The sequence below is a fragment of the Spinacia oleracea genome, chromosome 3 (assembly GCF_020520425.1).
Source record: "Spinacia oleracea cultivar Varoflay chromosome 3, BTI_SOV_V1, whole genome shotgun sequence".
In the NCBI taxonomy this organism is placed as follows: Eukaryota; Viridiplantae; Streptophyta; class Magnoliopsida; order Caryophyllales; family Amaranthaceae; genus Spinacia; species Spinacia oleracea.
The window spans coordinates 64,840,885-64,912,973 of NC_079489.1; the positions used below are offsets into that span (position 1 = coordinate 64,840,885).

General features: G+C 37.4%; 2 protein-coding genes across 2 annotated transcripts; both read left to right on the plus strand.

Annotated features, from left to right (window-relative positions):
- The first annotated feature begins 10,414 nt into the window (after positions 1-10,414).
- LOC130469737 (uncharacterized mitochondrial protein AtMg00860-like) lies at positions 10,415-39,285 on the plus strand. The gene is made up of 2 exons (XM_056839189.1): positions 10,415-10,579; positions 39,019-39,285. Exons 1-2 carry the CDS (start codon positions 10,415-10,417, stop codon positions 39,283-39,285), a joined length of 432 nt encoding a protein of 143 aa, XP_056695167.1.
- A 14,805-nt stretch (positions 39,286-54,090) lies between these two features.
- LOC110783537 (cytokinin dehydrogenase 1-like) lies at positions 54,091-55,492 on the plus strand. The gene is made up of 4 exons (XM_056839190.1): positions 54,091-54,709; positions 54,873-54,994; positions 55,082-55,342; positions 55,430-55,492. Exons 1-4 carry the CDS (start codon positions 54,091-54,093, stop codon positions 55,490-55,492), a joined length of 1,065 nt encoding a protein of 354 aa, XP_056695168.1.
- The last annotated feature ends 16,597 nt before the right edge of the window (positions 55,493-72,089 follow it).

Consider the following 72,089-nt stretch of genomic DNA (forward strand, 5'->3'; position numbering starts at 1 on the left):
CAATAGAGATTGGTATAAACTCGTCACGATCCAATGTTCACGAGTTATCTTGGAGATCTATATATCACATCATACATGATTGATTGTAATGCAAAAAACCATTCGCATTTTGAATCCATCCATGTGACTTTTAGCTTTATTATGTTTCAAGAGATACTGAATCTTGCTAAAATCTTGGCATTGCCATGTGATATAAGGTGAAGGCACCTCTTCAAGGTCCTTCATGCTTAACTCCAGTGATAACAGCCTAGCTTTTTACTTAGTTAAGGCATTCAATACAGAATCCAAACAACGCTTTAGATCCTATCCAATGGATCTTTAACCCAGTATGTTCTAAGTTTTGCCATGGTTCTAATATTGACAAATACAATCTAACCATTTAGAATTTGAATGTCATTTTCAATACAGAGATATGTATCTCATATATAGAACCAATAAACTTGACTTAGCTCCCACTAAACTCCTCATCTATAAGATGATCCATATTTTCATAAAGCTATGATTGCTCAATAGCCTTTTAGACAAATATGGTCCAATTCCCACTTGCATGCTTTAATCTATGAATAGATTTCTTAAGCTTGCTCTTTTATCTAGCATCCAAAACTTTTACATTGTGTGATGTACACAATTCCTTTCTACAAGTCCAATTGAGTAAGGTGTTTCATTTTCCAATTGCCATATTGCCATATGCAATGATTGCTAGATTTATCCAAAATAGTTCAAGCATTCCGACTTGGTGAAAAAGATTTCAACATTATCAACGCCGTGAAGTTGTTTACAATCTTTAACCACCAATCTAGCTTTTCTTTTGTATGTGTATACAATATCATCTTTGTATGTTTTGAAAACATATTTGCAACCAATGGGAGTAAACCCTTTATGCAAATCAACGTTATATGTTTAGAAAACATGTTTGCAACTAATGGGAGTGAACCCCTTATGCAAATCAACCAAATCATAGATTTAATTCTTCAAGATGAAGGTTCTTTGGATGAAATGGCCTCAAACCATTTTGTATGGCCTCGAACCATACTTGGGAATTTTAATTCGTCGTAGCTAACCTGTAAGTCGTATGTTTTTGAAGCACTTTCCAAAGTATTCATAGTTTTCATTCCTCAAGATATCTATGTATCTATCTTGGTTGAATTCTATTTCTTATACGATTTACCTAGGTATTAAACATCAAACGTTTGTGTCTATAAGGACATTACTCAAGTCCTTTGAGTATTAGGATTCTCTTGAAGCACTTCTAAAGTCTTCATGAAGCTCTTCCAAAGGCTTCTAATTACGGAGCTTTTCCAAAGACTCCTAAGTATCCTACATTTGTTTGTTTCTTGACTCGAAGTCCATTCGAGGCCGGTCATTTTTCTCCCACTTGCCTTTTTGGAAATATGATGGTTTCCTAAAAGACATTATCTTAAGCAACAACCATATGTTCTCAGATTTGTGGTAGAATCAATACCTTTTGTTTCTATGAGTCGCTCATAAAGAAACATATATCTATCCTTGAGTTTGTTTGATGTAAACACTAACTCCCACTGGGTTCGACAATCCTAGATATATATGTACTGAAAAGATGTACTGAACCAAAGTTCAATCCTTATGACATCTTATCCTTAGATTTTGACAAATTTGTTTAGTGTGATAGTCACTTTAGAGTATCATTTAGAAACTAAATAGGAAAATAGTCGTGATTATCGTTAATCGAAATAGATTTCGATTTCTCCATTTGGACATACCATATTCTTATGGAGCTTCGATTGTTATAATGCCATATAAACAATCTAGATAATCTTTCTTGGCTCATGCAAACATTACCTTGACCCTAGCCTAGATGTTCCAAAATTCTTGCCAAGTTGATTTTATACCCTTTTGTGAATTACATTGAAGTATTTAACATATTTCACTTTGAGTAAATATAGCCATATTTTCTCAAATTCTTGTGAAATACGTAAGTCATAAAATCCATCTTTGGCCCATGAACTTCATTGTCTAGAAACTTCTAACAATAGTCCATTTCTATGTCATGTTCAACAAGCAAGACCCACATGTCTTAAATTAAACAACTTTCGGAAATCCATGCCATGGAATCTTAGAATGTTGTCTTGTTGATATGGTCGTATGATATTGCCAAAGATATGTGGAACACAAATCAAAATGTTTGATTTGAACCTTCTGAAGTTTGAGTGTGAAGAGATTCGTTTGTTTATTAATCAATCATATGACTCAACCCTTAAATGACCATTTCAAATAAACACTCAACGAATGTTTTTGTTTACTTTGAATGTGAGTCTTTCTGTTGTCCTAACAGAAATTGATTATGATGATTAATGGAACATAATACCAGTAAGTTCCAGCCTGTAGAAGGACTTTAAAACAAACATGATGACCGTACAATTAATGTAGCACAACTTTGCTTCATTTCACACTTGTAGGTCAATAACCAGACTTAGCTCCCGGAATTTGAGTTCTTAATAAGAGTTTAGAACCTCAAGCGGTAATCTAATACCGTAGGAGTTTATTTGCTAAGTCATTTCTCTTTAACCTAAACTTCAATGTAGAAATTGAATATTGAATTCATTTCTTTTGTTCCCCTTTCCTATCCTTCTAGCACGTTTTCTTATAGTCCTAAAGATTTTACTCTTTGCTTGATCTTCTTACTTTGTTACGCTTAAAAAGTCCCTTTCTTTTGTTCGCTTTGAATGACAACATCCAATAATTCATCATCGAATCAAAAGAAAATTGGTTGTTAACCATTGGTTATACATGAGTCTTTAACTCAATACTTCATTATTCCAAAACTACCCAGTATTCTGAATATATGAGGTCCAATTGGTCTACCATTCAAATTCTAGTTTGAAAACAACCATGAAGATCACTATAAGAAAATAGCCTTCAAGATACGCTCTCATTCTCCTTTTCTTTGAGAATCTCTCTCAAAATAGTTACCAATCGATCGAGCAAATATCGCAGTTCTATCGTCCGAACGCAATTAAGTTGAAGATTTACGATTCTAAAAAATGAACTAGCAAAGAAAACATCACTAGTAGATAAAATATCATTTGCAGCGCGCATAAAAGGGGCTTTTTGCAGCGTTTTTGAGCGCTTCAATTGTGATGGTTGCAAATAGTAGACTTTTATTCGCAGCGAACTAAAACGCTGCAAAAAACCATTAATTGCAACACATGGTGTTTCACATGCGCTGCAAGTTGACCCGCGTTGACCATAGGTTTTCGTAGCAATCAGTAATCACGTGAGTTGCAAATGGGTTGCTGCAAATGGCATTTTTTCTACTAGTGCATTTATCATACTTTAATAACTTGAAATAAAAGCATTCACGCAATCATCAAAGCTATTAAACATTTCATTCATGCAAAAGCAAAAACATGGTCCAAAATGAATGAAACGATTCCAAGACCCCAAAAGTCCTAAATCCTTAAGCAACTTTAGCATGTCTTAAGTATTTTAAGATTTTAGGTAAGCAAAACCTATTGCTAGTAATCTCCAAATTACTCTTGGTTAGTAAATTAATACCATAATTTATCCCATTGCCACAACATAATGCCATTGTTGTTTGAGTTGAAACCACAATCAACGTGCTCCTTTAGGACGCCTTACCACCTAAGTCAACTAAAATAGTACCTCGCTTTAGCGTAAACCTACTATCTTAGATCCTTAGATTTTTGTAAGTGCTTGATTTGGAAGGCAATTTTTAAACTCAATATTACTTTGGACCTAGTTGTTTCTATGTTAGTTCGATTATTTAGTGAACTTAATCTAATCGAGTCATATGAAACAACCTATTCATGCAAAGCATACATACATTCATACATTCAAGCGTAATATATATATTAAAGTGCATAAATAAATGGTGATCTAGTATGGCCCAAAACATCTTGTCTTGAAGCATCCAATCTTCATCACCTCCTTGTTAGCTTGGCATCGTCTTGAATCTTCGTTCAAATGCTAACTTAAAGTTCTAAACTTAGAAATACTTGAAAATAATAAAATTACATCAAAAATTTCCATGGTACGCAGACCATATTTAAAACTTTACATTCAAAGATAGAACGGTACGCAGACCGTATTTAACTATCCTAAATTGGCCATACTAGTCACTTTGGAGTACCTGCATTACATAAAATATACATGCTATGCATTCATCCATTCGTGTGCTAAAACGAATGGCCCATATTAATATGCAAGTATTTACGTGAATTAATTAAAATTCACGTTCACATAAACGCGTCCTAAAAGATTAATCAATTTCCAAATTATTAATCCTTAGACTTTATTCTAATTAAAATTGAATTTAATTAAAATAATGCGACCTACGAAAATAATTAAAAATAATTATTTTATTTTAATTTCATTTAGTGGCTCCCACTCAAACCAATAATTATTCCGGATAATTAATTATGAAATATTAAATTAAAACTCGCGGCCCGGGCCAAGTAAATAAAATATTAAAATTAAATATCCCGTTAGCCCAAATTAATGCAAATATACGAAGCCCAGCGAAGTAAACAATTTTCAACTAAAAAAGTCCGATTACGTAGTCGGGCTACGCTTGCGCCCAGCCCCATGCCTTGCTTGAGGCCCAAGAGCGCACGAGCAAGGCTCGCACACCCCAGCCCCGCGCGCGCATCGCGTCCCCGCAGCTATGCTGCCCCTGCGTGCGTGTTGTGCGTCGTGTGTGTGATGGACATCGCATGGCTCGCGCCTTGCTTTGTCGCAGCTCCGCAAGCAATGCCGCCTGCCCCTTCCTTCGCCCAGCGCGCACGAGGCACGCAGCGTACCTGCAGCTGCCCGTGTCGCATGCGGCTCGGTCAAGCACAATGGCTCCGCATGGCTCGACGAGCCATACGTCCACCATGCTCATGTTCGTGCCTTTGGTTCGTGATACGGACCAACTTAATTAAAATTTAATTTAATTTCACGAACTTGCATTAATTTTATTTTTCAAAAAGTTACGATTTTTATTTTCGAAAAACAACGATTTTTAACGATTCAATAAACTTTAACGACAATCCAATTTCGTAAAATTATTAAATCAAGGGCTAACAATATTCAAACTTTTAAGAACAAACGAATCAACATTTAAAGTTTGAACTTTTAATTAATAAAATCCGAAGCTTTAAATCGTTCATAAATAATTAAATTTCAGATTTTTAATAATTTGGTTTAAGTGCGATTAAAATTAACGAAACCATTCAAAATTTTAATCCAATAATTTTTAAAATTAGCCACGGACCCATGAAATTATATCCCCTTTCCCAATTAACCGAATTATTAAACCAAAATTAATTAAAATTCAATTAGGGTTTCAAATTTTATGAATTGGGGAAAGGCAAAATTAGGGTTTATACTTATCGGAAAAATCTGAAATATTTACCATTGATCAAGCATGTACCCAGCAACATTGTTTCAAAATTTCAAGCAATTCCGAGTAGTTTAGGTCGACCTTTTAATTGAATTACTGTCCGACAATTTTAATTTTTAATGAAAAATTAACAAAAACGCCCAAAAAACGATACTTCGAGGCCTGTTTTTACAATTCCGTTTGCATGGGTTGATCTTAGAAAATCGTTTTCAATCAAATTAGGGTTTTAAAAATCAAAAAAACGAACATTTTTTATTTCGGACCTGATTATTACGCAATTCATCCAATAATTCGTAAAAATTCCGAAAAATCAACAAAAATTCCAAATTTTCGACAGATGCAAAAACAATAATAATCATGATAATTCATGCTTTGAATATATAAGGATCATGATACCACTGTAGGGGAATACAGTTAAACATAATAACATGTGCGGAAACAATCCCCAAAGCAAGGAAACATTTATAAAGCACAGATTAACGAAACTTACATTCGAAGCGTGTTTTCCACAATAATCTGTCAACGAACACGAACAAAGAACTCCACTTGTCGTTCCTCTACTTGGTTCACCGACACGTCAGATCCGTCTTGATTATCGTAGCTTAGACAATCGATCAAGATACTTTGCTTTTTGGGAAGCACTCACTTTGGAGGCTGAGAGAGAATTAGGGTTTCTCTCTCCTCCTTAGGGTTTGATGTGTGTGGCTGAATTGTGTATTAGGTTAGGAAAACTTGTGTAGAATAATATTATAACCCCTTAGGTTATAATACTATCCGGCCAAGCCACAAGGGCAAGAACCGGACAGCAAGCCCATACGCCCGCACCACGCAGGCGCTGGGCCTTGGGCCGCGCTGTGTGCGCTGCTGCTGCTACTCCTCACATGCGCGCGCCCCAACCAAGGCATGGGCCTTGCGCGCTGGCTCGCTGCTACGCCTAGTGAGCCTTGCGCGCTTGCGCGCCTTGGCTCGTTGGGCTGGCAGCGTTGCCTCCTCGTATCCGCGATTAATATATTTCCGATATTATTATTTATCGTTTCGTATACGACGAATCACCGTCGTACGATACCATTTATTCGTTTCGCCTAGCTTACGAATATTCGCGATACGATATACGATTCCGATGCAAGGTCGTATCGTATAATACGTTTTCCAACTAATTCCCGAAAAGCTATTAAATGAATTTCCGATTCATTTAATCCGGTGATCTGTTACATGCCATTGGTGTGACCTTGTAGGTTTAGTCAAGAGTAAGTTGTGAGCTTAATATTCATTAGAACTCACTGATCGGACGCGTTGCTCCAGCTAGCTGTTCCGATCACTTGATCTCACTGAATTAATTGTTCGCAATGAATCTGAACCTTGGTATTAGACTTAATGCACCTTGGATGAAGGACATATTTCCTTCACATACTAAGGTCTTTCCAAACTAGACCCTTAAACATGTTTGGTGGCGACTCCTTCGAAATTCAAAATCTCAAAACCCGTAGGGATATATAAAAATACAAAAAGAAAATCCCCCTATAATCTGGCACTTTGCTGGGGAGTTTAAAATTTCAATTCGAGTATACGGGCATCTCATGAGCATTCTTCCACTGATGCGCTCAAGTGCTGAGTGCCAGCAGAAGCGCTGGGCCCAGCCCCTGCGTCTGGCGCTGCTGCCTGCCATCAGCACAGTGGCCTCCAGTGGCTCACTACCCATTTTTGCTCAAACACTCGAGTGGGAGTTTAGCTCGGAAATTCTGAAATTCGAAGGGCACTCCCAAATTACGAGAACGAACATCGAAGTGAAAACTTTTCAAGTACAATGTTCAAATACGATTGTGTTTTAGGCATATCATTGCATAATTTCGTAAACATTTATCTGTGCAAAACGATTTTCTACCTTTCCCAACTTGAATGTGTTCTACATTAGGGCTAGCCCCGGGGGTAACGGAATGGTCATTCTCCATACGGTTCCTGACCAAAGTGTCGGACCATTCCCGCGCCTACCGAAACTTGACATTTGCTTGACGTTCCTAACGTCAAGCTAGGAACGTCAAGCATGGAGTTCGCCTGCCAACAAACACTTCCCTTAGGTGGATGTGAAACGGTTGTTGCCGGATCCGCCTCTTAGTCAAGGATCTTTTGACACCCAAGCCGACCACTTGCATCATACAAAACTTAGACCGGTCTTAGGTTGAGAACTTTGCATGTCGCATGCATATTCATGCTAGTGTGACAACGTGCTATTTGTGCGTTGTGTGGGCGCCTTTGCACGCGTGAATGGCTAACCTCGAGTTCTAGCTTTGCCAAAACCATTAGCCTCCAACTAGGAAACCTAACCCCTAGGAGCATCATCCAAACCTCATGCATCTAAAATCGTTGATATATAGGGTCTTCTAGGAGTGCTACTCCATTTGATTCAAATAACCCTAAACACGCCTCACGCACAAATGTCAAATTCCAAATTCCAATCCAACAGCGTCATAATGCCAGATTTTCGAGTCAAATTCCAAATTCAAATTCCAATCCAACGGCGTCATAATGCCGAATTTTCGAGTCAAATTCCAAATTCAAATTCCAAATTCAAATTCCAAATTCAAATTCCAATCCAACGGTGTCATAATGCCGGATTTTCGAGTCAAATTCCAAATTCCAATTCTAATCCAACGACGTTACAATGTCGGATTTCCAAATCAAATTTCCAAACTCAAGTTTCAAAAATCCAATTCAACGACGTCATAATGCCGGATTTCCAAAGTCAAGCTTCTAAGTCCAAGTCATATGTGCAAATTCCCCAGTTCAAACGTCCAAATCTACGATGGCGTAATGCCGAATTTTCAAGACCTTACTCAAAACCTTTCAAGATCAAGTTCCAAATTCAATTTTCAAATGCCTCAAACCTATGGCGGCATAATGCCGGATTTTCAAGTCCAAAAATTCCAAATTCTTCAAATTCCAAATTCAAAGCCTCATTTACTATACAAAACTTCTCTTGTCGAATTCCCCAATTCAAATTCCAAATCAAACTCAAGTGTCAAAATTCAATGTTCAAACTACAAAAATTCTTATCTACCATTATTCTCAAATACCAATTCCAAAACCTATGGGTTGAAATCCCCCTAAAATAGTTCCAACGGGTTGCAAATCTCGGGACAAATTTCCGCACTTCCAATGGGTTGAAATCCCCCTAAAATAATTCCAATGGGTTGCAAATCCCGGAACAAATTTCCGCACTTCCAATTGGTTAAAATCCCCCTAAAATAGTTCCAACGGGTTGCAAATCACGGAACAAGTTTCCACGCTTCCAATGGGTTGAAAATCCCCTGAAATAATTCCAAGAAAAACACTTCCAAGGGTCGAAACTCCCTTTAAATAATCCAAAACCCCTTTGCTAATTCCAAAGACATTTCCAATGGGTTGAAAATCCCTAGAAATAATACAAAATTCTAAGACATTCCTATTGGGTTGAAATTCCCCTAAAATATTTCCAAATTCTATCCCGGGTTGAAAGTCCCTTGAAATAATACAAAATCAATTTCTAAATTCTACCGGGTTGAAATTCCCTTGAAGTACTTCAAGTTCTAATGCCTGGTTGAAATTCCCTTGAAATACTTCAAGTTCTAATGCAGGGTTGAAATATCCTTTAAATATTCCAAGTTCTAATGAGGGGTTGAAATTCCCTTGAAATATTCCAAGTTCTAATGTCGGGTTGAAATTCCCTTTAAATATCCGAAGTTCTATTGCCGGGTTGAAATTCCCTTGAAATATTCCAAGTTCTAATGTCGGGTTGAAATTCCCTTTAAATATTCCAAGTTCTATTGCCGGGTTGAAACTCCCGTAAAATATTTCCAACGGGTTTTAAATCCCGATACAAGTACAAATTCCAATACAAATTCCAATAGGTTGAAATTCCTCTGAAATATTTCCAACGGGTTACCAATCCCGATACGAGTACAAAACCCAATAGGTCGAAATCCCTCTGAAATATTTCCAACGGGTTGCAAACCCCAATACAAGTACAAATCTGATGGGTTTAAATTCGTCTAAAATAGTTCTAACGGGTTGCAAATCCCGGAACAAATTGCCATATTCAAATGGGTTGAGGTTCTCTCCAAAATACTTCAAATACAAATTTTTGAAAGGGTTGAAATCCCAAATATAGCTACAAATACAAAATCAAAACATTTCGATTTTAATTAGTGGAGTGGTGCTTAGAGGTCTTCTCGTTCAAAGCATGCATTTGCATTTCATGTGTCCATTGTCTATGTCTTGAGTGGTCATGAGTCGTGTCTTCTACATTTGTTCAAGTGCTAAATGCGCGTCAATGTGTCTAGGCTTCAGGAAACGCTTTTGCTTCGACAACAAAGGGAAAGTTTGGGTCAAGCTCCACTAGTCCTTGCATCTCCATAAATTTCAAGCAACAATGGCAACAGTTGAGCAGTTTCATGAACTCATGGCGGCAGTGGCCAAAAATACCACCATGTACAAAAAACTCGATACCCGTTTAAGAGTAGTTGAGGCTGAGCATTCCTTGACAAACATTACAAATAAGATTGAGGGCATGGTGAACAAGGTCACCAACAATGAGCACTACTTTGATACCTCTACTAATGATATATTCAAGGGGAAGGTGAACTTGCCTGAAGAGTTCTCCACAAATTAAATGACATTCCCAAGTTCAAGACAACTGACAATCCTAAATATCATATTCGAAACTTTCAAGCTATGATGACCATCAAAGGGGTTGATTCTGAACTCTACCCAGTTGTGTTCCCAATGTCACTAGAGCCAGCCTGTCAAAAGTGGTTCTACTCTCTCAAGGACAAAGACACCAATACTTGGAAAGGTATCACTCAAGCATTCTAATCCTAACATTGAACTTCAAACCACTCTACGTGAGTTGGAAGTGCTCTGACAGGGCAGTCATGAAAAGTTCACCACCTACCTCAACAAGTGGAGAAGGTTGCTTCTGAAATGATATCACGGCCTTTAGAGGAGAATCTAGTCAAAACATTCATTGCAAGTCTCCTTCCAAAGTACAAGAATCATATGGTCTACTTGGGCCCCGAGACTTTCAAAAGGGCTTATGACATTGGGGTCGATATCGAAGATGAGCAAAATAATGAGGTCGGGGCTGACATTAAAGAGGATCCATACAATGATGATCAACTCAGTGATGACCCAGCAAGCGAGCTAGAAGAATTGAGACTGATGGTTCCTACAATGATGATGACTAAAAAAGCCGCAAGCGCGCAAACTCGAGTCTAGCTCAGGATTCTATGTCTTTTTCTATGTTTTTCTAAGCTTACCCCGCAACTCTAGCATTAAGGACCTCCATGTATGCATTTTAAATTTTCATTCAATAACATGAGCATTTATTACCTAAGTTGATCGTCTTTACAAAAAAAAAAAAGCATGTGTTTAAAAGATCTTTCAAAAGGGCTCGAAATTTTTCAATTGATTCAAGGCACCAGAACGTCAATGATATACGACAAGCCCAACACTCCAAAAGCACCCTTCAAATTCAAACCGGGAATTCACTCCCTCTTTTCAAAATCAACCATACAATAATCCTTACAAGATATCCTCACAAAACAACCTTACAAAACAAAGAGCATTCCCATTCGGACCATGCTTGGGATGGGAAGAAAATTTCCAATACAAGTTCAAGAATCCAAGCATTCAACATTCAAAGTTAAAAAGTGGCAAAGTAGAAGAGGCACGCATACAAGATTCAAAATTGCCAAAAACTGAGGAGGCAAGCATTCAAGATACAAATTGCCAAAAACTGAAAAAGCAAGCATACAAGATTCAAAATTTCCGAAAGCTGAAGAGGCAAGCATTCAAGATTCAATTTTCAACAATCAAGTTTCAAAGTTCAAAGTTCAAGGATCAAAGAGCCAGCACCTAACATGGCAATATCCAAGATCAAAGCATCAAAATCAAGCCTGGGACGAGAAACTGAACCTCTATCCTATCCATCTTTCAAAACCTAGCCCGGTAACAACCCTCCAAAGCTGAATTAAGGTGTCCAATCAAAGGTGTCGGAATCAATTGCAAAATTTCAAAAACCAAGAGCTACGTACGGCCTGATTCCACCATGGTTACGTAGGCAACCTCTCACAGGGCCCGACCACTTCAATTTGAAAGCCCATTTTCAAATTTCAAAAAAATCAATTTCAAAAAAGAAAATCAATTGCAAAATTCAAAGATCAAAAAAAATTCAAGAACAGATAAGTCGCGCACGAGGAAAGAATATGATGATTGTGCGCAGCATAAGAAGAAAGAACATGATAATTATGCGAAAGACGACCATTCAAAGGTTTTCCAATGCTCATCCCTTATCCATTAGAGCTAAACTGGGGGCTTGAACCCGCATTATGACCTACCCATCCTCGTGAACCAATTAATCATGGGTCACCTTTTCAAAATTCAATTTTCCTAACTCAATTTCAAAACCTTTTGCATCCAAGCTTAGTATCACCAATTGTATTGCACATTTCACACACTTCACAGCTACGGCCATATGACCGCCCTTCATCTAGGACCCCTACATGGAATCTTAAGTTCGAAATCGAGTTAGCGCATATCAATTCAAGATCCAAGATCTCATTCAGTCATGTCTTGTTGGGGGCTTATGTCACACCCAACGCCGTCAGACGAGCATTGTTTGTCCAAGCACATCAAGGATCTATCAAAGATATTCAAAGCATTCAAAGCGTCAAAACCGCATGAGTCAAAGATTTCCAAGTTCAAATGGCAACTCAGCACAACCTTTCCTTATTGTGTCAAAGAGACTGTGTATTGTATTTATACTCCCATCAAATATCTTGGTCTTAGATACATTAACGCGCACATTCAATGTTCAATCTTCAAAGTTTTCCAAAGTCTTCCAAGTTTCGAGTCCAAGTCAGTCAAAGGACATTTCAAAAATCATGCATGAGTCAAGTTCAAGTCCTAGATCGGCGTCCTAAGTCGAGTCAACATTTGTATCTGCAAGAGTCGAATATACTTTGACTTCCGCTTTTTCTAACCTAAAAACCTCAGTCAAAGTGGGGGCTTATAGTGAGATAGCATGTCCATTATTTCTCCAAAAAATGGGGCAAACTTTTTCATGGCAATTTTTTTTTCAGTTTACATGCATACATTTAGACTCAAATTTCAATTCACACACAACGCATACCAGTTCAATTTAAACCTTACAAGAAAATACAAACCACACAGCAAATATCCGAGCCTTTTCCAAGTACAAGATCAAAATTTCAAACCATACAAATACAAAGTACAAAACCCTTTCAAGCCATTTCAAATTTCAAACCTTTTTCCAAACCCATTTCGAAAATACAATATCCAAGAGAAACACAAATATCCAAAGAATCCGATATCCAAATACAAAAGCCTCAAAACCCTAAGGCAAAGCTTTGATCTCGCTACCTTGCAGGATTGGAACAAGTAAAAAGTTTATTCAGAGCCTCTCCAAATACAAAAAGGTTGTTCAGAGCCTATTCAAGTACAAAAAGGCTATTCAGAGCCTCTTCAATTCCAAGGATATTTAGAGCCCCTCCAAATACAAAAAGGCTATTCAAAGCCTATTCAAGTACAAAAAGGCTATTTAGAGCCTCTTCATTGCCAAGGCTGTTCAGAGCCTCTTCAAATGAAAAAATGTTGTTTATAGCCTCTTCAAGTACAAAAGGCTATTCAGAGCATATGTTCAAGAGGCTATGCGGAGCCTTCCTCAAAGATTGACTATCTAGAGTCAATTCCATCTAGGCTAATCCTGAGCCTAGTTCTAAATCAAGAGCACCAACATCCCCGACTAAAGGGTGACACATGTACAAAGCCGACTAGCATAGTCAATTCAAGCTAGAATATCCTAAGTCTATACAAAGCAATCCTAACATCCCCAGTGGAAGCACAAGTTTAGCCAGGGACTTCTATTGCAAAAGACTATTCAGAGTCAACATCAACGCCTAGGCTATCCATGCCTAAGCTAGCATTCAAATTCTACACCAACTTCTAGGCTATCCAAGCATATTCTTATACAAGACCCATAAAGGTCTCTAGTGAAGTCGTCATCTACAAGATCTAAGTACAAGATTCAAAGTACGAAAATTCAAAATTCAAGTTCTATAATCTCTAACCGAGCAAGGTTGTGCCAAGCAAGGCATCTATAATTCCAAAGTACAAAATGCAAGGTAAAAACTTTAAAGGTTCAAGTTCTAAAAACATCTACAAGCTTCAACAATTCAAACCTCAAAAGGGCTACTGGACAATCTTCAATACAACAATCCCAGGGGACCCAAGCTCCGGGAAGTTAAAAAGTGCAAGGAATTATTAAGCCTCATACTCCCAGCGGACCCAAGCTCCGGGAAAGTCCAAAGAAATTCAAAATCCAAAGCGTCAGTAAAAAACTCTTTTCCCCAGTGGATACGATTCCCAGAGGATCAAGCCTCAGACGACACTTCAAGCAAGTACAAAAACCCAGCGGATTCACTCCGGGTATTCAAAATTCAAGATTCAAAATTCAAATTTTCAAAGTACAAAATTCAAAATTCAAGATTCAAAATTTTCGATGCCAAGCTCCGTTCTAAATCAAAGGCGGAAAAACAATACAATCCATACAAAGATCAGAGTCTTCAAGCCGCATGGAGGTAGACTCTATCCTTTTTCTAACGCTTGTCTTATGCAGATACCGACGCACTAAGAATGGTCTTGATTACAAAGCATCTTGACCATTCTCCGTCCCTTTCGAAATACTTTGACTTGCGATTTTCTAACTGAAAGCTCGGTCAAAGTGGAGGCTTCTGTGGACACCAAATTTGTGTCTCCCTTAGAGTCCAATGGCGATACAACCAATAGATTTAGGCGATTCATTTCCAAGTACAAGCGAGCAGTTGCAAAGCACATAATTCAATTCAATTCTGAACTTTCGTTCAAAATTCAAGTACAAATCTCAAAGCAAACATAATTCCAATCCAATCACATTATAAATCCAAAAATTCAACTCCAATTCATCATTAAAATTCAAACAAGTTCAATTCCCAAGATCAATTTCTATTCCGAACTTCCAATTCAAAGATACAAACCCTAGGCCCAAATCCTAACCTCGGGTTTCAATTCAGTCCCAAACACATTTCCAAAATACAATTTCAAAATCCAAGTTAAATCACAAGAAACAGATGCCACCATCATTCTCTTTCTCACTTTTCCACTCAAAATCATATAAGGAAAGTCAAATTCGGGCGTCGGCCCCAAACCGAGCATTTCTGGCGCTATTCGTAAAACCGAGCGAAACCCGTACAAATCAGCAATCTCAAGAAGATTCCTCAAAAATATCTCTTTCAAATACATAAATATCCATGCCTTAACCTCCAAGAAAAAGGACGGAGAAGGTACAAAGAGCATCTTTTGCAAACCGCCAAAACGCGCAAAAGGGCAAAAGCGGCGCGCTGGCCTGTACCAGCTGTCATGTGCCACGTGTACCTGGGCCTGGCGCAAGGCCATCGCCTGGCGTGGCGCTGATTTTCCCTAATCCCAGCAAATTTTCCTATAAATTCCCCCATTTTTCCACGAGAAAAGGGGTTAAGAATCACGAGTAGCGAAGCTCTGCCAACTTCAAAACTCTTCAAAATTTAAAATATAAATCCTTCAATGTTGAAGTTTCAAATCCTTCAATATTCAACATAAAATCACTACAAAACACACTCATATAAAAAATTTAAGATAGAAGTTCAATGTTCTAATGTCCTAAGCAATTTGGGAGTCCAAGCTTGGAAATCAATCAACACCTAAATCTTGGTTAATTTCTGAGGACTCTCCAAATCAAAGTTTCTACCTTTCTAATTTCAAAATTACTATTCCTATGGTGTTCTTGTGATGTTCATACTGACTTGAACCAGGAAATTCCTCAAAAGGAGTAATCGTTGAGGGGATTTCATACTTGAAACCCCCCTCAAATGATCTTCCAAATGTTTGGTTATGACAAATATAAACTATATATTTCATGCGGAAAAACCATAAAGCCAGGAATCCAAATTAATTGCCACATAGTCAATTAGCATAATTAGGATACATACAATGTGATGCGTGCCTTCCCTAGATACTCCCGAACCGAACAAAACAAGTTTAGGACTCCAAATGTTGCCCCTCCGTAGATAGTCCACAGCACGTTCAGATCCGCCTTAGATTCAACCAACTAGAATATTCTCCGAGGTATTATGTTTATTCGGAAAGCTTAATTATTAATTTAGGCAAATTATTAAATTATTACTTGAACTTAATCTATTTGAATACTTATTGTATTGTTATATAAATTGTGATTATGAACCACGTATTTATAGGGTGGAAATAACGGAATTAGAATTCTACTAGGATTCCAATAACTAAATCCATTAGGATTCTAGTTGAATTAAATCATTAGAATTTAATGTTTAATCAAAAACCTAAGTGTTATAGTGTAACACCCCGACAATTCTCCTTTTTCTAAAACACCCCTTTTTTATAAATATAACTATAGAGAATTATCAAGGTATTATCGCCCGTGTAAAAACGTTTCGGCTTATTCAGAATTTTGCAGCGGAAAACACAATATATAATTTTAATAATTTAAATAAGTCAACTACCCAAAACCAACAAACCGAAGTCGACATAGTTAGTTCAAATCAAATTCAAGTCCATTAAACACAAGTTCAACAAAACCAAATTCAAATGAAATAAAATAACGACTACACAAATCTCTCCAGATCCCGAACCCCAGTGATGCATCATCTTCAAACCTGCAATGGACAATGCTTATGGATCCCTAGAGACTGCTCACCAAAGATTGGGTCATCACAGGATCAATAAGGCATAGCCATGATCAACATGCACAAGCAAAAGCACGTAATCAGCAAAGCTGAGTACTACATACTAAATCAATAATAATCCTAACATGATACTAATAAAACATAACCAAAGATAACCAAAACATATTGACTTGAACACTATATTTGACTGAACTAGACCTTTGTATCATTAACATTATTTTAATTGAAATATTCAATGGACTGAGTTGTCTACTAGAAACTTCTTCACTAAGGAAGACGAGTTACGGGCGCGACTCCGTAATCCCCAATGACCTGCGATATTGAGGGACTTTTGAATAAAATAGAACCGGTGATCAATCCGGCCCCAGAAAAAGCCATAGGCGACCCATGACCCCAACTACTGCTACTCAGTTGCACTTTACATGATTTACAAATTAAACTCTGTTATGACTCAACAATCACATAAGTCATACAATCAACAATTATTCTCCACTGTTTTTATCTTGGAATTAAGTAAGTGATCACAGAGATGTCAATCAAGACTTATTCCAATTAATCCAACCTTTCCTTTAATATTGATCAACCCCTCTATATGGGTATAAGGTTTCAACTTACTAAACAAGGTCCTCGGCCCTTATAAAGTAGTGAAAAGCTAAAAGGGAACAATGAACAATCGATCTGAATCAATACATATAATAATCTAATGTTCCCAACCAACATGTTTGCATCAATCATCTACTAACATGTTATAATTCTCATAACGAAATATATATGTTCAACACGTCCATCCAACAATATTAAACATGTAATTCCAACATAACCAAGTTCATCAACAACTTTCAACATGGATTCAACAAATAACACACATTTCAAGCACACAGGTATGTACGTACCTTGTGTAAACAAAATGCGAGACCACTTTAATAATTCAAAAGTCGCCTACGGAGAATTCTCCACCTAATAACAACCAATATAGACTCATATCAATTCATATTGAATTTTCAGCAACATTAGGGTGCTTCAAACACTTCCTCAACATAATTAGAACATTCCCCAATGTCAAAACTTAATTACTAAACCTCCTAGCATGGTGATTACTTCACTAATGATCGCCAACTATCATAAACTCCAATAAACACGCCCCTTTACAATTTCCAGCAATATAAATTAATTTCAAACTAATCCAAAATATATTCAACATGCTTAAATCATAAAAATAATAACTTTAATAACTTATAATCATCCTACCATGATTTTAAAACTATTAAAATTTTAAAAATTCATTTTTTAATAACTAAACCCCCTTATTTAACCAAATTATTAAATCTGAAATTTAAGAAATTCGTTATGCAAATATGTAAATCTGAAATTCGTAATTAAATCATAAAATCATAAACTTAACTCAAGAAAAACATAAATTGAATTAATAAAACATAATTAAACATTAAATTAGCTTAGGGCTTTAAAGGAATTAACAAAAAGAGGGAAGAGAGGAGGCTGGTCGGTGGAGCACAGGCGGCGCAGCAAATGGCGGTGGTCGCGGAGAACGGGCGACGCGGCTGGAGGTGGTGACTGCGGTGGTCGCACTTGGTTGTTGCGTGTTCGAGCAAGAAGCACAGAAGAGAGGGCAAGATTGCTTGCGTGTGTGGAGGAGAAAGGAGGGAGGCCGGCTGGGCAGGGCCGCAGCGGCGGTGCAAGTGGTGCGGCGCGCGGTGGTGGTGGTTCGACGGCCAAGCAAAAACATGGTGAGGAGGAGCGAAAAACAAGAAAGGAGAAGAAAAACTAAAGAGAAGAGGGAGGAGGAGAGAGAGAGTATCGGCAGAGAGGGGGAGGAGCACGTCGACGGTGGTGAAGTAAGGAGTGCAGAGGTGGTGGTGTGCAGAGGTGGTGGTGTGCGCTAGTGGTGGCGACTGACAAAGGGGAGGAGCAATAGCGTTTCTTTTTCTTTTTCTTTTCTGTTTTCACGTGAAAGTGAAGGAGAAGGAAGGAGAGTAGTTTCGGGTTTTAATGTTTAGTCTTTATCAAGTGGGCTTAGAATTAGGATTTAGTTTTAGGATTTCAATCCAAAATCAATTAGGATCGTTTTTAAATTCAATATGATTTCGTAATTCGATTTCTTTTCAACATAAAATTCAAAATTACTTTTGATAACATAAATCGTTAAAATACTCAAATGTAATAAACAAATATATGTTAATTATATATTTATTTCTAAAATTCATAATTTCTTATTTAAATATATTAACTATACGTTAAAATATATAAATAACGTTTGTAAATTTACGGGGGATTACATATAGATTTAACAAAAACATTCAATTCGAGTATAATTAGGAAAACGATATTAAGCAAGCAATCCTAAACGACCAAGGACTTGGTCGTGCGAAGCCTCGCAGCCACACAACCCACAAGGGGCGCTGGTGCTCGGCTCGGCCCAAGGCATGGGCGCTGGCAGCACGCGTCCCATCGTTGGGCGCTGCTCGTTGGGCCTGCCTTGCTTGCTGCACTGGGCCTGCCTTGCTGCTCGCTTGTGCGCGCGGGCTTCGCTGGGCGCTGGGCCTGGGTTCGTGCTGGGTCTTGCGTCTTGCAATCTCGTCCGTCGATCGTTTCGTACGTCGCGCTTTAGATTTGTTTTCCGATTCCGGGATTCATTTCCGATTCGAAAAATATTTAATATTCCGATTCCGAAATTTATTTTCGATCCGATCAATATTTATTATTTCCGATTCCGGAATTTATTTCCGATTCCGACAATATTTCAGATTCCGGCAATATTTCCGTGTCCGGCAATATTTCCGATTCTCACAATATTTCTATTTCCGATACGTACCATGTTTCCGTTTCCGACAACATCTACCACTTGGATAATATTTATATTTCCGTTATGATCCATATTTCCGTTTCCGGCAATATCATCATTTCCGGAGTATTCATATTTTGCCATTTGACGATTTCAGCTCCCACTGGAACAGAGATCCGTCGTTTTCGAATATTCATAAATAGAGTATTTCATTCACTTAAATACTTGATCTGTTCACGTACTATTTGTGTGACCCTACGGGTTCAGTCAAGAGTAAGCTGTGGATTAATATTATTAATTCCACTCGAACTGAAGCGGCCTCTAGCTAGGCATACAACTCACTTGATCTCACTGAATTATTAACTTTCATAATTAATTAATACTGAACCGCATTTATTAGACTTAGCATTGAATACATACTTGGACCAAGGGCATTATTTCCTTCAATCTTCCACTTGTCCTTAGGGACAAGTGTGCATTGCCTTATTCCTTTGTCGCTTGATGCTTGCTCAAGGACATAAGGTAAGAGTAGTCATCCTTATTATGTCCAGAGGCATTTCTCGGTTTCAGATTTCAACTGATCAAATAAACAGATAATAATAGCCTATGATTCATCTGTGCGCGGCCATGCATTTTTCAGTTTCTAGCTCTCCGAGTGGCCTTGTACAACTTTCAGCATCTCATCCCGATTTATGGGAGGAAAATCCCAATCTTGTGATCTTGAGGTTAGACTTCGTTTGATAGGTGATTACCTGAGCGTTGCCGTTACAGTCTCCTTTTGCGGTGAGACGGTTGACAACGTCAAAGTAACCATTTCTCAAACAAGTAATCTCAAATCACTCAGGTATGGAGGATTAGTGTCTAATGATGTAATGAAATTTACTTGTGATAGATTTTCATCTCTTACAGTAAAGTTTCATAGGTCTGTCCGATACTATTCTCAAAGTAAGTATCTATGCAAATGATTGCGACATTGCCATGTCCACATAGTTCAAGAAACAGAACTACTAGTCATTTTGCATTCTAGTCGTCTAGTGTTTTCTATGCGTCCATCTTTATAGAAAACTTTCGACCAGGGACCATTTTCAACTTTTGATATTAAAGTTCACTTGATAGAAATTTCTTAGTCACAGGACTGGTCCTGACAGTCTATCTTGAATATATCGTCAAATTAACAGGACTCATTTAAATGGAAAATGAATTCGATTCATTTATATGAATGGTTAACCAAAATGTTTTACAAAATATTTAAACTCTAAAACTTTAAAACATTAATTAAGGACATCAAAGCCATTCTCCAACATGCTTGATTCACATAGCTGCAGTGTGCGAGTTGTGGTTCGCTTGCGGCAGAGGTTTAGTCAATGGATCTGAGGTATTGTCGTCAGTTCCAATCTTGCTTATCTCGACTTATTTTCTTTCTACGAACTCTCGTAGAAGGTGAAATGTACGAAGTACATGCTTGACTCTCTGGTGGTGTCTAGGCTCCTTTGCCTGTGCAATAGCTCCGTGATTGTCACAATATAGAGCTATTGGTCCTTTAATGGAGGGGACTACACCAAGTTCACCTATGAACTTCCTTAGCCAAATAGCTTCCTTTGCTGCTTCATGTGCAGCAATGTACTCCACTTCAGTTGTAGAATCCGCAATGGTGCTTTTCTTAGCACTTTTCCAACTTACTGCACCTCCGTCGAGGCAGAAGACAAACCCAGACTGTGATCTGAAATCATCCTTGTCGGTTTAGAAACTTGCGTCCGTATAGCCTTTCAAAATTAATTCATCATCTCCACCATAGACCAGGAAGTCATCTTTGTGCCTTTTCAGGTACTTGAGAATATTCTTGGCAGTAGTCCAATGTGCCTCTTCTGGGTCTGACTGGTATCTGCTCGTAGCACTGAGTGCGTACGCAACATCCGGGCGTGTACATAGCATCGCATACATTATTAAACCAATCAATGATGCATATGGAATCCCATTCATTCTTCTACGCTCATCCAGTTTTTTTGGGCACTGAGTCTTGCTTAGAGTCATTCCATGAGACATGGGTAGGTAGCCTCGCTTGGAGTCTGCCATCGTGAAACTTTCAAGCACCTTATTGATATAAGTGCTTTGACTAAGTCCAATCATCCTTTTAGATCTATCTCTATAGATCTTGATGCCCAGTATGTACTGTGCTTCTCCTAGATCCTTCATCGAAAAACATTTCCCAAGCCAAATCTTGACAGACTTCAACATAGGAATGTCATTTCCGATAAGTAATATGTCGTCGGCATATAATACTAGAAAAGCAGTTTTGCTCCCACTGACTTTCTTGTATACACATGATTCGTCTGCGTTCTTGACGAAGCCAAAGTCACGGACTGCTTCATCAAAACGTATATTTCAGCTCCTTAATGCTTGCTTCAATCCTTAAATGGATTTCTTAAGCTTGCATACCTTTTAAGCATTCTTTGGATCCTCAAAACCCTCAGGTTGTTCATAAACATAGTTTCAGTTAAAACACCATTTAAGAAAGCGGTTTTGACATCCATCTGCCACATTTTGTAATCGTAATATGCAACGATTGCTAACATTATCCGAATAGACTTTAGCATTGCAACTGGTGAAAAGGATTCATCGTAATCCACACCGTGGACTTGCCTGTAACCTTTTGCAACCAATCTAGCTTTGAAATCTTCTAGTTTCCCATCCTTATCTTTTTTCAGTTTGAAAACCCATTTGCTTCCTATGGCTTGGTAGCCATCTGGCAAATCGACCAAATCCAAACTTGGTTTTCAGACATGGAGTCTAATTCAGATTGTTTGTAAGTCGCAGGTTCATCGCTTTCCAACAATAGAACTTCATGGCTCTCGTTCGTCAAAATACCTAAGTATCTTTCCGGTTGAGACCTATATCTCTGCGATCTACGCAGGGTTACATTTCTAGTAGGTTCTTGATTCTCACCAGATACTTCTAAAGATCTCTGAGTTTCAACCTGAATGTTATCTTGAGCATTCTCTAGAGTTTGTTGTTCGACTCGAATTTCTTCGAGGTCGACTTTTCTCCCACTTGTCATTTTGGAAATGTGATCTCTTTCCAAAAAGATACCATCTCGAGCAACAAACACCTTGTTCTCATATGTATTGTAGAAGTAATACCCCTTTGTTTCCTTTGGGTAGCCCACAAGGATACATTTGTCAGATTTTGGTTCAAGTTTGTCTGAAATTAATCGTTTAACGTATACTTCACAACCCCAAATCTTAAGAAAAGACACATTTGGAGGCTTTCAAAACCATAACTCATATGGAGTCTTTACGACAGCTTTAGACGGAGCTCTATTTAGTGTGAGTGCAGTTGTGTTTAGTGCATGTCCCCGAAATCCTATTGGAAGTTCGGCCTGACCCATCATTGATCTAACCATGTCTAGCAGTGTCCTGTTCCTCCTTTCTGATACACCGTTCCATTGAGGTGTTCCGGGAGGAGTCAATTCTGATAGAATTCCACATTCTTTCAGATGGTCATCAAATTCATAGCTCAGATATTCACCGCCTCTATCAGACCGCAGTGCCTTAATCTTCTTGCCTAACTAATTCTCTACTTCACTCTGAAATTCCTTGAATTTGTCAAAGGATGCAGACTTATGCTTCATTAGATAGACATAACCATATCTACTGAAGTCATCAGTGAAAGTGATAAAGTAGCTGAAGCCTGAAGGAAATATGTCCTTCACCCAAGGTGCATTAAGTCTAATACCAAGGTTCAGATTAATTACGAACAATTAATTCAGTGAGATCAAGTGATCGGAACAGCTAGCTGGAGCAATGCTTTCGATCAGTGAGTTCTAATGGATATTGAACTCACAACTTACTCTTGACTGAACCTACAAGGTCACACCAATGACACGTAACAGGTCACCGGATTAAATGAATCGGAAATTCATTTAATAGCTTTTCGGGAATTAGTTGGAAACGTATTATACGATACGACCTTTGTCGGAATCGTATATCGTATAGCGAATATTCGTAAGCTGGGCGACCAAAATAAATCGTATCATACGACGGTGATTAGTCGTATACGAAACGATAAATAATATATCGGAAATATATTAAATCGCGAATATGAAAGGCATCGGAGTTGTCGGCCCGTCGAGCCAAGCACGTTAGCGTGCAAGGCCCAACGAGCCACCAAGCTCGCGAGCAAAAGGCTAGCAAAGGCCAGCCCATTGTGCGAGCACGCATAAGCACGCACAGCAAGCACAACAGCGCGAGCAAGCAGGCCCACGGCCCAGCTGCTCGGCGCGCGCGCTGTGGGCTTCGGCCTGCAGTGTGTCGCTGGCCGGGGCTATGCGGTGCGGTCCGTGGCTTGCGTGATGTGGCCGGTCAAGGCCTTTGGTTCTTGGCCGGTTACATCATTAATACAATAGGTCAATTGTATTATTCCAACAACACACAATTCATATTACTCAAACCCTAGAGACACAGAGAACCCTAATTCTCTCTGTGCCTCCAAAGTGAGTTCTTCCCAAAAAGCAAAGTATCTTGATCGATTGTCTAAGCTACGATAATCAAGACGGATCTGACGTGTCGGTGAACCAAGTAGAGGAACGACAAGTGGAGTTCTTTGTTCGTGTTTGTTGAAAGATTATTGTGGAAAACACGCTTCGAATGTAAGTTTGCTTAATCTGTGCTTTATACATGTTTCCTGGCTTTGGGGATTGTTCCACACATGTTATTATGTTTAACTGTATTCCCCTACAGTGGTATCATGAGCCTTATGTATTCAAAGCATGATTTAGCATGATTATTATTGTTTTTGCATCTGTCGAAAAATTTGGAATTTTTGTTGATTTTTCGGAATTTTTACGAATTATTGGATGAATTGCGTAATAATCAGGTCCGAAATAAAAAATGTTCGCTTTTTCGATTTTTAAAACCCTAATATGATGGAAAACGATTTTCTAAGATCAAATCATGAGAATAGAATTGCGAAAACAGGCCTCGAAGTATCGTTTTTTGGGCGTTTTTGTTAATTTTTCATTAAAAATTAAAAGTGTCGGACAGTAATTCAATTAAAAGGTCGACCTACACTACTCGGAATTTCTCTACATTTTGACACAATGTTTCTGGGTACATACTTGATCTATGGTAAAAATTTCAGATTTTTCCGATAAGTATAAACCCTAATTTTGCCTTTCCCCAATTCGTAAAATTTGAAACCCTAATTGAATTTTAATTAATTTTGGTTTAATAATTCGGTTAATTGGGAAAGGGGATATAATTTCATGGGTCAGTGGCTAATTTTAAAAATTATTGGATTAAATTTTGAATGGTTTCTTTAATTTTAATCGCACTTAAACCAAATTATTAAAAATCTGAAATTTAATTGTTTATGAACGATTTAAAGCTTCGGATTTTATTAATTAAAAGTTCAAACTTTAATGTTGATTCGATCGTTCTTAAAAGTTTGAATATTGTAAGCCCTTGATTTATTAATTTTACGAAATTGGATTGTCGTTAAAGTTTATTAAATCGTTAAAAATCGTTGTTTTTCGAAAATAAAAATCGTAACGTTTTTGAAAAAAAAAATTAATGCAAGTTCGTGAATTAAATTTAATTTTAATTAAGTTGGTCCGTATTACGAACCAAAGGCACGAACATGAGCATGGTGGACGTATGGCTCGTCGAGCCATACGAGGCCATTGTGCTTGGACCGAGCCGCATGCGACACGGGCAGCAGCAAACTACGTTGCGTGCCTCGTGCGCGCTGGGCGAGGAAGGGCAGGCGAGCATTGCTTGCGGGGCTGCGACAAAGAAAGGCGCAAGCCTTGCGACGACCAGCACACACACGATGCACAACACGCACGCAGGGGCTGCTACGTTGCGGTGACGCGGTGCGCGCGGGCGATGGGGCTGGGGGTGTGCGAGCCTTGCTCGTGCGCTCTTGGGCCTCACGCAAGGCATGGGGCTGGGCGCAAGCCTAGCCCGACTAAGTAATTGGAATTTTTTTTGTTAAAAATCGTTTAATTCGTTGGGCTTCGTATATTTGCATTAATTTGGGCTAACGGGATATTTAATTTAATATTTTATTTGCTTGGGCCGGGCCGCTAGTTTTAATTTAATATTTCATAATTAATTATCCGGAATAATTATTAGTTTGAGTGGGAGCCACTAAATGAAATTAAAATGAAATAATTATTTTCGTAGGTCGCATTATTTTAATTAAATTCAATTTTAATTAGAATAAAGTCTAAGGATTAATAATTTGGAAATTGATTAATCTTTTAGGACGCATTTATGTGAACGTGAATTTTAATTAATTCACGTAAATGCTTGCATATTAATATGGGCCATTCGTTTTAGCATACGAATGGGTGAATGCATAGAATATATATTTTATGTAATGCAGGTACTCCAAGTGACTAGTATGGCCAATTTAGGATAGTTAAATACGGTCTGCGTACCGTTCTATCTTTGAATGTAAAGTTTTAAATATGGTATGTGTACCATGGAAATTTTGATGTAATTTTATTATTTTCAAGTATTTCTAAGTTTAGAACTTTAAGTTAGCATTTGAATGAAGATTCAAGACGATGCCAAGCTAACAAGGAGGTGATGAAGATTGGATGCTTCAAGACAAAAGTTTTGGGCCATACTAGATCACCATTTATTTATGCACTTCAATATATATATTATGCGTGAATTATGAATGTATGTATGCTTTGCATGAACAGGTTGTTTCCTATGAATCGATTAGTTTTAAGTTCACTTAATAATCGAACCAACATAGAAACAACTAGGTCCAAGTAATATTGAGTTTAAAAATTGCCTTCCAAATCAACACTTACAAAGATCTAGGGATCTAAGATAGTAGGTTTACGCTAAAGCGAGGTGCTATTTTAGTTGACTTAGGTGGTAAGGCGTCCTAAAGGAGCACGTTGATTGTGGTTACAACTCAAACAACAATGGCATTAAGTTGTGGCAATGTGATAAATTATGGCATTAATTTATTAACCAAGAGTAGTTTGGAGATTACTAGCAATAGGTTTTTCTTACCTAAAATCTTAAACTACTTAAGACATGCTAAAGTTGCTTAAGGATTTGGGACTTTTGGGGTCTTGGAATCGTTTCATTCATTTTGGACCATGTTTTTGCTTTTTGCATGAATGAAATTTTTTAATAGCTTTAATGATTGCATGTTTTTCTTTTATTTCAAAGTTATTGAATTGTATGAATGGTTATTTATTGCAAATTCTTTTCGATTGTAGTAATCAAAATGGTCGCAAACATAACAACAATCATATCAACTGAAATTCTGGATGTCGAGTTAGACTTGACTAATTTCCTTGAATGGAAAGAGAAACTTGTCGAAGTTTTAAAAGTTAATGGCATATATTATGTCATTGAACAACCTTTCCCTAGCTATGATGCGCGAGGCATGACTCCTGAAAGGTACAGAAGTTGGGCACTTCACAAGTACCTTGTCACGGAGTTCATCCTTAAGTCTATCCTTGGGAGTTGGAGAGGGAGGTTCATTACTTTGGAACCTCAAGCTCTCCTAAGTAGCCTCGAGGATAAGTGTGTGGGTTTTCGACCCTTGTGCCAAACTGGTGGCAATGGGGTTGACGAATTGGCTATTTCGATGAGCGATCTCAAGCTCATAACCCCACGCAAGTCGTGCCTAGAAATCGAACTTCCGGAGGCACAAAGGCGCATCTACTCTATCAAGATGGACAAAAACACATCAATTCGGTCTCATGTGGATATGATGTCTGGATTATTTTTCACAATTGAGAGACTTGGTGGTTCCATCAAAGAGTCGTTAACTATTGCACTAGTGCTGAATTCTCTTCATAGGGATTATGAGGGTTTTAAGATGCATTATCTCTTTCATCAGAAAGAGAGCACATTCTGTGAACTTGTGGAATTACTCATGAAATGCGAGAAAATCCTTAAGTTCAATCAAGACCCTTTGAATGTGAGATGAACTAAATTCAAGAAAGTAGGCAAGGGGAAGAAAAGCAAGGCTGCATCTTCGTCCACTCCCGGAGGGCATCTGGCGCCTTCCAAGAGCAATATGAAGAGGAATGCTTCTCCTTCTACATCGCAATGCTTCAATTGTAATGAAATTGGTCATTACAAGCGAGATTGCCCCAAACTAAAGGAAGAGAAGAAGGACGGAAACGTTGCTTCTCCTTCAGGTATGTATGTTATACATTGTAATCTTGCTAATTCTACTTCTTGGGTATTAGATACTGGTTGTGGCTCACACTTATGCTCCAATTCACAGGGACTAAGGAGAAGTAGAAGGCTTGATAAAGGCGAGATGGATCTACGCGTGGGAAATGGAGCACGGATTGCTGCAATAGCCATAGGATCTTATTTTATTTCTTTGCCTAGTGGGTTTGTTTTGGAACTAGAAAACTGTTACTACGTTCCTAGTATCACCAGAAACATTATTTCCGTTTCAAGTTTGGATTCTCAAGGTTTTAGTTTTCAATTTAAAGACAATAGTTGTTCTTTTTCTTTGAATGGAATGTTTTATGGTTCAGCACAACAAGAAAACGGCCTTTATGTGCTAGATACGAGCAAACACATTTATAACATAAATACCAAAAAGGCTAAAACTGGTGATTCGCATCTCACATTTCTATGGCATTGTCGATTAGGCCATATAAACTTAAAGCGCATGGAATTACTTCAACGGAAAGGAATTCTAGAATCATTCTACTTAGAGAAGATTGATCAATGCGAATCTTGTTTACTTGGCAAAATGATAAAGCAACCTTTCTCAAAGGTGGGAGAAAGAGCAAGCGAACTACTAGACTAATACATACGGATGTATGTGGGCCTATGAGTACGAAAGCTAGAGGTGAGTTCAGCTATTTCATAACGTTTACGGACGACTTCAGTAGATATGGATATATTTACTTAATGAAGCACAAGTCTGAATCGTTTGAGAAATTCAGAGAATTTCAAAATGAAGTAGAGAATCAACATGGCAAGAAAATCAAAGCTCTAAGATCGGATCGAGGAGGTGAATATCTTAGCCACGAATTTGATTACCATCTAAAAGAATGCGGTATTCTTTCTGAATTGACTGCTCCGGGGACACCTTAATGGAATGGAGTGTCGGAACGGAGAAATAGGACCTTACTCGATATGGTCAGGTCAATGATGGGTCAGGCCGAACTTCCTTTACAGTTCTGGGGATATGCGTTGCAAACTGCAGCACTCACACTGAATCGTGCTCCGTCAAAAGTTGTTGAAAAGACTCCATACGAATTATGGACTGGGAAACTTCCAAAGTTGTCTTTTCTGAAGATTTGGGGTTGCGAAGCATATGTCAAGAGATTAATTTCGGAGAAGCTACAACCTAAATCTGACAAATGTTTCTTTGTTGGGTATCCTCAAGAAACTATGGGGTATTATTTCTACAACAAGTCAGACAACAAGGTATTCGTTGCTCGTGACGGTGTCTTTTTGGAAAGAAATCATATTATAGACCTCGAAGAGATTCGAGACCAACAACGAACTCATAACTCTTTAGAAGCAGTTCAAGTTGATGAACCTCCAAGGTCTTTAGAAGAGCCAGTGGGAGTAGTTCCTCAAAACGTTGTTGCCCCTCGTAGGTCAAATAGAACTATTTTTCAGCCGGATAGATGGACAGGCGTCCTCTTGACTGAAAACTTAGACGTTCTCATATTGGATAGTGATGAACCTTTGACTTACAAGCAAGCTATGACGAGCCCAATCTCCATTAAATGGTTAGAGGCCATGCAATCTGAAATAGACTCCATGTCTGAAAATCAAGTCTGGGATTTGGTTGATTTGTCGGATGGGTTCACACCTATCGGATGCAAATGGGTCTTCAAGTTGAAGAAAGACAAAGATGGAATTGTATACATATACAAGGCTAGATTGGTAGGAAAAGGTTACATGCAATTTCACGGCATGGACTACGATGAAACCTTTTCTCTAGTCGCGATGCTTAAGTCTATTCGGATAATCCTTGCGATTGCCGCTTTTCATGACTATGAAATATGGCAAATGGATGTCAAAACTGCCTTCTTAAACGGTGTTCTTGAAGAGACTGTGTTCATGACACAGCCGGAGGGTTTTGTCGATAAAAAGAACCAAGGAAAGGTATGCAAGCTTAAGAAGTCCATCTACGGACTAAAGCAGGCATCAAGGAGTTGGAATAAACGATTTGATGAAGCAGCCAATAAGTCTGGCTTCATCAAGAATCAGGACGAATCTTGTGTATACAAGAAGGTCATTGGGAGTAAAATTGAATTCCAAGTCTTGTATGTTGACGACATACTGCTTATTGGAAACGACATTCCTATGTTGGAGTCTGTAAAGACTTGGCTCGGGAAGTGTTTCTCAATGAAGGACTTAGGAGAGGCACAGTACATATTGGGCATCAAGATCTATAGGGATAGATCTAAGAGGATGATTGGACTAAGCCAAAGCACTTGCATTGACAAAGTGCTAGCTAGGTTCAATATGATGGAAGCCTAGAGAGGCCATCTACCCATGTCACATGGCGTATATCTAAGCAAGAATCAGTGTCCCGAAACATCTAATGAGCGTAGAAAGATGAGTGGAATTCCATATGCTTCTGCTATTGGATCCATCATGTATGCTATGATTTGTACAAGGCCGGGTGTTTCGTTCGCACTCAGTGCAACGAGCAGGTACAAGTCAGAACCAGGTGAGGCGCATTGGACTGCTGCCAAGAACATCCTAAAGTACCTGAAAAGGACTAAGGATCAATTTCTGGTTTATGGTGGTACAGATGAGTTGATTGTTAAGGGCTATACGGACGCAAGCTTTCAAACCGACAGAGATGATTTCAGATCACATTCTGGGTTTGTGTTCTGCCTCAACGGCGGAGCAGTAAGCTGGAAAAGTGCTAAGCAAAGCACTATTGCGGATTCTATAACTGAAGCCGAGTACATTGCTGCCTCAGAAGCAGCAAAGGAAGCTGTTTGGATTCGGAAGTTCATCGAAGAACTTGGTGTTGTCCCCTCCATTAAAGGACCAGTGGCTTTGTATTGCGACAATAGCGGAGCCATTGCCCAGGCAAAGGAGCCTAGGAGCCACCTGAAGTCCAAGCACGTACTGCGGCGATTTCATATACTTCGAGAGATCGTTGAAAGAAAGGAAATCAAGATTTGCAAGGTTGGAACTGACGACAACGTCGCGGATGCATTTACTAAACTGTTGCCACAAGTGAAACACAACGCACATGTAGCAACCATGGGAATCAAGCATGTTGGAGAATGGCTTTGATTTTCTAAGTATTGTTTTAGAACATCTGTTAGATCTATGTTTAAAACAATTGGTTTAACCATTTCATATTTATGAAATTTATTTATTTCATATTCATTTAATTGTGGTTTAGAATTAAATGATAAGTCCATGTGATTCAAATCACTGAAATGGGATGTCAAGATGGATTCTTCGACAAAGAAACACCCATAAGTGAACTTGAATATTGAAGTCACAAAGGATCCCTAATCCAGGTCATTGAAAGGTGGACGACCAATGACTAATGAAGATTAGATTGCAAGTAGATTACTTAGTTCTGTTTCTTGAACTAGAGTGACTGGATGTCAGAATCTTTTGCATAGATACTTATTGGATCTTGTATCGGATTGACCATGAGAACGCTTTAAGAGATTAAAGTCATGTCATAGGTAGTTCTCATTAATGGTGATTAGAAACCGTTCCTCAGAACATGAGCGATTATGTCCGCTCGTTTGAGAATTAGTCCGCTTTGATACTAGCTAAACGTCGCACCGTAAAAGGAGGCTATAAAAGCAGTTATTGGGCGTACTATGAATCAAAGTGAGTGTTCATAGATTGCAAGAATGGATTGTCCTCCTATCTTTGATAGGATATGGTGTTATTGTGTAACAAGGCCTCTCGGAGAGTTAGATACTGTAAAATGCATGGCTGTGCTCAGAATGGTTAGGCGTAACCTTCTGCAAAAGTTTGACATTTGAACTCTGTAATCCGAGAAACAATTCTAGACCTAATAAGGATGGCTTGGATCTTACCTTATGTTCAGTAAGTAACACTAAGTGACAAAGGGATGTGGGTGCACAACTTGTCTGAATGACAAGTGGGAGATTGAAGGAAATATATCCTTCACCCAAGGTGCATTAAGTCTAATACCAAGGTTCAGATTAATTGCGAACAATTAATTCAGTGAAATCAAGTGATCGGAACAGCTAGATGGAGCAATGCTTCCGATCAGTGAGTTCTAATGGATATTGAACTCACAACTTACTCTTGACTGAACCTACAAGGTCATACCAATGACATGTAACAGATCACCGGATTAAATGAATCGGAAACTCATTTAATAGCTTTTCGGGAATTAGTTGGAAACGTATTATACGATACGACCTTTATCGGAATCGTATATCGTATTGTGAATATTCGTAAGCTGGGCGACACGAATAAATCGTATCGTACGACGGTGATTCGTCGTATACGAAACGATAAATAATATATCGGAAATATATTATATCGCGAATACGAAGGGCATCGGAGTTGCCGGCCCGTCGAGCCAAGCACGTAAGCGTGCAAGGCCCAACGAGCCAGCAAGCTCGCGAGCAAAAGGCGAGCAAAGGCCAGCCCATTGGGAGAGCACGCATAAGCACGCACAGCAAGCATAGCAGCGCGAGCAACCAGGCCCACGGCCCAGCTGCTCGGCGCGCGCGCTGTGGGCTTCGGCCTGCAGTGTGTCGCTGGACGGGGCTGTGCGGTGCGGTCCGTGGCTTGCGTGATGTGGCCGGTCAAGGCCTTTGGTTCTTGGCCGGTTACATCATTAATACAATAGGTCAATTGTATTATTCTAACAATACACAATTCATATTACTCAAACCCTAGAGACACAGAGAACCCTAATTCTCTCTGTGCCTCCAAAGTGAGTTCTTCCCAAAAAGAAAAGTATCTTGATCGATTGTCTAAGCTACGATAATCAAGACGAATCTGACATGTCGGTGAACCAAGTAGAGGAACGACAAGTGGAGTTCTTTGTTCGTGTTCGTTGACAGATTATTGTGGAAAACACGCTTCGAATGTAAGTTTGCTTAATCTGTGCTTTATACATGTTTCCTGGCTTTGGGGATTGTTCCGCACATGTTATTATGTTTAACTGTATTCCCCTACAAAAGCACCTCTAGCATTTGAACTCATTGGTCCACATACATCTGTATGGATTAAACCCAATAGTTCAGTTGCTCTTTCTCCAACTTTAGAGAAAGGTTGCTTTGTCATTTTGCCAAGTAAGCATGATTCACACTTACCATAATCCGGCCTATAAGTCAAATAGTTCTAGAATTCATTCCTTTTGAAGTCTTTCTATGCGCTTCATGTTAAAATGGCCTAATCGACAATGCCACAGATAAGTGAGATCTGAATCATTCTTTTTTGCCTTTTTGGTATTTATGCTATAAACTTGTTTGTCGTGATCCAGTAAATAAAGTCCATTGACTAATATAGTAGATCCATAAAACATCTCTTTAAAATAAAACGAGCAACTATTGTCTTTTATTAAAAAGGAAAATCCCTTAGCATCTAAGAAAGAAACAGAAATGATGTTTTTAGTAAGACTTGGAACATGGAAATACTCTTCCAGTTCCAAAACTAGCCCAGAGGGCCACGACAAATAATAAGTTCCTACAGCTAATGCAGCAATCCTTACTCCATTTCCCACTCGTAAGTCTTCTTCACCCTTGCTTAACCTTCTACTTCTTCTTAGTCCCTGTGAATTGGAACATAAGTGTGAGCCACAACCTGTATCTAATACCCAAGAAGTTGAATTAGCAAGTATACAGTCTATAACGAAAATACCTGAAGATGGAACGACTGTTCCGTTCTTCTGATCTTCCTTAAGCTTCAAGCAATCTCTCTTCCAATGCCCCTTCTTCTTGCAGTAGAAGCATTCAGATTCAAAAGTGGGTTGGCTCACATTCTTCTTTTCAGACTTGGTGCCTCCAGCTTTCTTAGTTGGGCTGGCCTTCTTGCCACCTTTCTTAGCATTCCTCTTCTTACCAGATTTCTTGAACTTGCCCCCACGCACCATAAGCACATCTTGCTTATCAGTTTGGACCGTCTTTTCAGCGGTCTTCAATATACCGTGAAGATCAGTGAGCATTTTGTCCAGACTATTCATAATGTAGTTCAGCTTGATCTGATCATACCCGCTATGAAGAGAATGGAGGATGGTGTCTACAGCCATTTCCTGAGAGAACTGTTGATACGGCCGACTCATATTCTCAATGAGTCCAATCACTTTGAGAACATGTGGTCTTACAGGCTCGCCCTTCTTAAGCTTGGTCTCAAAAATTTATCTATGAGTCTCGAATCTTTCGACTGGAGCCAGATCTTGGAACTTGATCTTTAACTCACTGATGATCGTGAAAGCATCTCCGTTGATGAACGTTTTCTGTAGATCTGCACTCATGGTTGCAAGCATTAGACATTTTACATCCTTGTTGGCATCAATCCAATTAATGATTGAGTGCTGCCTGAGTGACCCCGTCGCCAGTGACTTCGGGTATTGACTCTTCCAGGACATACTCCTTTTCTTCCTGCATAAGAACTATTTACAAGTTACTTTGCTAGTCAAGGAAGTTTTTCCCGTTCAACTTCTCCTTTTCGAGAATTGAGGGGATGTTGAATGAATTGTTGTTTTCCATAGTTAAAACTACAATTGAAAAGAATAAACAAATAAATAACCATTCACAGTTTCTCTTAATAAACTTAAATTCTAGCATTCATGCATAATTCAATATTTATTAAGCATTTTACTCAAGTTATGTGTTCCGGTAGGTGTGAATAAAATGAATCCAAGATTTTTAAATCATTGAAGAATTAAGCACATTATGTATTTCGACTCATGTTCTAAAATATTTTAGGTAAGCAAGTCCTTTGCTAATAGTCTAGAAACTACTCTTGGTTGATAGGTACGTCTAAGAACTTATTAGGCAAACCTATCTCATTTGCCACGACATGAAAGGACTCCTTACTTATATCGTTGAGTTTCACCAAAACTAACATGTGCTCACAATTATTTGTGTACCTTACCCCTTTAGGATCAATAAGTAACACCTCGCTATGGTGGAAAACTATTACTAAGATTGAGTAAAGGTTATCCAAGTAAGTGTTATTTTGGCATGGCACCTTTTAACTCAATTTTTAAAGTTTGGAACTTAAGGCTCTTACTATGTTGGTTAGATTTTAAGTGAACTAAAATCCTTAATCATGCAACATAATCAAGGCACAATCTCATGCATAATTAAGACATATTTAAAGCAATAAATATCTTAAAGCATGCATAAGATATAAATGTGATCTAGTATGGCCCGACTTCATCTTGAAGCTTCAACTTCAAACTCCGTCTTGAAAATGGATTGGAAACTCCGTCTTGAATTTCACCATGGGAGGCGCCATTTTCTTCAAATTGGAAAAAGCTATAATTGAAACTAGTTACAACTATTTGATGGTACGCAGACCATATTTAAAATAAAAACTTTGGTGCATTAGACCAATTTTACATTCAAATTAATGGTACGCAGACCATATTTTCTATCCTATTTGGGTCATACTAGTCACTTTCCATAACCTGCAAAACAATACATTTAATATACCATTCACCCATTCATTTATCAATGAATGTCCCACATAGCAAAATAGTAGAACATATTATGCATCACATAAACATTTGCAACAACTAATCAAGGGTTCCAATAATCTACAAATTATTCAATCCTTATTAGTTCTAATCGAGTTGTTTTAACCTTAAAGGAATGTACACCTAATCAAGAGTTCAATGACTAAAAGCTCCCACTAAAACCAAGAAATTTACATGCTTTACAAATTTTAAACATAAAATTGTATTTCCTAGTCCAACAGGAAACTTACAAATTTAATTAAAATTTAAAGCTCATATAAAATAATATTTAAATCCTTTAATTTTATTTTCAGTTGATTAAAATTAATTAATTTAAATTTTATCAAGGTTTTAATTTTAGTAAAATAATTTTTATAAATTAATTTATAATAATTAAATTAATCAAAATTAAATTCCGAGAAAAATTAAATTACGAATTTAAATTTAATTAATATCGTTTTCAACCGAAAAATAAATAAAACGGCCCTTACGTACTAAGGCAAGGCCTTAGGCCGAAGCCCAAGCCTCGCCCAAGCACAACACAGCCGCAGCGCCATGGGTCGCGTGCACGAAGCAGCGCCCAGGCCTGCGATCAGTGTGGCCGAGTGATGCCCATCGCTGCGCACAGCCTTGCGTTGTGCGTGTTGCTCGCTTGCTCGGTGGCTTGCTCGCTGATGGCTGCCAGCGCTGGGCCTTGGCATGCGCATCACATACGAGCTCTCTTGCTCGTATGCTGCTGCCTTGCCTTGTGCCTGGAGCTACGTTGCATCGATGCCCTTTGTTGCTCGACCATCCACACGGCACACACACGACACAGCTCCCTTGCTGTTGCGCATGCCTCGTTGCTCATTGCCTCGTAGCGTATGGGCGACGAGCTCCCTTGCTCGTCGTTGCATGCCCGCACAATGCAACACCCTTTAAGGGTAACACTTAGCTTCCATTGCTTCGTGCGTGCAACATTGGTGATCGGTTTTATAAAAATTAATAATTTTTATACTTTAATTTAATTGACGAATTAATAAATCATATTAATTTCATTAAATTCGGGCAAAAATCGAAAATTTATTATTCAAATTAATTTCCGATTATATTTATTTTCATGGATTCAAATATAGGTCATAAAATTTTAAAACTTTCCAATTTTAAAAAATTTTATGGTAGTTTTTAATCATAGGATCCTAACTAAATTGCTAATTAATTATGAAAATCAATACAAATTCTAAATTATTCGAATTTCAACAAATTAATTACAATTACAAATTAGGTTGTATAATTAACAAGATTAGGCTTTAAAATTGTTAAACATATACAGTAGGTCAATCATAGATTCAAGATTTACATACAAGATTCGCAAATATTTAATTTACCATCATAAAAATTACAAATTATGCTTTCGAAAAACTAAAACCTCCGAAAAGTCATAGTTATGCTTCTAATTTGGGAATTCTGGGTTCGGCGACAAATCTATGATTTTTGTCAAAATTTTAAAACGTCGTTTACATGCGAAATTCACTATAAAATTATAAGATTCCGACCATGATTGACAAAACTGCCGAAAAATCCTGCGAACATATAGTTAAATAATCGCACGAATTTGCAATTAATTACATACACGAAATTAATCACCCCTTTAATTCATTGCAAATTTATAAAATTTAACCATGTTAACTATAATTGATTATGGAATTAATTAGAGGCTCGTGATACCACTGTTAGGTTATGACAAATATGAACAATATATTTGATGCGGAAAAACCATAAAGCCACGAATCCAAATTAATTGCCACATAGTAAATTAGCATAATTAGGATACATACAATGTGATGCGTGCCTTCCCTAGCTGTTCCCGAACCGAACAAGAACAAGTTAAGGACTCCAAATGTCGCCCCTCCGTAGATAGTCCACAGGACGTTCGGATCCGCCTTAGATTCAACCAACTAGAATATTCTCTAAGGTATTCGGAAAGCTTAATTCTTAATTTAGGAAAATTATTAAATTTTTACTTGAACTTAATCTATCTGAATACTTATTGAATTGTATATAAATTGTGATTATGAACCACTTATTTATAGGGTGGAAATAATGGAATTAGAATTCCACTAGGATTTCAATAACTAAATCCATTAGGATTCTAGTTGAATAAAATCATTAGAACTTAATGTTTAATCAAACACCTAAGTGTTTCAGATTTAACAAAAACATTCAATTCGAGTATAATTAGGAATACAATATTAAGCAAGCAATCGTAAACGACCAAGGACTTGGTCGTGCGAAGCCTCGCAGCCACGCAGCCCATAAGGGGCGTTGGTGTTCGGCTCGGCCCAAGGCATGGGCGCTGGCAGCACGCGGCCCATTGTTGGGCGCTGCTCGTTGGGCGTGCCTTGCTCGCTGCGTTGGGCCTGCCTTGCTGCTCGCTTGTGCGCGCGGGCTTCGCTGGGCGTTGGGCCTGGCTTCGTGCTGGGCCTTGCGTCTAGCAAGCTCGTCCATCGATCGATTCGTACGTCGCGCTTCCGATTTGTTTTCCGATTCCGGAATTCATTTCCGATTCGAACAATATTTAATATTTCCGATTCCGGAATTTATTTCCGATTCGAACAAATATTTATTATTTCCGATTCCGGAATTTATTTCCGATTCCGACAATATTTCCGATTCCGGTAATATTTCCGTTTCCGGCAATATTTCCGATTCCAGAAATATTTCCATTTCCGATAATATTTTACGATACGTACCATATTTCCGTTTCCGGCAACTTCTACGACTTGGATAATATTTATATTTCCGTTATGATCCATATTACCGTTTCCGGCAATATCATCATTTCCGGAGTATTCATATTTTGCCTTTTGACGATTTCAGCTCCCATTGGAACCGAGATCCGTGGTTTCCGAATATTCATAAATAGAGTATTTCATTCACTTAAATACTTGATCTGTTCACGTACTATTTGTGTGACCCTACGGGTCCAGTCAAGAGTAAGCTGTGGATTAATATTATTAATTCCACTCAAACTGAAGCGGCCTCTAGCTAGGCATACAGCTCACTTGATCTCACTGAATTATTATCTTGCATAATTAATTAATACTGGACCGCATTTATTAGACTTAGCATTGAATGCATACTTGGACCAAGGGCATTATTTCCTTCACAAAACTCCATTTACAAATTTCAAGTTTCAATCTTTATGCTTTGTTTTCAAAAAACATGATTAGTAAGTTGAGGCTTTCACTCTTGAAAGTGTTCCTTACAACAATCATCATTCAAATCTTCAAAAGGCTTTAAATTTATGCAAGTTCAAGGATGTTTGGAAAAGTGAAAACCCTTTTCCAAACTAGAACATATGAATATCCAAATTTCTATGTTCAATATACAAGTTCTATTTTCAATATTCAATGATGTTTAAGTGAGATCAATTCCTCCTTAAACTAGAATCAATTTCAAGTTATGGAGCATATTAAAGGTGATGCCTTTTTAACATTAAAAGGTCTAATCTTTAAGAACCAAGTCTCCTAATTTCAATAGTCAAGTTCAATATTCAAGTTTTATTTCAGTATTCAAAATCAAGGATGCTTTATGATGAGCAACTCATCTAAAGTTGAGATTTTTAGAGAATTGAATCCGTGTCGGACACACTTGATATTAAGTAGTTGTTTGGCGTTCGGATCTCAAGTACAATAATACAATTTCAATATTGTCATTTAAATATTGTCATTTCAATATCGCACTTTCAATACCGCATTTCAATATCGCATTTTGAATAACGTACTTTCAATATCGTACCTCTATTTTTCATGCTTGCAATTTCAATTCCGCAGTCTTTACTCACCTTTTTTAAGGTGATGTGGTTTTGTACGCATTTCAATAATTCCTACTATTTGTGATGATGCTTTACATGTTTATTGCTTTCATCACCCCACATGTTAAATACAATAATATACAAAAGGTTACATCACGCTTAACAAAGATAATTTTGGACAAACTGGCCTTAGGTTCCCTTAATTAATTTTAAAGCAAAGTGACCACGTACAAGTAGCAAATACAATGTTCTAAATTCATGATTCAACCCGTCTAGTTCCATGAATAGGATTTCATGAAAATGATCCTTGTCTTGTATTCCAATGTACTTGAAAAGCTTGCCAAATAAGCGGTTCGTTCCCGTACTTGAAAAGCAAATACAGTAATGCCTTTTGGGTTAACCAATGCACCTGCGATATTTATGTATTTGATGACTAGGATTTTCCACGAATTCCTAGATATGTTCGTTGTTGTATTCATTGACGATATCCTGATTTATTCAAAGAGTGATAAAGAACATGATGAACACTTGAGGGTTATGCCAATTCCCTTAGTAAGAATCAGTTGTATGCCAATTCTCTAAGTGTGAGTTCCTCTTGGAGAAAGTAGCATTTTTGGGTCACTATGTATCGAAGGAAGGAGTCTCTGTAGATCCTGCTAAGATCCAAGCTATGAGTGAGTGGCCTACTCCAAAGAATGTGTCTGGTATCAGAAGTTTCCAAGGCCTAGCTGGGTATTATAAGAGATTTGCTAGGGATTTTTCGAAGACAGCAAGACCAATGACCAACCAGATGAAAAAGGAATCAAAATTCGAGTGGAGTGAGAAATGTGAGGAAGCTTTGCAAATTTAAGAAGAGTGGTTGACCTCCATACCTGTTGTCACGTTAGTTGAAACCTTATGAGGCTAATTACCCTACTCATGACATGGAACTAGTTTTTATTGTGATTCGCTTTGAATATTTGGGGACATTTCCTTTATGGGGCAACATGTAAGATCCTTACCGGCCATAAAAGTCTGAAATTTTGGCAAAAGATCCAATTGAATCTTGGGACAACATTGAAAATGAGTACTGCTTTCCACCCTGCAACCGATGTTGAGAGGACTAACCAAACAATGGAAGAGATGTTGAGAGCATGTGTTATTGACTTTATGGGTAGTTGGGAATACCACCTAGATTCGATTGAAATTTCTTACAACAATAGTTACCATGCGAGCATTAAGATGTCACGTGTTGAGGCATTGTACGGAAAGAATTGAAGTGTAGAAGTCCCACTTGCTGGAATGATTTGAGTGAAAATATAGTATTGGGGGTAGAATTCGCTGAAGGAGATATATCCAAAGTTATTTTCTGAGGTTAGTTACGAGGGCGTAACTCGTTTTCTTTAAGAGGGGTAGAATATGATAGAAATTCGCGTTTTTTACCTATTTTTTTATGGCATTTTTATGCATTTTATGCTCATTTTTAGTAAATTTGTCTTATATGCACGCGATGCATGCAAGATTATATAAAACTGTAATATTACAATAAATCATCACAAATATGGGGTAATAGGCAAGAAAAAATATTCGCAAAGTTCATCTAAGGAAAAATAATCGTCATTATTTAAAAAAATCTAAATAGTAACACAATTTATGCGTGTGCTTATATGATTAAAAATCAAAATTGTTTCTCCAGCTCTTCACGATCTTAATAATCAAACTACAATTCTGGATGACATCGAACATCTTTCTCCATCGCTTCACAAATTTTTATTGTATATACTGCGAAATCCAACTTAGTCTCTAGGTTGCGTATCTTGATAGCACAATCTACTTGGCTGGAAACACCTGCATCGCCAAAATAAATCAAAGACAAAAGATAACACATTAAAGAAGCACCATCAACAATGGCAATTTAACTACTGGACTACATACATATTAAGCAAACCCCCTGCATACACCAAAACAAACAGTAGAACCGTAGTCCAGAAACAATCAAAAGAAGAAGTTGTGCCCAATCTAAAACACTAAAACAGATGCAAGCTATCAGCCTGCATTCAGCAAAAAAATAACAGCAAGCCAATAGGCTCCCAACACACCTGTTGCAGATTAAAATAGAAGCACCACCACAGACTCAGTATTAAGGCACTAAACCACTAATTTAGCCCTCTGAAGACACCTCAGCTAAACTTGATATCTCCAGCAACATTCATCACTCAAATCAAACCATCAAGCCATTACTGCAAATTAAACATAAGCAAATAGGATATAATTTAGTTTACTGACAACAATGGGATCCAAGCTCAATTCCAAGAAAATAAAATAATTCAACACTAACAACACGTCGTTAATCTCGAACCACTAAGAACAAATCAGCTAAGCATGAGAGACATGTACTGATACCGACTACACATTGCCATCAACTTTTAGCATAATAGACAATATCATCATCAAAAGTTACTCTATTCATTTAGGGAGACAAAAATTAGAAGCAGAAAAAATTACTCAGCAACCCATTAACCAAACAATAACTGGACTGCTAGTCTGCCACTACCTACCAAAATCCATCATCCATTTTATTCTTATCTGGAAAACTTAAGTTATGCATAACTTCCTAAACTTATTAAAAAAACTTCATCGGAACCCTGATTTTCTCCTTGGGGAAAATCAGCAGTCAAACAGTCATGAATCAAAGAACACTACCAAGTTCATCAAAAACCATCATCAAACCCAAACTTAAGTTCAACTTTTTAAAATACCTAAGAGGCTAAGACAAACTAAACATTTCAGCAAAAAATTAACCATTTAAACCCTAATATTCAGAAAGTAAAACAGAAATTAGTAATTTATAAGTCTTATCATTTTAAACCATTTTGTTCTTTTAGTCATTAAGAGAGTTAAAAGGATTTTTTTTAGTAAAAAACAGAGAAGGAATGAACTTTTGAATCAGGAAATACTTATGATGTTTTGTTTTTCAATTTAAAGGTCTCGAATTGTCTATACTGTAGAATCTAATAACCTACATTTTATTTTCTTGACATTATATTAAAACCCGTACATCAAGATCAATTGTCTGGTTGTTTTAAATAGGTCTAAATACCATAATGTTTATACTTTACATTCAATTCACTGATATACCAAAACAATTTATCATCAAATTCATGAAAAAACTCACAAAAAGGAATATTAACCAAATAAATAAATACCTTTCTTTAAGAGATTAAAATGATACCTAGAAGTTGGGTTAATCAAAATCTGCGCCACTTTTCAACTTCTGTAAACAAAACAAAATCAAACACAAAAAATTTCACATCAGGAATTCGAGATTTCACAATGAATTGCCCAGTTTATAATCATGGTACAAATTATAAGAATCGAACAAACAGAGTAGTTAATAGGGTAAAAAGTTCTCACCTTTTTCTTAAAATCATAAATATTTAATTTCAAATTTTTCAATTGATCAATTGTATTAGAATTTCATGCAAAGAAGCAAATACAGAACATCATGATCACTATCATAGTAACCTCGATAAAAAAAAAAAGGTACTCGTGTAAAATTAGCAGAGCATTAATATCCAAGAATTAACCAAATGAATAAATACCTTTCCGAACTCACAAAAAAAAAATAACCAAATAAATGAATACCTTTCTTTAAGAGATTGAAATGATACCTAGAAGTCAGGTTAATCAAAATCTGCGCCACTTTTCAGCTTCTGTAAACAAAAAAAAAAATCAAACACAAAAAACTTCACATCAGGAATTCGAGATTTCATAATGAATTGCCCAGTTTATAATCATGGTAACATATGATAAGAATCGAACAAACGGAGTAGTTAATTAGGGGAAAAAGTTCTCACCTTTTGCTTAAAATCTTAAATATTTCATTTCAAATTTTCAATTGATCAATTGTATTAGAATTTCATCCAAAGCAGCAAATACTATCATGATCACAGTCATAATAACCTTGATAAAAGAAAAAGTACTCGTGTAAAATTAGAGAAGCGGGAAGTGGAAACAATAGAGCAAATTTACCTGATGAGAAGTGGAAACTATAAAGCAAGTTCAGGCCATGAATTCTTCTTTACAAATTCATCATCAACAACAAAACTATGAAAAATCAAAAGTCAATCAGTTAGAAACATATAATTACCAAACTTACAACAACAATCAAGTAATGTACTCTTCTGGAACACGCAAAAATAAATTTAAGAAGCAAAAACAGAATATGAATACGAATTGCACAGGTGTCTACAACCTCAACCGCAAATATGGCTGGAAAGATAATTCTCTTCTTAATTGTTAATTTTAAAATTGGATAAGGGTGCTCAAGCAAGTACATCTATAATTTATGGAACATGAAAACCCCAATTTGGGGATTGATTAATTGCATTAACACTCTAATTTAAAATTAACACTCTAGGTTTAAATACCATCTACAATACGATTTTTGCTACACACCAAACATCATCCAAATCAAAAGAAATTACACCTTAAAAACAACACTTGTTAAATTAACAATAATCACAAACCTGATAATTTATGAGTCATTGTTATCAGGATGAGTATATCAAATGCCATTTTCGCCCACCATAGTCGGTATGAACATTGAACTCATCAAGCAGAGGGTTTAACCTACTTAAATCAGACTTCACTTTAGCTTATAAGTGTCCCAAAATTTCTGGGTCAGTTGGATCAAACTTAACTCCAGCTGGTGATCCTGGTAAATCATTTATTCCCCTGCAATAAAAATCAAAATCAAATGACTCCAAAAAAAAAAAAAAATCAAAATTATACAAAAAATACATTAATTAATTAAAAAAAATAGTAAAATTACATGGTCTTGAAGAGGGAAATTCGGCGCCGATGCTTCCTTCGCCTTCTTCTGCTTCTTCGCGTCTCTTTCCAACGCCCAAGTGAAATCCACTCTCCGAATTAGATTCACTGCTTTGGTATTCGATTTCACTAAAAAACATTCGAAATCAAAATCAAATTACCGATAAAAATTTGAAAAGAATTGGGGAGGATTAGGCTCTAATTGAGGAAGGAGAGAGAATACAGTGGGAATTGAAGTGTTCGACGCCGGATTCTTCGACAGCATCTAGGATGTTTGATAGCATCTAGCAATTATTGAGATTTCGCCGGAGTTCTAGTTTCGGGGGAGGTTTTTGCAGTGGCGAGGTTAACCGCTCAAATGAGCCCTAAAAAATTAAAATTAAAATTAAAATCAATATCAGTAAGTTAGTAGAGAAAAGAAGAGTGATTACAAAAAAGGAAGGAAAAATAGAAGAACCCAATAAATCGATCAGCAAGAAAAACTCAACCAACCTGATGGTGGCGACGGCGGTGGTCGGCAGAGATCGGAAGCGCACGACGATGAGAAAGCAATGGAAGGCCAAAAAGTTGAGGGAAATTTCGTCAAATTAAAATTAAAACTGCAAAATTAAAATTAAAAAATCTACCCAGAAGAATGTAATTTAAACAAAAAAAAAAATGAACCTCCTGTTGTTCGTTGACGCGGTGGTGAAGGAATTTGCTGCCGCTAATAGAGCTCTACATTTCCCTGCGATTGACCTCGGAGTTGCCATTGATGAGGGACGACGGCGAGGAAGTGTAACCTAGGAACGTGAGAGGAGAGAGAAAAGTGAGAGGGGGGAGAGAGGCGGGAGAGAGGCAGGTGAGAGGAGAGAGATGGGATAAACGAATCTAACCCTAGAAACGAATGCTCAGCAAGCCCGATAAATAACACGTTGAGGGTATTATTGTCTTTTTGTAAGTGGACACGAAAAGTCAAGTTACTAAAATGCCCTCAAGAGTTGGCTTATATAATAGAGATTATACATGTTGATGCAAAGTAAATAGATCATTCGCATAAGAAAAAGGTGTTCATGAGTAACACAAGAAACTTTAAATTGGCAAAAGAGTGCACATGAGTAGCACAAGTACTTCTCCAGTAAGAATAAGTTGAAACCTTTTGAAAGATGTTTGAATTTTCGTGTCAAGTTTCGGGGCGAAACTTCCTTGAAGAGGGGTAGATTGTAATCTCCCGTAAATTTAGAATTTTATTAATATATTTTAACGTATAGTTATTTATATTTAAATAAAATTTACGAATTTATATAATTAATGTATATTTATTTTATTTAATTACATTTTAAATATTTTAATGATTTATACAATCAAACATAATGTTTAGAATCATACTTTGAAAAGATTTTGAATTACGAAAACACGTTTGAATTTGAAAAACACTTCTAATCGGTTTGGGATTCAAACACTAAAAGCAATTATAATCCTTGCCCAATCAGTAAAGCCCACAAGTAAATAAACCCCAAACCCCAAAGTTACTCACACTGATTATCTCCCCTCTCAACTCACAAACCCACAAAAACAAACTCATATAATTCTTCACGTGAGAACGCTTAACCCTCCAAACCTCCTCCTTGCCTCGGTTTCACGTGAACTTTACTGCTGCGTGTCCCCTTGTTGCTTTGCCACCGCAGACCAGCACTTACCCCAGTCGACCGCCGCATTAGTCGCCACTGCTTCCCAGTCAGGCCGTCGATCCTCCTTGCTCTCCCTCCTGACGTCAATTCCCCTCTTCCCTCTCTTCTTTCTTACTTCGCAAGCAACCACCGTCGCACCACCCATCCGCGTCGCCAGTGTAATACCTCGTATTTTTCCTATAATTATAAATATATTTTATTATATTTATAAAGAATTTCGTTGTATTTATAAAGTATTTTTATAAATTAATTCCATTTAATGAGAATTAAATGCATTTTAATTTTTTTATTTAATTTAATTATTAATTAATTACGAAAACCGTATTTTTATTAAATGGATTCAACGAATTTATTTAATTGGGATTTGTTGGGTCGTATTTCGAAAACGAATTTAATTTAATTAAAGCCCAGTTGATTTGCCATGATCAAACCCAACAAAGATTGCAAGGAGTAAACTTAATTGAGCCCGGTAATAAGCCCAACTCAAACTACCATAACCTAGCCCACATGGGAGAGAAAACCTATAAATAGACCCTCTCATTAAACCCTCACAGAAATTTCAGCACTCCCTCTCTCTCCTCTCTTTCACTCTCCTTGCGGCACCCCCACTCTCTCCTTCGTCCGATCCCTTTGCTTGCAGCCCAAGGCACGCGTCGTTCCCAGCCGTGCGTGCAATCCCCACCCAGCCTTGCCTTGCCTCACAGCCGCAGCGTAGCACACGAGTGCCTGCGTGTTGTGTGGCCTTGCGCCCCTTGCTGCCCTCTCTCCTTGCCTCGTCCCATAGCGCAGCGCCCTTGCTGCTGCTGTGTGTGTCGCGTGTGCCTCGCCCCGCCCCGCATCCCTCGTCCCTCGTCACCCCTTTGCGCGCGCTGCGTGTTGGGGTGTGTGCTGCGTTGATGTGTTGTCGTTATTGTTGCGTTGTTTGCTCGACGCACACACACACAACACAATTAATTGTTATGTGTGTGTGTGTTGTTGATTTGGGATAATCAAATTATATTTTCATAAACATTAATTTTCAGTATTAACTTGTTTTAATTGTTATGATTATTTAATTATTTGGGTTATTTAAATTGATTAGAACGGTTATGAACACCGTATTGGTTTATTGTCGTATTTAAATTAAAGAGATTGGTTTTGATGATTGAAATTATTATTTTCAGATTTAATGAGTTAATAAAGTGTCGATTTTTGAAGTCAAAACATGTTTTTATGATAAACTATTATTAGGGTTTTAATTCCAACTGATTAAGAGATTGATTCACACAATTTAATGATAATTTAAATTATGGGAATCAACTTATTTTAATATTGTTTAGAAGCTTTAAAAAGTTGGGTTTTAATGGTTTTAAAGCTAAAAAGTCAATGTTTTTATGTTAGGACTTGAGTTGACTATTTGAGACTATTAAATTAACGATTAATGATTGATTTGTAATTAAACTAGGAGTTAAGACTCTTAAATAGTTGCTGGAAATTTAGTAAACATGGATAATAATTTAGTTTTTCTTTTGTGTTTATAGGAGTTTGTTTCTAGTGAGTCGTGATTCGCACAGTGGCCCCCGTACTTAGGTATTCCAGGTACGTACAAGACTAGGGTGACCACCCATCCCTTGAGGACTTTGGAAGTGTATTGAATGCGAATCATGTGAACTTATATGTTATTATGAATTCATGTTTGATGATTGGGAATGAATATGTTATTATGAATTCATGTTTGATATTGAGAACGAGCATGTTATTATTATTGTTGAATCTATGTGAACGAGCATGTTATGAATTGATTTATGCTTTATAGATTCTGTTGAACTATCATGTTATGGACTTTTATAATCGTTGAATTATGTCAAACATGTTGTTCAAGTTGGTTTGCATGTATGAGTAGTATGTGCGCATACAAGTTGTTATTATTATGCTATAGTACAGGATGTCTAGCATATATATTGAGCCAGTCGGATATTACCGGAGAGAAATATATATTCTACCAAGGGGTAGAATATGTTAGAGAGTCTATGTGAATTGAATTTAGGATAATTCGTGCTAAGGGCACACCCCGCTTGTTAATAGGCAATGTCGGGTTATCTCAAACAGTGTTTTTGAGAAGGAACAATGGGAGTAATTTCACTTGAGTCTATGTTTGATCACAAGTCCTAAATAATTAAAAATTAAGTGTCATTATGGAATTGTTTAATTGTTTGTATGTTGTGTCCTGTGTAGAGTCTTGAGTCGCCTTGAACATAACATACTAATTAACGTAAAGTGTAACCCGAAAGATCTTCAAAACTCTTGGAACGTATAAACCTTGAGTATGAACAATGGGGGGAGTCTTGCCGGAAAACTTGTACTCCTTTAATGATACAAGACGTTGTTTCATTCTCCTTTTATGTCGTTGTGCATTGGAATTCCTGTCGGTATGGCCCGACTGTCGGTAGTAGCCCGACTTATTATTTTGGTGTATGGTTGGCTCCCATCACCCTTTTCTTTCCTTTTTAGGATACTTTACTTTACCCGTTCGAATCTACTTTTTATTAAACTGTGAGTCAAGAGTCGTGTCAAGTGTCGAGTCTTGTCTCCATGTTTATTTGTTTATTATATGGCTTTTGCATGTGGATCATTTAATTTGTCGAGTGAAGCATTTTAGGATAGAATGTTATTCTAGCTTGTTCGTACTCCGCCTTTGCTGACTTCGTGCTTCATGACTTCCGGTCATGGCCTTTGCCTTAATGACCCTACGATGATCCATCAATTGCATTTGCGTTGTTGGGGAGTAGATTTTTAATAAAGCAGGTTTGTAGAGATAATTTGCGATAGAAGTTATCATGGGATTCGTGTTGAGAGTTTAATCTTCCGTATTTATAAACTCTACTTTTATTTATAGTCATGACTAATATTATCTACTACTATTGCTACTATTTACAGTTAATGGATTTTTAAATGGTTTAATACTTTGGTTTTGGGCCTCAACGGTTCCTACTTGTTTTAATAACCATTAACTACTTATTTAATATGTTTTGAAAGTTAGTTAATTCCGCTGCGTAATTCTGGTAAATAGCCTTAGCCGTTATCACGGTGGCGGTAATATCTTGGTAATTCCTGTGTTTTAAGTCGGAAAATATTTTATAAAAAACAAGGAATTATTAGGGTGTTACAAAGTGGTATACTAGAGCTTAGTTTCAGTCCTTCTTTGTAATAAGTAATACTACAAAGTGGTATTTGCAGAGCTCTAGTTTGAGAGCTGCTTTGCATTAATTAATAGTGCAAAGTGGTAAATCCTTAAACTACGATTGCGGAACTTTAGGATTTTTCGAAAATTATTTTCCTAAAGTCAAAATGTTGTTTTTGAGTACTCAAAACTTTGAAAAGCCAAATACCAATTATTTCAAGTATTTGAAAATTATTAACTTTATTTTAATTATTCGAGTTTATTAAATTCGAATTATTTTTTCGAATTTCCGAAATATTTTCGGATTTTTCAAGGAAAAAAAAATTGTATTTCCGAAATAATTACTTATTTATTTATTTATTTATTTACTTATTTATTTATTTACTTATTTCTTTTATTTATTTTTGAAAATGATCGAATTAATTAATTAAATTATTCGATTAATTATTTTAATTTTTTATTTTAATTTAATAATTTCGTGTATATTTGAAGTTATTTATTTAAATTAATTTCGAAAATTTTTATTTACTCTAAGTGATGAAAGGGTAGATTAAGAAGGGCATATTTAGACCAAGTATGCATTTAAGTTAAGTATGCATTTTTAATCAAGTGTTTACGTGATTATGTCTTGATTATGTGATCTTTTATTTAAAGTTGATCATGTTTTGTTATGCTTTGTGTGATTAACACGATTCATGATTAAGCATGTACTTGTGCATTGAAATTGTATGGCTCAACGAACTTACTTTGTTTTTGGAACACTTTAGTAAGACTTTGTAGTTGCTAATTTTCAGGATTTAAGATGTTGCTTTCAAAGTACGCAAACCTAGGAAAACTAGAGAAGCTAGACTGTGAAACCCCACACATTTATGTGAAGAAGATCGAGTTTGCTTGCAACTATTTTGCTACAGTGCAGAACCTGCCCGAACTAAGGAAGAAAGATGTTATGGCAGAAATGGTTATTCATTGCTTACCCTCTAGGAACCCATACGTAGAGCTTAAGAATCGATTTCGTGATATGCATTTGGACAATGGTATTCCTAACTATTACAAGTATGGTACTCCAGATGGTAGATGGAGGTATTATTTGGAGATTATGACCACGATTATAGAGCTTGCGGAGGAATGTTTTGATGATGGTAAAACTGTGGAAAACATCAACCTTACAAGATTAGATCATGCGACAGAAACTCAGATGGATGAGGATAGTGATGATGATGTTGTTGAGATTGAGAACCTTAATCCTATCATTCCTGAGCCTACTATTGAGATCTCCAGTGACACAGAGATTGAGCCTGAGACTAACAATGATGAAGTAAACAGTGAGCTACAACCGAATAATGAGGATATGGAGTATGCGTTTGATCTAGAGGAAGACTTTGATGACTTTGAAGGCCATGAGCACTCTTCACCAGTTTGTGGAGGAGGTCTGATAGTAGAGTAGCATTCTAAAGACTTTTCTAATGTAATAGCTAGTGCTTAAATTTTAGTGAAGTAATAAAGTAGAAAACTACTATTTATGGTTTTAGTAGTTCAGTTTTGTGGTTTTTTCGAATAAAGTACGATCCAAAGGATGTATTATTTTCTCATTGAAGTAATAAAGTTTAGATTTCTTTCTTTTACCCCTAATTCTAAGTTTATGTTCTCTTTGAGCGGTTATCGCAAAAGAATTCCTTGTATTTCTTCAATGAAATTGTACTTGCAAGGTGGTTCAATTTTTCACCACTTAAACTCTTTGATGCGGACTTAGAGAGAGAAAGCGGCCCATACACTAGTAGAAAAAACCCTTATTGCAGCGGGCTTTTAGACCCCTGTTGTAGCGTACATCGTATGCTGCAACTGGGGGGCCTGCAACAAGTCTGAACTTGTTGCAGCGTACATATGCATGTACGCTGCAACAAGTGTCAAAAATTTGGCTAAAATCTTGACTTGTTGCAGCATACAAATTCGTGTACGCTGCAAAAGACCCCACCTATTGCAGGGTACATCTATTTGTACGCTGCAACAAGTCTGGAATTTTGCCAAATTTTACACCCTTGTTGCAGCGTACATATATATATGTACACTGCAACAAAGCACTTTTGGGGGGAAAATTTTAATTTTGTTTAGGGATACCTAGAGTGCCTTGCACCAAATATAGAAACCTGTCACAACAATAATATAATATTGCAACCTGTATAACAAATAAAAAAACAATAACGGTTGTTTTGTATATTAATATATCCCAAAACCAAAGTGCAGGTACTACATTTAAATATTTGTTCGTTCGAATTTCAACGTACGCATACATTTTAATATCAAGCAACTCGACCAAGCGCACTCAGGCCAATAATAAATACTTGCTGGTAAAAAACTTAGCCAATTGCTCACGAACCACATCAATTCCTCACTTGCATAAGGCGCATTCCTCGGAGTATATACCTTCAAAAACAAAAATTTGATGGAGCATTAGATTAAATGTCATTTTAGTCTAAATATGATCTACAACGACCAAATGAGCCTTAAATGTGCATAAATAGATTGGAATGAGTATTGAAAACTTTAATACTAATCATATTAATCATGTAATAAGTTTGAATTGAGTCCTTAAGTTCTTTAGTTCAAAGTTGGAAACGAAAATGTCATTTTAGTCTAAATATGACCTATAACGACCCAATGAGCCTTAAATGTGTGTAAATAGATTGTAAAGAGTCTTGGAAACTTAAAACTAAGCATGTTAATCATGTAAAGGTTTTAAAATGAGTCTTTAGGTTCTTTAGTTCAAAGTTGGGAGAGAAAATGCCTTATTTTAGCCTAAATATGACCTATAACCACCAAACAAGTCTAAAATGGGCATAAATCGATCATATTGAGTCTTAGAAACTTAAAACTAATCATATTAATCATGTAATAAGTTGGAAGTGAGTCCTTAGGTTCGTTAGTTCAAAGTTGGGAGCAAAAATGTCATTTTAGCCTAAATATGACCTATAACGGCCAAACAAGTTTGGAAGGAGTCTTGAAAACTTAAAATTAATCATATTAATCATGTAAAGGGTTTAAAATGAGTCTTTAGGTTCTTTACTTCAAAGTTGGGAACGAAAATGTCTCATTTTAGCCTAAATATGACCTATAACGACCAAACAAGTCTCAAATGTGCATAAATAGATTGGATTGAGTCTTGGAAAGTTAAAACTAATCATATGAATCATGTAATAAGTTTGAAATGAGTTCTTAAGTTCGTTAGTTCAAAGTTGGGAGCGAAATGTCATTTTAGCCTAACTATCACCTATAACGACCCAATGAGCCTTAAATGTGCATACATATATTGGAATGAGTCTTGGAAACTTAAAACTAAGCATATTAATCATGTAAAAGGTTTAAAAGGAGTCCCTAGGTTCTTTAGTTCAAAGTTGGGAGTAAAAATGTAATTTTAGCATAAATAAGACCTATAAAGCCCCAATAAGCCTTAAATGTGCATAAATAGATTGGAATGAGTCTTAGAAAGTTAAAACTATGCATATTAAACATCTAATAAGTATAAAATGAGTCCTTAGGTTCATTAGTTCAAAGTTGGGAGCGAAAAAGTCATTTTAGCCTAAATATGACCTATAACGACCCAATGAGCATTAAATGTGCATACATATATTGGAATGAGTCTTGGCAAATTAAAACTAAGCATATTAATCATGTAAAAGGTTCAAAAGGAGTCCCTAGGTTCTTTAGTTCAAAGTTGGGAGCGAAAATCTAATTTTAGCATAAATAAGACCTATAACGCCCCAATAAGCCTTAAATGTCCATAAATAGATTGGAATGAGTCTTAGAAAGTTAAAACTATGCATATTAAACATGTAATAAGTATGAAATGAGTCCTTAGGTTCTTTAGTTCAAAGTTGGGAGCGAAAATGTCATTTTAGCCTAAATATGACCTATAACGACCCAATGAGCCTTAAATGTGCATACATAGATTGGAATGAGTCTTGAAAACTTAAAACTAAGCATATTAATCATGTAAAAGGTTTAAAAGAATTCCCTAGGTTCTTTAGTTCAAAGTTGGGAGCGAAAATGTAATTTTATCCTAAATATGACCTATAAAGACCCAATGAGCCTTAAATGTGCATAAATAGAATGTAATGAGTCTTGGAAACTTAAAATTAAGCATATTAATCATGTAATAAGTTTGAAATGAGTCCTTAGGTTCTTTAGTTCAAAGTTGGGAACGAAAATATCATTTTAGCCTAATATATGACAAAAAAAAAAACTTCTTGAGCGTAGAGAGGTCAGTTGTGATTTTTTAAAGAGGTCGATCGACTCACAACAATATTCCGACCATAAAGTTCAAGCATTGGCGGTTCTTACCTCATTTATAATTGGATTATACACGACACCGACAATTGGGACTTTTCCAATGGTGAGACCAATATAAACACAAACAAACGGGAACCTGGGAGTTGTATTTTTGTTAGGGATACAACTTAAAATCAGAAGGAAAAATTTAATAAGAAAGGAGAAAGGTTATAACTATTTACCCATGCACAAAGTTAGTTGGCCCATCAAGTGGGTCAACAATCCATGTAGGATCATCCGTCAACTCTGTAGCATCAAAGGCAGCTGTAGTTTCTTCACCAATGAACTGAAATTATAAATGCTGATTTTTCGTTCTCCTTCTTGCCATTTAAACTTGTACAAGTAATTTGCAGTTACCAGGTTGTTTGAGCAAACTGATTAGTGATTCAGATAGCATAACTGCAAAGTTAGTAAATATTTAATGTGTCAGCAACTTCCCTATACGCAACATCAAATGACTATCTAGTTTCCAGTACCTACAGGCCACAGTCCATAGTCCACAAGTATGTCCCCTCCATGTTATACTTCGTAGGCACGAGTGACAAGCGCAATCATGAGAGTGATGGTGGATAGCAGTAAAGTCGAGACAATCACTTCTTCGAACCCATGCATATTTCAATTCTGGGATTGTGTTCTCGTTCTGAGAGGACTCAAAGCTCTTGCTGACTAATGACTTCAACGACTAAATTAGTTGCAAAACTGTAAGCTTCATGTTGTGCAGAATCCATTTCAGAACAAAGCCATACCAGAAGATACTAAAGTATTGTTGCTGGAACCATCAGTCACAACAGAACCTTCTTCTAAGCAGTCACTAGCGCTGCAATGCAGTATTAGAAAGGAAAACGAGGAGATTAAGAAAATGGAATAACATAGGCACATTATTGACTTAATGGCAATCTGCATGAGAAAAAGCAGCACAGTATAATGCTTCACTAAGAATGAAAGCAGTAATCAAATAGGGAAGCTGTATTTTTTTTGCTATGCTAATTAAATCGATTAACGAAAACCACGAATATCATTTCACTAAAGAAGTTCTAGTTCATTGGTCATCACAAAACAAGTTGAGAATTGTCAAAGTTTCAGCAATGAGACCCACAATATAAATTTGGTTTACAAGGAAAAGGATGACTATTCTACCATACAACTTTTCTGGACCACAAATGTCAAATTTGTCTCATCATTGAATTATTGATCAAAATCTTAGTACAGGAATGCACATTGTAATTAGACTTGGATTTAGTTGCCTCATTGGAAGAAAAGGGAATAAGGGCAGTAAATGATAAATGGTAGGGTTTCGAAAATTGTCATGGCTTGTACACTTCAGCTAGTATTACTATTACAGTAATTCATTTGGCTTTGCTACATAAGTATACTCCACCAAAACTAGCTTTTGACGTGAGAATTACTGCCTTTTCTATTTCTCTTGAAGAGTTGAAGTTGCACATCACCAAGAATTGCTTTACAAAGAGTATTTTGGTTAATTTGATGTGCCAGTTAGCTAAAATATTGCGAATACTAACTTTAGAGTTTAAATGTCCTTCTTATTTCTTAATTATTTTAGCTTCATTGTCACGTGATGTTCACAAGGATGTCCCCTATATCAAGAGCTTTTGGGCCTGCAACAAGGGAATTTTTTTCCTCTAGTGAATTGTTGTCGTGTAAGTTCTTTAGACAAAGTGCAGAGATATAGATGCTGCTAAAAGTTTTCTTAGTTCTCTTGTTAAACTTGGCTGAGCAGAATATCAATCATTGCTCTTACCTTCCTCATGCCACCCCAGATTTTACAAACTTAAGCTCACTTGAGCTAGTATCATCACTTAAAAAACTAAATCTAAATGGTAATTTCGATTTCCAAAATACCCGCCGTGTGGCAAATGACTTTGGTAACAGATACCATTTTCTTCCGATGGCGGTTCTGTTACCCAAAACAGTCTCTGACATCTCTATAACAATCAAACATGTTATCAACATGGGTCATAACCCAGAGCTTACTGTTACAGCAAGAGGCCATGGTCACTCACTTCAAGGTCAATCTCAAAGCCATGGTGGCATAGTCATCAGCATGGAATCTCTAGAAGAATCAAAACTGCACGTCCATACATGCGAGCAACCTTATTTTGATGTTTCAGGGGGTGAATTGTGGATTAACATTCTGCATGAGACTCTAAAACAGGGATTATCACCTAAATCATGGACCGACTACCTTTATTTGACTATCGGGGGAACTTTATCAAATGCCGGGATTAGTGGACAAGCATTCAAATACGGACCTCAAATAAACAATGTCCATCGGCTGGAAATTGTCACTGGTAAGTTCTTAACTCTGTTCTATTTAAAGATATTATACAAAGTAAATACTTGAATATCCAATTCGGGCATCTTATATTTCAGCATATGAGTTTCATTGAACAAGATCACATTTAATCAACATGTCGGCTAATTATTTTGTTCATTTCATGGGTGCGGGAAAAGGAGATATATTGAACTGTTCGGCAACAGAGAACGCTGACCTCTTTTATGGTGTTCTTGGGGGACTAGGGCAGTTTGGCATCATCACTAGGGCCAGAATCTCTCTAGAGCCAGCTCCCAGATCGGTAAGTATCCCATCGTTAATCTGACTTCAACTGTTGAATCATAAAGGTCCCTGTGGTCATCTGAAAACTTTTTCCACACTCCAACAGGTGAAATGGATTAGAGTACGATACTTAGATTTCAACTTATTTACCAAGGATCAAGAACAACTAATATCATCAGATAATTCATTTGATTATATTGAAGGCTTCGTCATAATAAACAGGACAGGTCTAATTAATAACTGGAGATCTACCTTCAGCCCCAGAGAACCCCTGCAGGCTAGTCAATTTAGCTCTGAAGGAAAAAATCTCTACTGCCTCGAAATGGCCAAGTACTTTAATCCTGAGGATGGGAACATTATAAACAAGGTTAGAATCTCTAACTACCTTCTCATATGTCGGTAAACGTAAAAATCATGATTCAAGGCTGAACCTCTTACGGTTTTCAAATTGCAGGTGGAGCTCTTAGACATATTGTCATCTTTCTCAGACATTTTATCAAACAGGTGGAGCTCATAGTATGTATTTCTGCTCAAGAGTGTAAAATCAATCAAAACTTCACCAGCTTGAGATGGGGGCAGGGGTTTTGAGGGCAATTTCGCAGCTTTTTAGAGAAATCAATCAAAACTCCGTGCACAACATCTTCAGCATCTCGTTCATCTTCAAACTGTAAAGGATGGTTAAGAATAAAAAATAAAAGTCCAAAAAGTTAGAGAAATAACACAATATTAAACATGTTTATTAAATAACACAATTTGGGCCAATAAACAAACCCTAAAAACGAATTGAACAAACCCTAAAAACGAATTGAACAAACGAACTGACCCTAAAAACGAATTGAACAAACGAATTGACCCTAAAAACGAATTGAAGAAACGAATTATACAAACCCTAAAAACGAATTGAAGAGGAGGCGAGAAAAGAGCTACCGGCGACTGGAGAGGAGGCGAGAAATTAAAGAGAAGCTTTTTGGGCGACGCAGGGAATTTTTTGCTTTTTAAAGTGGACGACGCAGGAAAGGTAAGGGAAGAAGAAGGGAGTTGAGCGCGGGGGATTAATTTGTTCGAATTAGGTTGCAGCGAATAAATTTTTACACGAGTTATTGCAGGGGGCTTTAAAATGTACGCTGCAACAAAATGGGCTATTGCAAGGGGCTTTTAAAATGTACGCTGCAACAAGCTTTTTTGCATGGAACAATTAAATTGTACGCTGCAATAATCCTTTAAAGGGTTTGACCCGCGTTGACCGACTGGTTGTTGAAGCGTATGAGTACATGTACGCTGCAATAAGGGGGTTGCAACAGGGTTTTTTTCTACTAGTGATAATAGGCGCCTATCTTGCTTAAGGGTCCGAAATTTTCGTGCATGTGTACTAATTATATGGCTAGTTAGTGCAATGTTTTAGTAAGGCAGTGTCCCAAACTCAGTTGTTAAGGTTAGTCTTTTATTTTATTCAGGAGAAGGGAAATGACTACTCGAGGGATTGCCGATGTGGTTAGGCAACTAGCTGAAGTAGTGCAGAACTTAGCACAGAAGAGGAATAACCAGGGAGTTGATCCAGCTGGTGAGATGTTTAAGAAGGTGGCCCAGAGTAAGCCTCCTTTGTATCAAGGGGAAATAGACCCAACTTACTTGAGAACTGGCTAAGGGAGTTCGATAAGCTTATCCTAGATGTCAATTGCCCAGAAAAACTTAGGGTTAATAGTGCTGTGTATTACCTTAGGGGAGAAGCTGATTTGTGGTGGCTTTGAGAGCTACACCTGGATTTGGATGGGAATCATTCAAGGTAGCCTTAAGAAACAAGTTTTACCTACCATATCTGAAGAAGTAGAAAGCCCGAGAGTTCATCGAGTTGAAAATGGAAGGGATGTCTGTAACTGAGTACTATTCCAAGTTCATAGAGCTGTCTAGATATGCACCTGAAGTGGTGGCAACGGAGGAGCTTAGAGCTCAGATATTTGAGAGTGGATTGACTATGGATTTGCAATTGATGCTTGCTGGAGAGACTTTTACATCTCTTGACACCCTATATGGAAAAGTTGCCCATTTGTATGGTCTGCAGCAAAGGAAGAATGGAATTGGTGAAAAGAGGAAGGATGTTGGTAACCAAAACCAAGGTGGTGGCTAGCAGAATCAGGGGAACTTTAAGAAAAATAAGGGAAACAACCATTTCCAGTTCAGGGGAAATCAGGGTGGAAACAGGAACAATTTCCCCAATAGCAATGGAGATAAGAACCAGTCTGCAGGGAATGGAACGAGACTCTACGAGTGTAGACGTTGCCATACTAATCACCCAGGTCGAGACTGTAATGGAAACCAAGTTGTCTGTAGGTTTTGTGAGAAGCTAGGCCATAGAGAATTTGAGTGTTGGGCAAAGAATGGGAAACCCAACCAAGGCAACCAAGGCAACCGCCAGAACAACAATTGGAATAACCAGAACCGGAATGGAGGGAACAATGGTGGGAACCAAAAGGGTTACCAGAATGGTAACAATGGCAATAATGGTCAGGGTAATGGAAAGCCCGGAGGGAACTATCAGCAGAATGGGAACTAAAATACCAATGGAAATGTCAATGGAGGTGGATATAACAAGGGAGTTGCCCAAGGAAAGCTGAATGTGATCACTAGGCAGGAAGCCGAAAACTCGTCTGACGTCATAGCTGGTACTTTTTCTATTAACTCCATTTTAGTTAAAGTACTATTTGATTCTGGTGCGACTTATTCTTTTATATCAAAGGGTATCTTAGAGAAGTTAGGATTGAAAGAACCTGAAGATATTGAAGTACGCATAGTAATACCAACCGGTGAGATTGTGAAATGCACTAAGATCCATATAAATGTACCTTTAACCATAGCCAAGACCATATTCTTGTCATGCCTAATTGAGTTTGAGTTAGGAGATTTAGATGTGATTTTGGGAATGGACTAGATGGCAATGTTCAAAGCTAAGATTGACTGTGAGAAGCAAAAGATTCACTTGAAGTCTAGTCTAGGAAAGGTTGTATCGTATCGTTGTTTTGGGAAGCCTAGAAGTGTAGGAATCATCATGGCAATGGAGCTCGTGAAGTTAATACACAAAGGGAACCCTGTTTTCTTATGCAACGTAAGAGACCTAGACCATGTGATGAAAGAGCAACCAGGGGATATTGCAGTGGTGAGTGAATTCCTGGACGTATTTACGGAAGAGATCCCGGGAATGCTGCCCAATCGACCAATTGACTTTACCGTAGACCTAATACCCAGAACTGCACCTATCTCGAAAGCCCCATACCGGATGGCTCCAGCGGAAATGAATGAGTTAAAAGGTCAACTTGAGGAATTACTAGGGAAAGGTTATATCAGACCAAGTGCATCGCCTTGGGGAGCGCCAGTCTTGTTTGTGAAGAAGAAGGACGGAAGTATGAGACTCTGTATAGACTATAGGGAGCTCAATAAGGTCACAATCAAGAATAAGTATCCTTTGCCTAGGATAGATGATCCATTTGACCATTTGAAAGGAGCGGGAATGTTTTCAAAGATTGACTTGAGGTCATGTTATCATCAGTTGAGAATCGCAGAGCACGATATACCAAAGACTTCATTTAGGACTAGATACGGTCATTATGAGTTCACAGTTATGCCTTTTGGATTAACCAATGCGCCTGCAATTTTTATGGACTTAATGAACCGAGTATTCCATGCATTCTTGGACAAGTTTGTAGTGGTTTTCATAGATGATATTCTGGTATACTCTAAGAGTGAGGAGGATCATGCGGAACACTTAAGGTCAGTGTTGAGTACCCTGAGAGACAACCAGTTGTATGCCAAATTCTCGAAGTGTGAATTCTGGCTGGAGAAAGTTGCGTTCCTAGGACATTTTGTATCCAAGGAAGGAGTTGCAGTGAACACTGCAAAGATAAAAGTTGTTAGTGAGTGGCCTACACCGAAGAGTGTAACCGATATTCGGAGTTTTCTTGGTTTAGCGGGTTATTATAGACTATTTGTGCAAGACTTTTCTAGAATCGCCAAACCAATGACAAGTGTGAGGAGGCGTTCAAAGCTTTAAAGACGCGATTGACAACCGCGACGGTGTTAACTTTTCCAGATGAGAGCGGTATCTATGATGTATATAGTGATGCCTCTAAGAATGGTTTAGGGTGTGTATTCATGTAGAACGGAAAGGTGATTGTGTATGCATCGAGGCAGTTGAAGCCATATGAATCCAATTACCCTACCCATGATTTAGAGTTAGCCGCCATAGTGTTTGCATTAAAGATATGGAGACACTATCTGTATGGTGTCAAATGTAGGATATTCACGGATCATAAGAGTTTGAAGTACATTTTCACACAGAAGGATTTAAATATGCGCCAACGAAGGTGGTTGGAGTTAATCAAGGATTATGACCTGGACACTCAATACCATGAGGGAAAAGCCAATGTAGTCGCAGATGCCTTGAGTAGGAAATCAAGCCATAGTGTGAATGCGTTAGTAGTAGCTAACGAGTTGTGTAAGGACATGCAGCGATTGAATTTAGAAATAGGGAGTGGAGAATGTCTTGAGGGTATGATGAATGACTTAACCATCAAGCCGTCGGTATTTGATGAAATCAGGCTGATGATGTTAAGTTAGAGCGGATCAAAGAAAAGATTTCGCAAGGAAAAGAGATGGACATTAGGATCCACGATGATAGAAGCTTGAGGTGTAAAGGACGATGGTGTGTGCCTCAAAAGTGTGGTGAACTAAAGGAAAAGTTAATGAGATAAGGTCACAATACACCATATTCTGTTCACCCGGGAGGTGACAAGCTGTATAAGGATCTGAAGAAGGTCTATTGGTGGCCAAGGATGAAGAATGAAGTGCCTGAATTCGTGGCAAGATGTTTGACTTGTCAGAAAGTTAAGATTGAGCATAGGAGACCTCAAGGAAAGGTCCAACCTTTAGAGATTCCGAGTTGGAAGTGGGACTGTATCTCAATGGACTTTGTCACTTGTTTACCCAAGTCGAAAAGTGGAAATGACACCATTTGGGTAGTGGTGGATAGGTTGACTAAGTCGGCAGTGTTCATACCAATGAAAGAAACCTGGAAAATGGAACAACTTGCCAAATCTTACATAAAACATGTAGTGAGATTACATGGAGTTCCTAAGGATATCGTATCAGATAGAGATTCTAGGTTCCTTTCGAATTTCTGGAAAAGTGTGCAGAAGAACTTTGGTACAACAATGAAAATGAGTACATCGTTCCACCCAGCCACAGATGGTCAAACCGAAAGGACTATTCAAACCTTAGAGGATATGCTAAGAACTTGTATGATTGATTTTCAAGGTGGATGGGAAGATAGCCTAGATCTAATTGAGTTTTCATACAACAATAGCTATCATGCCAGTATTGGAATACCATTCGATGCCTTGTATGGGCGAAAATGCAGAAGTCCATTATGTTGGAGTGACATTAGTGAAACCGTCGTACTAGGTCCCCAAATGATAGAGGACACTATGAATCAGGTTAGGACTATTCAATCCAAAATCCAAGCCGCGCAAGATCGCCTAAAGAGCTACGCAGACTTAAAGCGTAGGGATGAAGAGTTCCAAATAGGTGACAAAGTGTTGCTTAAGGTTTCACCAATGAAAGGTGTGATGAGATTTGGGAAGAAAGGAAATCTTAGCCCAAAGTATATAGGCCCATATGAGATCCTAGAACGGATAGGGAAGGTAGCATATAGATTAGCCTTGCCCATGGACTTACATAGAGTGCATAATGTGTTTCATGTATCTCAGTTGAGAAAGTATGTCCCAGACAAGTCTCATGTACTGCAACCGTAGACCATAGAGTTAGACCAAAGTTTGACATTTGAGGAAAGACCTGTCAAAATCCTTGATAGTAAAGTGCGTAGCACATGGACTAAGGATGTTAAGATTGTTAAAGTGTTTTGGTCTAGCCAAGAATCTGAGGAAGCTACCTGGGAAGCTGAGGAAGGAATGAGAAAGAAATATCCCGAGCTTTTTCCCGAGGTTACTTGAGTTATGGGGCCGTAACTCGTTTTCTTTAAGGGGGGTAGAGTGCGGTAGAATTTCGCGCTTTTTACCTTATTTACCTAATTTTCTCTTTAAGATATGCTTGAATCGTTGTTTCCAGTGAAGTTTCACTGTTTATTTTCATGTTGAATTACTTAAAGAGTACATCAACTAAAAACGTTTTGCAAAGAAGACGCACTAAAGTCTCGTAATAATCTCAAGTCTAGTTTAAAGTTGTGATTTTCGTGCCCAAGTTTCGGGACGAAACTTCTTTTAAGGAGGGTAGATTGTAATACCTCGGATTTTTCCTATAATTATAAATATATTTTATTATATTTATAAAGCATTTCGTTGTATTTATAAAGTATTTTTATAAATTAATTCCATTTAATGAGAATTAAATGCATTTTATTTTTTAATTCATTTAATTATTAATTAATTACGAAAACCGTATTTTTATTAAATGGATTCAACGAATTTATTTAATCGGGATTTGTTGGGTCGTATTTCGAAAACGAATTTAATTTAATTAAAGCCCAGTTGATTTGCCATGATCAAACCCAACAAAGATTGCAAGGAGTAAACTTAATTGAGCCCGGTAATAAGCCCAACTCAAACTACCATAACCTAGCCCACATGGGAGAGAAAAACTATAAATAGACCCTCTCATTAAACCCTCACAAAAATTTCAGCACTCCCTCTCTCTCCTTTCTTTCTCCCTCCTTGCGGCAACCCCACTCTCTCCTTCGTCCGATCCCTTTGCTTACAGCCCAAGGCACGCGTCGTGCCCAGCCGTGCGCGCAATCCCCGCCCAGCCTTGCCTTGCCTCGCAGCCGTAGCGTAGCACACGAGTGCCTGCGTGATGTGTGGCCTTGCGCCCCTTGTTTCCCTCTCTCCTTGCCTCGTCCCGCAGCGCAGCACCCTTGATGCTGCTGTGTGTGTCGCGTGTGCCTCGCTCTGCCCCGCCCCGCAGCCCTCGTCCCTCGTCGCCCCTTTGCGCGCACTATGTGTTACGGTTCGTGCTGCGTTGATGTGTTGTCGTTGTTGTTGCGTTGTTTGCTCGACGCAAACACACACAATACAATTAATTGTTGTGTGTGTGTGTGTTGTTGATTTGGGATAATCAAATTATATTTTCAAAAACATTCATTTTCAGTTTTAAATTGTTTTCATTGTTATGTTTATTTAATTATTTGTGTTATTTAAATTGATTAGAACGGTTATGAACACTGTATTGGTTTATTGTCGTATTTAAATTAAAGAAATTGGTTTTGATGATTGAAATTATTATTTTCAGATTTAATGAGTTAATAAAGTGTCGATTTTTGAAGTTAAAAAATGATTTTATGATAAACTATTATTAGGGTTTTAATTCCAACTTATTAAGCGATTGATTCACACAATTTAATGACAATTTAAATTATGGGAATCAACTTATTTTCATATTGTTTAGAAGCTTTAAAAAGTTGGGTTTTAATGGTTTTAAAGCTAAAAAGTCAATGTTTTTATGTTAGGACTTGAGTTGACTATTTGAGACTATTAAATTAACGATTAATGATTGATTTCTAATTAAACTAATAGTTTTAGAATCAAATAGTTGCTGGAAATTTATTAAACATGGATAATAATTTAGTTTTTCTTTTGTGTTTATAGGAGTTGATTTCTAGTGAGTCGTGATTCGCACAGTGGCCCCCGTACTTAGGTATTCCAGGTACGTACAAGACTAGGGTGACCACCCATCCCTTGAGGACTTTGTGAAGTGTATTGAATGCGAATCATGTGAACTTATATGTTATTATGAATTCATATTTGATGATTGGGAATGAATATGCTATTATGAATTCATGTTTGATATTGAGATTGAGCATGTTATTATTATTGTTGAATCTATGTGAACGAGCATGTTATGAATTGATTTATGCTTTATAGATTCTGTTGAACTATCATGTTATGGACTTTTATAATCGTTGAATTATGTCAAGCATGTTGTTCAAGTTGGTTTGCATGTATGAGTAGTATGTGCGCATGCAAGTTGTTATTATTATGCTATAGTACAGGATGTCTAGCATATATATTGAGCCAGTCGGATATTGCCGGAGAGAAATATATATTCTACCAAGGGGTAGAATATGTTAGAGAGTCTATGTGAATTGAATTTAGGACAATTCGTGCTAAGGGCACACCCCGCTTGTTAATAGGCAATGTCGGGTTGTGTCAAACAGTGTTTTTGAGAAGGAACAATGGGAGTAATTTCACTTGAGTCTATGTTTGATCACAAGTCCAAAAGAATTAAAAATTAAGTGTCATTATGGAATTGTTTAATTGTTTGTATGTTGTGTCCTGTGTAGAGTCTTGAGTCGCCTTGAACATAACATACTAATTAACGTAAAGTGTAACCCGAAAGAGCTTCAAAACTCTTGGAACGTATAAACCTTGAGTATGAATAATGGGGGGAGTCTTGCCGGAAAACTTGTACTCCTTTAATGATACAAGACGTTGTTTCATTCTTCTTTTATGCCGTTGTGCATTGGAATTCCTGTCGGTATGGCCCGACTGTCGGTAGTAGCCCGACTTATTATTTTGGTGTATGGTTGGCTCCCATCACCCTTTTCTTTCCTTTTGAGGATACTTTACTTTACCCGTTCGAATCTACTTTTTATTAAACTGTGAGTCAAGAGTCGTGTCAAGTGTCTAGTCTTGTCTCCATGTTTATTTGTTTATTATATGGCTTTTGCATGTGGATTATTTAATTTGTCGAGTGAAGCATGTTAGGATAGAATGTTATTCTAGCTTGTTCGTACTCAGCTTTTGCTGACTTCGTGCTTCATGACTTCCGGTCATGGCCTTTGCCTTAATGACCCTATGATGATCCATCAATTGCATTTGTGTTGTTGGGGAGTAGATTTTTAATAAAGCATGTTTGTAGAGATAACTTGCGGGAGAAGTTATCATGGGATTTGTGTTGAGAGTTTAATCTTCCGTATTCATAAACTCTACTTTTATTTATAGTCATGACTAATACTATCTACTACTATTGCTACTATTTACAGTTAATGGATTTTTAAATGGTTTAATACTTTGGTTTTGGGCCTCAACGGTTCCAACTTGTTTTAATAACCATTAACTACTTATTTAATATGTTTTGAAAGTTAGTTAATTACGCTGCGTAATTCTGGTAAATAGCCTTAGCCGTTATCGGTGGCGGTGATATCTTGGTAATTCCAGTGTTTTAAGTCGGAAAATGTTTTATAAAAAGCAAGGAATTATTATGGTGTTACAGCCAGCCACGGCGTCCCCCAATCCTCGTTGCCGCGCTTGCACCACCGCCGACCAGCACTCCCTCTTCTGTTCTCTTTTGGTTATTTCTTAACCCTTAAACTAATTAATGTTTTTATTATGTTTATTAATTTAATTGACGTTTTCTTGAACATAATTTATAATTTTATGGTTTAATTATAATTTTCATATTATATATTTTATATAATTAAATTGTTAATTTCCAGATTCTATAATTTGATAATAATTAGGGTTTTAATTATTAAAGTGTGCATTTTTAGGGTTTTAATAGTTTTAAATTATGGTAGGATGACTATAAACTATTAAAATTATTATTTTTATGTTTCTAAGCATGCTAACTAAGTTTTGGAGAAGTTTTAAACTATTTTATATTACTGGAAATTTAAAAGATGGTGTTTTTATAGAGTTTTTAATGAATTTTAATCATTAATATAATAATTATGCTAGGAGGTTAAATATCCAAGTTTTCATATTGGGGAAGGTTCTAAATATGTATAGGATGTAATTAGAGTACTTTATTATTGCTGTGAATTATTGGAAGTTGATTGGGAAATTTTATTGGTTGTTTTAGGCGGAGAATTCTTTGTAGGCGACTTTTGAGATTTTTAAAGTGGTCTATCAATTTGTTTACACAAGGTACATACATACACGTGTGTTTGTAGATGTGGTACTATGATTGAAACCATGTTGAATATATTTATGAACTTGTTTATGTTGAAGTTAGATGTTCAATGTCGTTGGATGAACACGTTGATCATAGAGTTTTATTATGAGAAATATATCATGTTGGTATGGATGATTGGTGCAAACATGTCAGTTTGGGAAATTTATATTTATATTGGTATAGATCACGATTGATCGTTGTTCCCTTTTAGCATTTCACTACTTAATGAGGGTCGTGGACCTTGTTTTATAAGTTGATACTTTACACCTAAAATGGTAGTTAACCATTGGTAAAGGAAAGATTGAATTAGTTGGAATGAATTATTGATTGAAAGCTTTGTGATCACTTATTTAATTCCAAGATAAAAATAGTTGTGAATATATTTTGAGTATATTATTTATGTGATTGACGAGTCATGACAAAGTATTAATTGATAAATCATGTAAAGTGAAACTGAATAGCAATAGCTTTAGACTGTGCACTTCTGAAGTGACGGACAATCAGGAGATGGGATTCATGGTGGTAGCTCATGGCTTTTTCTAGGACCAGATTGATCACCGCGTTCTGTTTTATTTAAAAGATTCCTCGATATCGCAGTTCATTGTGGTTACGGAGTCGCGCCCGTACCTCGTCTTCCTTAGTAAAGGCTTCTAGTTAGACAACTCGGTCCATTGACTACTCCAATTAAAATAATATTAATGCTATAAAAGTCTAGTCTAGTCTAGTCTAGTCAAATGTGGTCTTCACGTTAATATGTTTTGGTTGTCCTTACTTAAGTTTTATTAGTATCCTGTTAGGAATATTTATTTAATTATTTAGTATGTAGTACTCAGCTTTGCTGATTACGTACTTTTGTTTGTGTATGTTGATCATGACTGTACCTTATTGATCATGTGATCACCCATTTTGGTGAGCAGTCTCTAAGGATCAATAAGCATTGTACATCTACAGGTTTGAAGATAATGCATCATTGGGTTCGGGATTGGAGAACTTGTAGTTTAGTTTTGATTTGCTAAGTTGACTTTGGTTTGTTTAAATGGACTTTAAACTTGTTGATTAGTTACGTTGACTTTATTTTTGTTGGTTAGTTTTGGAGTTAATTCCGTAGTTGACTATTTATAAACTTAAAGTTAGTTTTATGTTTTTCGCTGCAAAATTCTGAATAAGTTGTTACGTTTTCACACGGGCGATAATGCCTTGATAATTCTCTATGTTTTATATTCAAAGGTTATTCTAGAAAAGTGAGAATTTTCGGGGTGTTACACACAAAGTTCTAAACCAAGTAGGATCGGGAAAACGGGTAGCTTGCGGCCCAAGCTCCTTGTCGCGCAAGTAGACTTGGCGCCTAAGCCCATCAGCCATGCGGGCAGCAGCCTTTGCGCGCAAGGCTTGCCTAGCTTTCTTCCCATGGTGCATTCCTTTACGCCCACGCATTCCTTGCGAGTTGGCTACCTTGCCTCCCACATTTAGCTCGCAGCCCATGTGCTGGGAGCTGGGCCTGGCGCTGGTGTTGGGCCTTGTGCTCGGCGCTGGAGTTGGGCCTTGTGCTTGGCGTTGGCTCGTCGAGCGATGGGTTGGTTCGCTTGTCGGTCTGTCGCTCTTCGTGCTTCCGATTCGTTTTCCGATTCGAACAATATTTACGTTTCCGATAATATTTCCGATTCCGCCAGTATTTTTCGATTTCGACAATATTTACAATTATGATAATATTTCCGATTCCGGCAATAACTTTGACTTCGATAATATTTATATTTCCGTCATTAACCATATCGAAGAGTAAGGCGTGGTATTAATAATAATTCCACTTGAACTGAAACGACCTCTAGCTAGGCATTCAGATCACTTGATCTCACTGAATAATTAACTTGTTTAATTAATACTGAACCACATTTATTAGACTTAGCATTAAATGCAAACTTGGACCAAGGGAATTATTTCCTTCATAATACTACGGGGGCGAGGGAAAGAATGGATGAGATTATGCGTAGCGTTCATATTGTGTTGGGATTGAACCGAAAAGATGAAGCTGCTAGGGGTTCTCAATCTTCCATTGTTGAACAGAAAATAAAGCATGGGGAAAATGGGGAAAGTTCTGAGGAAGAAGAGGAGGATTCACACCCACATGGCTCGACTGAGCCTGTAGTAAAAAAAGCGCCATGGTCAAGCTTGTTCAAAGGTAATAATCTCACGGCTAAAGGTAATTTTCTCCAGTTTATTGCTCCTACAATATCGGAAGGCAAACTTGTGGTTGTATTAGATAAACATGATATTGATAAAATGTCTGCATATTGGGATAATTCGATTATCATGTATGTAGTGGTGGAATTACCTACTATTGGGGTTGTGTATAGATTCACTGAGAGAGAATGGAAGGTTACCAAATCCCAAGTGTATCTCCGTGATGAGGGATACTTTGTGATTAGGTTAAACACTTCTTCTGAAAGGGATAAAATCATGGTTTCTGGACCACACTCATTCTTTGGCAAACCAGTGATTATCAAACCTTGGGCATCAAACTTTGATTTCCAGGAGGAAATATTGAGGGTTATACCAATTTGGGTGAAGTTACCTCACCACCCTATTAATTGTTGAGGGTGTGATTCATTAAGTAGAATTGGGAGTTTAATAGGGGTACCTCTTTCTGCTGATGAATGTACCTCAAGACAATGAGATTATCCTTTGCTAGGTTACTGATTGAGGTTGATGTCACCAAGTCATTGCCTAAATCAGTCACTCTGCAAGATCCAACATGGAAAACTATCTCTCAAAGGGTGGAATATGACTGGTTGCCACCCTTTTTCCAGAAATGTAATGTTGTTAGGCATAAATGTGGAACCTCGCAGCAGAATACAACAAGAATGAAGCCAATATGTGTGCAGCAGAAGAAGGTTTTGAAAGTATGGCAACCTAAGCAAGCAGTGCATGCTATTGTTGTGGAACCATCAGTTCTGGTTGAATCATCAGATGACATTGCTGAAGTTAATATAGTCCACTAGGTGGTGCTCAAGATGATGGATGAAGGGTTGTTACTAGGAGAAATAGGGAGGCTGGAACTCCCATTTCTCAAGTGGGGCTAGCTCAAGTCCAAGGAGAAGTTAGTCTATAGGGGAGTGTAGAGGGAGGGAGGGAGAGTGGAGCTTCACAATTTCCTCCATGAATATTTGTTCTTGGAACATATTGACCCTTCTAAGGTGGGGAGGTGAGAAAGTTTCTTAGTGTAAATAACAGCTCTGTCATTGCTTTAATTAAAACTAATGTCAAAGTTAGTAACCATTAGAAGATTCAAAAGAAATTAGGTAATACTTGGAGGTGGGAGATTAATTACTCTTCATCATCAAGAGGTAGAATTTGGGTTGGGTGGAAGTACCAGGTGGTCACCTTTTAGCTTATAAGGCATGTTGATCAACTGATTCATGGCTCTATTCATGCTATGAATGGGAAGTTTCATACCGGCTTTACAACTATATATGGGTTGCATTCAGTGGACACTAGGAGGCCTTTATTGAATGATTTGAACCAACTGAGTGCTATGAGTTCTGTTCCTTGGCTAATAATTGGAGATTTTAATGTTGTAATACACTCAGGTGATAGAAAAAATGGGTTTTCCATGAAATGCCCCTGAGGTTTAACGAAATTCACCAAATACACCCGCGTGTTTTGAATCACATAATATACCCCTCTTTATCTGTATTGTTCACCAAATACACTTGGATTTAACGGACATTGGGCCTCCGCTAGCTGCGGTTTACCATTTTTCCCTTAATGCATGTTCTTCGACATAAATTCCAAAAGAAAAATCTCAACTTCTTCTCTTTCTCTCTCCTCTCCCCTGTTCTTCCTCCTGCTCTCTGGTCGCCGGCGACTACCGATCTCCGCTCTCTGGTCGCGGCGAGCCTAACTCACGATTTTGATTGGCCGTAGCTAAAGATCGTCGAATTTTTTTGTGCGTACTTCGAGGTTTTAATGGAAGAATTGACCGGATTTTGATCAAAGATTGGTCGGTGGTTTGGTTGCGATTCTTGGGTTCGTTGTTTGGAGCAAGGAATTGAAGGAAAAAATTCCTTTGGTCCAAGTTTGCATTTAATTCATTTAATGCTAAGTCTAATAAATGTGGTTCAGTATTAATTAAACAAGTTAATTATTCAGTGAGATCAAGTGATATGAATGCCTGGCTAGAGGCCGCTTCAGTTAAAGTGGAATAATTATTAATACCACAGCTTACTCTTGACTAAACCCGTAGCGTCACACAAATAGTGCGTGAACGGATCAAGTATTTAAGTGAATATAATAATCCTTAAAGTACTATATTTGTGGCTATTCGGTAATGATGGATCTTGGTTCCAGTGGGAGCTAAAATCATCAAAAGGCAAAGAAATAATATTTGCTGGAATTGAAGATATTACCGGAAACGTAAATATGGTTCGTGACAGAAATATAAATATTATCCAAGTCGGAGATATTGCCGGAAACGGAAATATGGTTCGTAATAGAAAATATTAAGGGAAATAAAAATATTGTCGGAATCGGAAATATTGCAGGAAACGGAAATATTACCGGAACAGGAAATATTGTCGGAATCGGAAATATTATCGAAAACGTAAATATTGTTCGAAACAGAAATAAATTCCGGAATCGAAAAACGGATCGGAAGCACAACAAGCGATTGCTCGACGAGGAAGCCCGCGAAACGCAAGGCCCAGCGCAAGCGCCAGGCCCAGCGCTGAAGGAAATAATGCCCTTGGTCCAAGTATGCATTTAATTCTAAGTCTAATAAATGCGGTTCAGTATTGATTAACAAGTTAGTAATTCACTGAGATCAAGTGAAATGAATGCCTAGCTAGAGGCCGATTCAGTTCAAGTGGAATTAATAATATTAATCCACAACTTACTCTTGACTGAACCCGTAGGGTCACACAAATAGTACGTGAACGGATCAAGTATTTAATTCAATATATTATTCATTAAGTACTCCATTTATGATCATTCGGAAATGACGGATCTCGGTTCCAGTGGGAGCTGAAATCGTCAAAAGGCAAAGTAAAGAATATTCCGGAAATGAAGATATTGCCGGAAACGGAAATATGGTTCATAACGGAAATATAAATATTATCCAAGCCGTAGATGTTGCCTGAAACGGAAACATGGTTCGTATCGAAAAATATTATCGGAAATAGAAATATTGTCGGAATCGGAAATATTGCCGGAAACGAAAATATTACCGGAATCGGAAATAGTGTCGGAAAAGGAAATTATTTCCGGAATCTGAAATATTAACGGGAACGTAAATATTTGTTCGAAACGGAAAAGGATTCCGGAATCGGAAAACGAATCGGAAGCTCGACGAGCGACAAGCCGGCAAGCGAGCCGGCCCATCGCTCGACAAGCAAATGTCGAGCGCATAGCGCTGAGCACGAAGCCCAGCGTCAGCGCCCAGCCGATTGGCCTGGAAGCACACTGGGTCGCGCCAAGCGAGCAAGGCAGCAACAGCATAGCAGCCCGCCAAGAAAGCAAAGGAGCGGTAGCGATGCATCCCGCCAAGCAAGCAAGCCCGCCAAGGCAAGGCTGCAGAGCGCTGGGCCTCTGGCCAGCTGAGGCTGTGGCTGGGCCTTGGAAGGCACGCGCACCAGCGTGGCCCATCGTGGTTGCGTTGGTTGCTTCGTCTTGGGCTCCATGAAAAGTCTGATTACTTAGTTGCCATGTAACTTTGGGATTAAGTATTAGTTTCCCTAGTCCTACTAGAATTGGTTTAATTAATGTTACAATTCTAATTGGATAAGAATTTCAATCCTAGTAGGGTTGATAATTCTTTTCCTAGTAAGAATCACACTCCTTATTACCTACCCTATAAATATTAGGCTAGGCCCTCATAATTATACACATCAATACATTGAAAATCATATTCTTTACTTCCTTTGTGTTCAAGGGAGAACATAAAATAGCCTAGCCCGAATATATAAAACCTTAAGTACAATCCTAGTTGGTTGAACCTAAGGCGGATCCGAACGTGTTGTGGACTTTCTACGGAGGGGCAATGTTTTGGGCTCTAAAGACTTGTTCTTGTTCGGTTCGGGTGCAGCTAGGGAAGGCACGCATCACATTGTATGTAACCTAAATTATGCTAATTGACTATGTGGCAATTAATTTGGATCCTGGCTTTATGGTTTTTCTGCATGAATTATATTATTGCATTATTCATAACCTAACAGTGGTATCACGAGTCTCTAATTAATTCCATAATCAACTATAGTTAACATGGATTAAATTTTATAAATTTACAATGAAATAAAGGGGTGATTAATTTCGTGGATATAATTGATTGCAAATTCGTGTAATTATTGGATTATATGTTCGCATGATTTTTCGGCGGTGTTGTCAATAATGGTCGAAATCTTATGTTTTTATTGTGAATTTCGCATGTAAACGACCTTTTAAAATTTTGATAAAAATCAAAGATTTGATGCCGAACCCAGAATTCCCAAATTCAAAGCCTAACTATGGCTTTTCAGAGGTTTTAGTTTTTCGAATACAAAATTTGTAATTTTTATGATGTTAAATTAAATATTTGCGAATCTTGTATGTAAATCTTGAATTTATAATTGAACTATTGTATTTAACAATTTTAAGCTCTAATTTTTTTAATTATACTACCTAATTTGTAATTATAATTAATTTGTTGAATTTCAAATAATTTAGAATTTGTTTTGATTTTTATAATTAATTGATAATTTAATTAGGATGCTATGGATAAAAACCACCATAAAATTTGTTAAAATTGAAATATTTTAAAATTTTATGACCTAGATTTTAATCCCTAAGAAAGTATGTAATCGAAAATTAATTTGAATAATAAATTTTCGATTTTTTGCCTAAATTTAGTGAAATTAATATGAATTGTTAATTTGTCGTTAAATTTAAATATAAGACTTTTGATTTTTATAAATCGTTCACAAAACTGCACGCACGAAGCAATGGAAGCTAAGTGTTACCCTTAAGGGGTGTTGCATTGTGCGGGCATGCGACGACGAGCAAGGGAGCTCGTCGCCTATGCGCTACAAGGCAGCAAGCAATGCAGAAGCCACGCGAGCGGGGACAGCCCCTGTGCAGTGTGTGATGTGCGGTGTGATCGAGCAAGGCGAAGAGGCAACGCTGCACACGCCTAG

Bases quoted from the DNA above. Each gene is read 5' to 3' on its own strand.
- LOC130469737 (XM_056839189.1), top strand. From the start codon at position 10,415: ATGGTCTACTTGGGCCCCGAGACTTTCAAAAGGGCTTATGACATTGGG. The intron at 10,580-39,018 runs GTTCCTACAATG...CAATTCTCTAAG, and splicing joins TAGAAGAATTGAGACTGATG to TGTGAGTTCCTCTTGGAGAA.
- LOC110783537 (XM_056839190.1), top strand. From the start codon at position 54,091: ATGCTGCTAAAAGTTTTCTTAGTTCTCTTGTTAAACTTGGCTGAGCAG. The intron at 54,710-54,872 runs GTAAGTTCTTAA...GTGCGGGAAAAG, and splicing joins TCGGCTGGAAATTGTCACTG to GAGATATATTGAACTGTTCG. The intron at 54,995-55,081 runs GTAAGTATCCCA...ACACTCCAACAG, and splicing joins TAGAGCCAGCTCCCAGATCG to GTGAAATGGATTAGAGTACG.